The sequence below is a fragment of the Camellia sinensis genome, chromosome 1 (genome assembly GCF_055761805.1).
Source record: "Camellia sinensis isolate YWXY chromosome 1, ASM5576180v1, whole genome shotgun sequence".
Lineage (NCBI taxonomy): Eukaryota > Viridiplantae > Streptophyta > Magnoliopsida > Ericales > Theaceae > Camellia > Camellia sinensis.
The window spans coordinates 129948630-130020718 of NC_138961.1; the positions used below are offsets into that span (position 1 = coordinate 129948630).

A 72089-nucleotide genomic window follows, 5' to 3' on the forward strand; every position below is an offset into this window, starting at 1 on the left:
TAACGCAAACCTACATTATTAATAGAAGTAAATAAGATAAATTGCATTACATGAGTACAGATTTCCAAATTTTGCACCAACACACTATTTGACATAAATTAAATAAGTGCACTTATTTAGATCCAATCACCTCTTTGCTTTTTTACATATAAAAACCCTACAGAAAGCGTGAGAAATGGGGAAGGAAGAGACAGCGAGAAAGAGATAGAAAGAGACGAACCTAGATTGACAGAAAGGGAGAGAGATGAGAGAGAAATACATGTAATCAGTGGTGGTGCCGATTTGCAGTGGTCGTGGTGGCGAGCGCCGGTGGCCAGCGATGGTGATGATCGACAGTGGTGAACGGCGGTGAGGTTTGGTATCGACTGCTCTCTATGTTGGCATGTGAGACATAACAGAACCAAAACGTGTTTTTGTGTAAGTGGGATATTGGGCGCCAATATTAATGACTTTCCCTCTAAAAAAATTTCGAAGCTTTAGCGACTAAATGCTTATTTGTCACCAAATCTCATTAACAGCGACTAACCATTGGTTGCCAAACGTAACATTTTTGGCTACTAATGTTTACTTCTGTCGGCAATGTTTAATATACAACGACTAAATTAGTTTTGGTCGTCAAAAATTCATCAAAATGTGTCCATTTTTTTGTGACTAAATTTTTTTGTCGGAAAATGTTATTAAACGGCGACTAAATAAAGATTTAGTAGCATAAAATGCCAACAAATAGCAACTAAAACTAATTTTGGTCCCCAATAAGAACTATATGGCGAGCAAAATAATGTAATAGCTAAAAGATGCAATCAATGCCGACTAAATCAATATACTATCTTTTGCTACTAAAATTGTTTTGGTCACCAATTTTAGTCGCCAGATGTGTAGTTTGTTGTAGTGTATATATATATTCTAAATTTTGATCTTTATAACAAAATAAACCTTGAAAAGAGATCAGACGTTAAATAAAAATTCAACTAATTTAAATAAAATAATTTTTTATTTAATTTTTAATTCCTAGTAATAAAATGTGCAGTTATATATTGATATTCTAAATTATTATTTGACCACAGATCAAACGTTAAATAAACTCTTTCATTAAAATTTTTAAAGATATTAAAGAATTTACTTATAATATCTACAATTTTTTTTAAAATCTTATTTCTAATAGTATTTCTTAAAAGAAATTGATATTATAATGCAAAAATTTCATGAATCATTTATACAATATTGGGACATTAAGTAAAAGAAAGGGACAACGGCTAGCAAGTTAGGAAGCTCTGACTTTGGAGCAAATTACAATTAATATAAACATACAATACAATACTCTATATAATACTGTGGAGAAGTGGTTTGGAAATACTCTTAGATCCTATAGGACGTTCCAGATCCTCTGATTGCCACCTAAAAAAAGATGAACACTCCGGTCGGGGATGCCGGAATTAGCACTCTGACGGACAAGTTAGTATATGCTCTCTAGTTAGCTTCTATCTCAAGTTTGTTTTATCTATTCTCACATACCTCTCTTTGGTTAATGTTCTACTTATTTATACTCATATCTGGTCCCAGGGGTCGGGGCCCACTTTTAATCCAGCGCACAACTGCTCACTCGGCCTTTCTGTCGTGTGCCTATTCCCACTCGGCTTGTTGTACGGCTGATTCTATGGCCAATTTAAATATTTGGCTTTAGGACCCCCCAGGATAAAGTCAAATTGTATTTGTCCTGATTTCCTTCAAATATATTTGGCCTTCCTAAATATAAATTTATTTAGCTCCTACAATTGCCCCCAAACATCCTACTAATGCCAGTTAGTCGGCATGTTTGGTCTTAAACTCGAAGAGTCAAAAATACGGCGGTTACACTCTTTCCAACACTCAAGCATCAGAACGTCCATGCTTTTTAGAAATCATTATAATTTCCTGCCCCTTCATACACTTCATTCATTTAATGCGATTTGAAACCATGTTGTCCCTTTGAATGTATGTCTTTTGAATACGCAAAGCTTCTTGGTTGCCTGTCAGTATACCTCCTTCATTTCACGTCCTCTGCAACTTCTTCCCGTTCCTCATTGTCCTCTCTACTTCTTGTAAGTTCTTCTCTTCTCTATTTCAACTCCCATTTCCTTGTTTGTTTTTAGTTTAGCGTACTTCCTATACTAGCTAGGATGGCGAAACATTTGAAAGCCCTTCTTTCTGCGGATCGTGTTTCTGCTTTTCGACGCCATTTTTCTATTCCTGACGACGTCCATCTGTCACTCGTGGCAGAGAGCGTAGTGGATATGGAGAGGATCGATGAGAGTACAATCATCTTTCGTCTTCTGTCAATCGCTGAGGGCGGAGTCCGTTTCCCCCTTCACCTATTTTCAAGGACCGTCCTTCGCCATTGGGGTCTAATCCCTTCTCAGCCTAACATAAACTTTTACTGAATCATAATGGGAATTGTAGAATTAAACTGCCATCTTAGGCTCAATCTTGGAATTCCTGCTATTCGATATTGTTATGCCTTGGCCAAATCCTCTGGCCAGCAGGGACGCTACTTTCTCAAGGCTAAGGACACCGACCACCATTTGGTGACTATGCTTGCCAGCTTTGGCAAGTGTGTTGACGATGTCATGGTTATTTTTCGAGGCAACTGGGAATTCGATGAGGGCGAAGATTGCCTAAATCCTATGCCTCAACGAAAAGGCGAACCAGGTGGCCGTATTGTCTCATTTTTTCATGCATTTCTTATACGTTCATTCAGCTTTAATCCCATGTATTAATCATTTGTTTGTGCAGGTAACGATTTGAAGAAATTACTTCCTTCGGCCGACGATGTCGTACTTCAACAAGTCAAAACAGTGCTAGAATTTTTTGGTCGCCCGAACCTTCAAAAACAAGGGTGAGCCGCCTATATACTATTGCGATATGAACCTACGTATGCCACGTTTTCGACTGATCACATTCCGATTCTGAAGCGCGAACAACAGCTCATGGCACTTATTTTCCTGAACTACAAGAACCTTAGGGAAATTGGTGTTGGGGATTCATATTTGGAGCAAGGTGTCCGTGAGGAAGTCACTGAACCAAATGAAGCCGATTTGGAGGAAGTTGACGCGACTCTCAACTCAGCTTTTGAGGAAGTCAGCCTTAACTCCCTGTCCACTTCAGGGCGGATTGACATATCGTTGGACGACGATATTTTTACCTACTTGGGAGATCTTCCCGACACGGAACCTGAAGATATGGCCGGTGAGTCGCTTGCACAGATGGCCAGGAAAAAGAATGCCGAGAAGATGGCGGCTCGAAGAAGGGCCGAGGGCACCAGGTCTGAGCCCCCACCACCTGTTCAGACAGACTCTCTTCCTCCGGCTCTAGTTGAGGCTGTAATTTCTCTAACTATTGGTGAAGAAACGGAGCAAGTTATTGTAGAGGAGTCAGCTATTGGCCAGTCGAACAATCAATTGGCCGAACTGAGGGGGAAAAAACGCCTCGCCCAGTTTGGGGCCAATCTTTTTAAAGAGTTAGTCGACAAACGACCATGCGTAGATGAACGGCGGGATATCGTGGCGCCGTTTATTATCCAACCAAAAATAAAGAACACGTCGGTTTCTTCTGACACATCAACTTTAAAAGGCCCCGCTGTGGCGCTAAGTGTGGCCTCATCGATATCCTTGCCAGTTGATAGGGCTGCATTCCGTGCAGAGCCTGACGTGGTGTTGATAGCACTAGTTGCTCAGTCGGCGGTACTGTATGTACACTTACTACTATTTTCATCATTATTGTTATGCTAATTAACTTATGCGTGCTTGCTTCAGACGGAGGGCCGGATCGCAAAGATTGGTCGCTGACATTACGACGCCGTTGAGCAAATCGGCTCTCTTAAAGCCAAAATTAAAACTGAAAAGAATAAGGCTAAAGAGGCATTAGCCAAACTGGCGGTGGCATCTCTCAGGGCTAACTCTGAAGCCAAGAAGGCGAAGGAAGAGTAGACAAGGGCCGATGCCGAGGGAGAGAAGGCTAAACGCTCGGATCTTCTCAGAGTTGCCGCCGAAAAAAGTGCAAACACTAGTGAAGAGGTGCTAAAGTTAACCAAGGAAGCGATTGCGAAGCTGGAGGCCGATTTGGAAGAATCGAGGAAGGTGAAAGAAACTACCGAATCCGAGGTTTCCAAAGCGTTCAATGCCGGCAAGGTCACTGCCTTGGAGAAATATGTGGAGGAAGTGCCTAAATTTGAGAATCGGGGATTCAAACACGGCTGGCTCAAAGCTCTAGCAACTGTTAATGTGGTATTGGAGCAGCCAATTCCCTATGAGTAGCTACAGGTTAAGCCGCTAGAGTCTGACCCTGAGGAATAAAATGTAATTTTGTTTTTTGATTAGCGTTTTCTTGTATGTAATTTTTTGTAGATTTTTGTAAGGCAATTTTCATGAGTAAAATGATGACAGATTGTACTCAATTTGTTAATGAAAATCGTCTTTTTGCCTATTTTTCGTGTACTAATTTTGAGACTGTAATAGTTATCAAATTGTACGCCGAGCTCAATAGTTATAACTAATTTGAATGTCAAAATAAACGCAGCTCAATTCGGCTATAAAATTGTATACATTTCCTGGCTAGCTTGTTAGCGAGGACAAGTTAACGCCGAATAACCTGTATACCTTGCAAGTTGCAACTGGCGAATAAATTATTCGCCTCAAAACTAAATGCCTGGCCAAATGAGGTAATGTATTGTCATTCGGCTATATCATCATATACTGATTAGAGTGATGCCCTTGCCTCATTTGGGCATACCGTTACAACACCGAATAACCTGTGTCCTTTGCAGGTTGCAACTCGAGAACAAAATATTCGGCTCAAAGCTTAACGTCTGGCCAAATGAGGTAATGTATTGTCATTCGGATATATCATCAGATGCCGATTACAGTGATGCCCTTGCCTCATTTGGGCATACCGTTACAACGCCGAATAACTTGTGTAACTTGCAGGTTGCAACTCGAGAACAAAATATTCGGCTCAAAGCTTAACGTCTGGCTAAATAAGGTAATGTATTGTCATTCGGCTATATCATCAGATGTCGATTATAGTGATGCCCTTGCGTCATTTGGGCATACTGTTACAACGCCGAATAACCTGTGTAACTTGCAAGTCACAACTCGAGAACAAAATATTCAGCTCAAAGCTTAACGTTTGGCCAAATGAGGTAATGTATTGTCATTTGGCTATATCATCAGATTAACTTGAATGTCATAATAAACACAGCTCAATTCAGCTATAAAGTTGTATACATTTCCTCGCTAACTTGTTAGCAAGGACAAGTTCACGCCGAATAAGCTATATACCTTGCAAGTTGAAACTTGTGAATATTGGGATGGCCTTTGGGCATAACGTTACTACGCCGAGTATCATGTGTCCATTTGGAAATATTTGAAACCTTGCAAAAGACGCGGGGCTATTGTTGGGCGCATCGGAAGTGCTGCTATAGACCGCCCAAACTCGGTTCCGCTTGCGAGGGCGCGAATTTGTAGTTCTAGCTACTACAGTTCGGACTCATGTCACGATTCTGAATCTAATCTCACAAAGTACAATGTAAGACTGATAAATCACCGAAGAGTTCAAATCCGGCAAATCGTTTTGGAAAATCGATTTTAATCAAAAAGCGCCAAACATGGACTGCTGTGCCAGATTTTAGAGTCGCCACCTAAATATTTTATTTTTGGAAAATTTAGGAAACCCTGACTCGTGCCTAAGGCCACGTGTCCGTCATCACCAAAGTTGCCTCAGCTCGGGAACTTGGGTACGAGAGGGGAAGGTCATGCAATGAACACCCCCGCTCGCCCAATCTAAGATCGGCCTTTACTAACATGATATGTTGTTTTTGAAAACACATGCGTTCCTATTCCGGTTATTAATCTAGAATTACTATGTGATGCGCACAGCATACAAGTATAGACTAAATCGCTCAAGTTAGAACAAAATATCTCATGTTTGTTTTTCGAAAATGGTTTAAAAGATGCTACCCTCAAGTAGGCTAAGACGCGGATTTGCCACCCTCAAGTGGGCTTAGAAAACATGATTTGCCACTCTCAAGTGGGCTTAAAAACTCACATTTTGATGAATTGTTCCAATTCAGGCAATCGAACCTTCATCTACAGGCATTCATGCAGTTAAACATTTAAGTAGTTAGCCTCATGGCAATCATACTATCATGGCAGTCACTTACACACATGCAAGGATGCTAAAGCATAAATACTCACAGTGTACTCCGAGCCAAAAAAGAAGCTAGTTAGAAATCATGCATGATCCTAACTATGTCAAGAATGCCTAATGCAACACATGCAAAAATACAACTAAGATAGGCTCGGCTATTCTAAAATGGCATAGGAAATGCAACTTGGTAACATGTATTCAAATTGGAATTGAAATACAATGCAGTTTGGAATTGAAATACAATGCAGTTTGAATGATGCGCCGACCCCGGTGCATGCAAGACAGATGAATGATACATGCATGCGAAGCATAAGGATGCTAATTGAAAATGACCCTAAAACTAACCATCAAAAGCTGGTAAATAAAAGGGAGAAAGAAATGGGGGTTGGAAGACATGCATCACACACACGCACACTTACTACAACAATACGCCCTCTCGACGGAGGGTCCGAATAATAAGCTAACTAGCTAATCTAAGCTAATTAAACTAATTATTACAAAATGAAACTAATTAACTAATCCTAGTTAACTAATTAGTTATTACAACACAATTGGATTAGCTAAGTTCATCAACTACTTAAGTACAAAACCAAAGCATTAGCTAGCTAAGCAAAGCAGCTAAGTAAAGCAGTAAGAAGAGGTCCTTAGGGCGAGATGTGCACGCATGCTCGGTAGCCTCGTTCGGAAATCCATCACTGTGCCCTAACTTGCCTCTGTTTGCAATTGTTCTCAAGACACTGCACAAAGCTACAGATAGCTACTATTCCATCGTGGAGACCTCCAGGAAGGCTGCCGACCACTTGATGGTTGTGCAGACCACCCAAGTATGCTGCAGACCAAAAAAAGTGGTCGGCCAGCCACTTTTACTGGCCTGCCGACCAGAAAAATCTGCACAACTCCATTTGCTGCAACAGAGAACAAGAAGGGGCACAGCAATGTATTTGCAAGGTATGTGTGCACAACCACTCTTCCTATCATTTCTCAAGCTCAAGGGAGTGTAGTTCTCGACTCTCGGGCCACCAACCGAGCATTGCAATGCACGATGGCTGAGAAGCCAAGATTGCACAATTCAATGTCAATGAATGCACAAATAACACATAAAAGCCATGACCTCTATCATGCATGATCAAGAGGGTCGGCGACCGAGAATTGAGGCACATTTCATCACTTCAAGTATGAAACGTCCTTCGTTTCTCGTGTTTGGACTAACACCCTATCCAAACACATGCAATGCAACAAGCATGCAAAAATAATGCAATGTAACAAGCATGCAAACACAATGCAAACAACAACATTCAAACAACATGATCAATGGACTTAAACTGAATATGGATAGACCTCAATCATGCCCAAAAACAGTGGCCAAAATGCTATGAAATGGTGGCATGAAAAGCAAGATAATGCACGCTCATGCATTGGCTTATCAACTAAACATGAGAGGACAACTCACAAACATGATCAAGAAGTGATACACATGGGAGTGTGACAACACTATATGCTCTGAAATGTCAGGTTAAATGATGCAAATCATGCACATGTCACAAATGAAGCATGCTAGGAGGCTCATAGCTTGAAACTAGCATAGGCACTTACACTATAGCTATGCAATACATGAACTATATGGCAAAGACAACCCAAAACAGTCCTAGAGTATGTCAAAATGATGCTAAAACATGTATGGGGCAAAGCCAAAACAAGTTAGCATGAAGGGCCAAAACATCAAGTAGGCTTGGCCAATGAGCATGATTACACTACACCTACCAAAACCAAGCATGAGATGGCTTCACCAACAAAAATTAGAGCTGTATTATGGCAAAATAACACCCAAAACACATTGATATAGAAGCCCAAAAGCCTAGGCAAGATGGCATACATAAAGGCTCATATTTAAGGCATAAAGCACCAACCCTCCAAAGCATTGAAAGAGTGAAAGATGTGAGTGTATGGCCACACTACATGTACTGAAATCACATATCAAATGATGCTAAATCATGCAAATAGCCCAAGCAATGCATGCTAGTGACTTGGAAACTCAAAGCTAGTGAGCTAGAATGCACTATGGCTACACAAAGCAAGTCATGCATGACCAAAAAAACTTCAAACAGAGCTTAAGCACGGAAAAACATGAAGGAAAGCTTCCTAGAGTTGAGCCAAAAACATGCTAGAATGATGGTCAAAACCATGATGCATGTTAGGCTAGTGAATGGAAATGCACTACAAGTGCAAGGAGCATGCAAGACGCTATCAAACCAACCCTAGACAGAGCTATAGCGTGCTGAAACAACACCAAAAACATACTGAGATAAAGCCAAAATGGGCTAGCAAGACATGCTAAAACATGAGGCATACAAAGCTAGTTTTAAGGATTACACTACAAGTGTATAAAGCATGCATGGGGTGGCTCAACCAAGCTAAAACAGAGGTATGCCACGTCAAAATAATATCAAAAAACAAGTTGAGAACAAGCCAACACATGCTAGGAAAATATGCTCAAACATGAGGCCAATAAGGCAAGCAACCAAGATACAAGGAAAGGGGATGACCCGCTCCTATTTGGAACCTCAAAACATAATTTCTACCACTAAAATTCCTTTGGAATTCAGTGGTAAAGAGGCCAAATAAAGGCTAAAACAAAGGCCTAAAGTGATGGCTCAAAAGCCTAGCAAACAAGGCATGCAAGGGAGTAGACCACCCCCAACACCAAAGAAGCCTTAAACAAACATGTTAAGCACTAGAAATTAGAACTTTTTGCAGTAGAAGTTAGGCCTAAAACATCATGCAAATGAGGCCAAAAGCTTAATCAAAACAAAGCTTCAAAGGGGTTAGAGACTTACCCTTGTAGAACAACTTCAAGGAAGCAACTCTAGCAACCTTTTTGGATCAAAAGCAGTCCAAAAAACACAAAACTAACTTCAAGATGCCTTAGCAACAAGAGTGTGGTGTTTCACTATGTGTTTGTGTGCAAAAGTGTGAAGGAAAGGCACTTTTAAGCACAAATATGAGAGAAAGGGAGAATATAGAGATAGATGTGTATCTATAGCACCAAGGCAAAATTCTAAACCTAAGGCAAGAGGGAGGAGGCTCCCTTATATAGAAAAACAAGGTTCAAGCTTGTTGAACAAGCTTTAGGCTCCAAGCAATCCCTCCATACGTGTATAGAGGATGCCTTCTGTGCCCAACAGCTGGCACAGCTGGCAAGAAAATATCTGCAGGAAACTGCAAGAAAGCTGCCGACAAATTGAAGTGGTCGGCCAGCTACTTTCACTGGTCAGCAGACCAGCACAAGTGGTCTGCAAGGAGACCAAGTGGTCAGCAAGGGGGGCAAGGTGGTTTGCACCAAGAAAGTAAGGTGGTAGCATGGCTGCAAACCACTTTTGGTGGTCCAAAGACCACCAAGACCAGTTGGCCGACCAAAAAACTGGCTGGCAAGGAAGAAAAGTGGTTTATAGGGAGAGAAACTGGTCTACAAACCCTATTCCACCCTCCAAGCAAGGAGAACAAGGTTTGTGCCAAAAACAAACCAAAAGGGATGCAAGACAAAAGTTCGCGGGTCAAGGCACGCAGCCGAAAATCTCAAAAACTAGTCTACGGGCACCAAAAGTGGTCTACGGGAGGGAAATGTGGTCTACGGCCACAAAAAGTGGTCTGCAAGACCTCTGTGTCCCTCTAGGCAAAGGCAACAAGGCATGGTTCAAAAACCATGCCAAGAGGAGAACGTTAAGCGGTTCCAAGACAAGGCGCGTGGCCGAAGGCTCCGAAAATCGAAAACTAGCCTACAGGAGAGAAAAGTGGTTTACGACCATAAAAAGTGGTCTACAGACCTCTCTCTCCCTCCAGGGAAGGGAAACAAGGCATGGTCCACAAACCAAGCCAACACACAAAGAGTTTAGAGGCCCAGAGGCAAGGCACTCAGCCGAAAACTCCGGAAACTCGAAACGAGCACAAACACGCGTGATCATCGAACGCTCAATCGATGACGCCTGAGTCTTAAGGTCAGTCAAAAATGGGGTGTCTACAGCTGCGTTTGTAATTAATGAACGAGGTAGTTAGTATTTAAGAAGTTGCAAGCACAAACGACAACGATCGATAATTGGAGGAAGAGCATAAATGCGGGTTTTGGGCCACAGATATCGCATAGGCTGTTCTTCAATAGTAAAAGAGAAGCAAGAAGTTTAGCTAAGTTGGACGCTGAGATGCATCGTACTACGGGAAGTGAAGTGCAAAGAGCAAGGGATGTAACAACAAAAGGGAGGGAGAGACGTCAGCCTCCCAAGCGTCGAAGTCGGTCCCCTAGAAGAGGTGACGTAGTGAGGTCCCCTAGGGATGGGGTGCAGCAACGAGGGGGATCAAGGAGTCATACTGACAGTCAAAGTGATGCGCGAAGTGAGCCAAGCAGAGCTCCGCGTCCGTTGAACTTTTCAATTTTCGTTGGGAATAAACTGATGACTGAAGCAGATTCGATCGTTCACGACCCAGATGTGGCGGTCGAGTTTGCTTAATAGATTTTTTCGTCCGAGGTCCAACAATCAATGGTTGGTCGGCCTGACTACGAAGTTTTTCAAGACAGCGTCCATGGAGCAATGAGGGGTTTGTACACCTCTTATGAAATTGGTATGCGTCTTCGTGGCAGCAGGGAGGGAGATAGAGCAGAAAGACAACTGCATTCGAAGCCCGGAACAACACACAGAAAAGGCTGAGAACGAATTAAAAAAAGGCAAACACCTCTGAAAAGTAGTCAGCCAGTCAAGTCAACCCGATCGTAGCCAAAAGGGTAAACTAGCGGCTCTTAGATCATGCCATTGCCGATCGAGATACGGGGAGCATGTTCGCAAGAGAAACAATAAGAACAAAGGCCTACGATGAAGGTTTCTTTGACAGTCGAAAAATAGATATCGAGAAGACGAAAGAAAAGTTAGTTGAGGATGTCTGCAAGTGCCAAAATCATGGGTTTAAGCATGGGTGGATTAAGGCTCTGTAGGTGGCGGGTATTGACACGACGTCACCTCTATATCAAAATTACAAGTTTCCCTTCAAGGCTTATGATGCCGAGAAGACTGACAATGAAGAGGATGTCTAATAAATTTATATGTCAATAAATTTATATATCGTATTGTTCCAGTTTGTAGGTGGTCATGTGTTGAGGTTTTATTTAATGCAGTAAAAAATTTCTATATTGTTCCGATTTTGATGTTTATTTTTGCTTGTGATAATCATACCCTAATCCATACCAGTTTGTATATTGTTGAGTTACACATTTTGTTCAGTGTTGGCCAATTGTGACGTTCATAAAGGGCACTCCAAATTCGGAGGCTTATTCGGCCAAATCGTATCATTCACGGATGGGGGTTCAAATTCAGAGACTTTTTGTGCTGGCTAATCGTGATATCCACGAAGGGCGCTCCGAATTCGGAGACTTATTCGGCCCAAAGGTGTCATTCATGGATGGGGCTCCAAATTCAAAGACTTTTTGTGTTGGCCAACCATGATATCCATGAAGGGCGCTCCGAATTTGGAGGCTTATTCGGCCCAAACATGTCATTCACAGATGGGGCTCCGAATTTGGAGACTTTTTGTGTTGGCCAATCGTGATATCTACGAAGGGCGCTCTGAATTCAGAGGCTTATTTGGCCCAAACGCGTCATTCGCGGATAGGACTCTAAATTCGACGACTTTTTGTGTTGGCCAATCGTGATATCCACAAAGGGCGCTCCGAATTCAGAGACTTATTCGGCCTAAACGTGCCATTCAAGGATGGGGCTCCGAATTCAGAGACTTTTTGTGTTGGCCAATCGTGATATCCATGAAGGTCGCTCCCAATTTGGAGGCTTTTTCAGCTCAAACGTGTCATTCACGGATGGGGCTCCGAATTCGAAGACTTTTTTTGTTGGCCAATCATGATATCCACGGAGGGCACTCCGAATTCGAAGGCTTATTCGGCCCAAACGTGTCATTCATGGATGGGGCTCCAAATTCGGAGACTTTTTGTGTTGGCCAATCATGATATCCACGAAGGTTACCCCGAATTCATAGGCTTTTTGTGACCAAACCATTATTCACAAGATGAGAAAGAAAAGGCATTGCACTGGAAAAATGAAAGATATACACATCGAAAATTCAAAACAAGCTATCATGCTGTACAAGTTTGCTTAATCATAACATTTGCGCAAATGTGTGGAATTCTAGGGATGTAGCAAACTTCTTCCAGCCATGTCTTTGAGCCGATATGCCCCTGTTACTGCGATTGAGTCAACCTGATAGGGGCCGTCCCAGTTGGGACGTAATTTTCCATCAGCGGGACTCCTAGTAGCAGAAAGCACTTTCTTGAGGACCAATTCTCCAGGTGTATAAAGACGCAGCTATACACGTTGATTATACAATTTAGCAAGTTGTTGTTGATGCCACGCCATGGAAGCAAGGGCACGGTCTTGGCATTCTTTAATCAAAGTCAAGTCCAATGCCAACATCATGTCATTACGGCCCATGTCAAAAACCTTCGATTTCAGAGTGGGTAGGCCGATCTACAGAAGGATGATTGCCTGGGTTCCAAAGCATAGAGTGAACAGTGTTTCCCTAGTGGATCGCCTTGGAGTAGTGCGATGAGCCCACAACACATTGGGCAGCTCTTCGACTTATCTGCCTTTAGCTTTCTCCAACCTTTTCTTGATGCCATCCAAAATGACTTTGTTGGAGGTCTCTGCTTGACCATTGCTTTGTGGATAAGCCGACGAGGAAAAGGAGGGCCGAATGCCATACGTGTTGCATAATTCTCAGTAGACGCCACAATCAAACTGTGTGCTATTGTCTGAGACAAGTGCTCTTGGTATGCCAAATCGAGTTATAATTTTTTTCCATACGAAACGCTTAATGTCAGTATCTCGAATATGTGTTAGTGCCTCTGCTTCGACCCATTTTGTGAAATAATCTATCGCGACAATCAAGAATCGCTTGTTCCCTGGAGCGCGTGGTAGTGGTCCGATGATATCAAGTCCCCCATGAGCGAACGGCCAAGGACTAGTGATAGAATTTAACTCCTCGGCAAGCAAATGAGTTAAAGGGGAAAACTTCGGGCATTGTTCACATTTCTTGACATAACATTCAGAATCTGTTCACATGGTCGGTGTAGACACCCCATTTTTTACCATCCTATAGACTTGGACGTAATTGTTTGAGTGCTCGATGATTGCGCTCATTTGGAGTCCCCGAGGTTTTCGGCTGCGCGCCTTGCCCCTGAGTCTCTAAGCTCTTTTGGTTTTGTGCTTGTTTTAAGCCAAACCTTGGTGCCCCCTTTTGCCTGGAGGGAGAAGTAAAGGTGTAGACCACCTTTCTCCCCTACCAGCCGATTTTCTCCCCTGTAGACCACTTGTGGTGGTCGTTCAGCTAGGGTGCGTGGTCGGTCGACCACCTTAAGTGGTCGGCAGCCTGCCACCACCTTCTTCTCTTTTTGTAGACCACCTTTCCCTCCTTGTCGACCAATTTTTGTCCCTGTCGACCACTTTTGGTGGTCGGTCGGCTAGGTTGGGTGGTCGGTCGACCACCTTAATTGGTCGGTGGCCTTTCTTCACTTTCTGCAGATATTTTTGGTGCCAGCTGTTAGGCACAGAATGCATCCTCCCTACACGTGTAGGGGGGATTTGAGCAAGCTTTTGCTTGCATCTCTATATAAGGGGAAGTACTTCCCCCTTAGAGAGGGTTCAGATTTTTTGGAACAAAAAATCTACTCTCTCTCTCTCTCTCTCTCTCTCTCTTTCTCTCTCTCTATATATATATATATATGTGCTTGAAAGCGGGAGTTCTTGGTGGATTTGCAAAGAAACTCTTGATCAAACACCACCACCATTGAGCTAAGATACTTGAGAGCCTTATTTGAGTGACTTTGACCTAATTTTGCCTCACAAGTGGCTGGTTTTGAAGATTGGGCTTCAAGGGTGAGTAATAGCCTCATTAAAGCATTATTTTCATTGCTTATTTAGCCACCTTTGCATGCCATTTTAGGCTTAGCTTCCAACTGAAAAAAGTCTTGTTTTAAAATGTTTAAAATGGTTGTTTAAGGCTTTGTTTGAGTTAAGGGTTGTTTACACCGTTTGGTAGCTTGTTTTGCCTTGTTTTGTGCCATCTTTTAAGGCCTTTGGAGCCATCTATTTTTGGCCTTCTCACCACTGAAACTCAGAGGAATTTTAGTGGTGGAAAAGTGGTTTTGAGGTCCCAAATGGGTGGGGGTGGTCCCCCCTCCTCTTCTCTTGTTTGCATGTGTTGATGGCCCTCCAAAAGAGCATGTGTTTCTACTTCTTAGAGGCTTTGTTTAGGCTCATTTTTGTGACTTTTCAGACCTGCCATAACTCTGTTTTGGGTTGGTTTGGTCACCTCTTGCATGCTTCTTATACTTGTAGTGTAAACCTACTTATAGCCTTGCAAAGTAGCATGTCTTTCTAGCATGTATTAGCTCCATTTCAGCATGTTTTTAGTCATTATTTGACATGTCATAACTCTATTTTGGGTTGGTTTGGTTGCCTCTTGCATGCTCCTTGCACTTGTAGTGCAATTTTGGTTCACTAGCCTAGCATGTTTGGCGTTTTAACTTATTGATCTGGCATGTGTGTGCTCTATTCCAGCACATTTTTGGCTATGTTTTAGCATGCTTTAGGTCTGTTTTAAGTGGTTTTGGTCATGCATGCTTAGCTTTGTATAGCTATAGTATAATTGGCTTCACTAGCCTTGCACTTTGAGGCCCTTTACATGCTATATTTGTGATGTGTGCATGACATGGCATCATTTGGTAGGTAATTTCAGAGCTTATATTTCTGCCATACTCTCATGTTTATCACTCTTTCATTGTGTTTAAGAGTTGTGCCCTCATGCCTTGTTTGTGAGCTAATTTGGGAGCCTATCTTTCTTACCATCTATGTTGCAAGTCTAGCATATTTTTGCCACCATTTTGACCTGCCTTAGGTCTTTTTTGAGTGCTTAAGGCCATTTGAGCATTGCTTAGTATGGTTGTAGTGTAAAGCCCTTGACTAGCTTTGTATTTCAAGTCTCTTGGCATGCTATATTTGAGCTATTTGCACGATATGACATCACTTGGCATGTAATTTTAGAGCATATGTCATTGTTACACTCTCACATTTTCCATTCCTTCAATGTGTTTGAGAGTTGTGTCTTCATGCCTTGGCGAGCCATCAAACGTGCATATTTTCCTTGTGTTATATACCTTGATCTCAGTATATTTCAGCCACTGTTTTGGCATAACCTCTGTCCGGGGTTGGTTTGGTCATTTAGGCTTAGTATTGCATGCCTATAGTGCTATGCTCTTTGCTAGCTTTGATGCCTTAGCTTCTAAACATGCCATGCATGCATTGCTTACATGATATAGCCTTGTGCATGCCACTCTAGCACCGATAGATAAGCATGTTGTTTGCATGTGTGTTGCATTGCATTGTGTTTGGATCGGACGTTAATCCAAACATGAGAAACGAGGGGCGTTTCATACTTGAAGTGATGAAACGCGCCTGGTCGTCGTCCCCCTTGATTGTGCATGATAGGGTGGAGGCCTTTGGAGTCTTATGTGTGCATTCATCGAGTTTTGCGCAAGCTTGATCCTTTGGCCATCATGCATTGAAAATTCTTGGTTGGCGGCTCAAGAGCCAAGTGCCATACTCCTTTGAGCTTGAGATATGATAAGGAGTGTGGAAGTGCATACATTTTCTTGCAAATATACTGTCTTGCCCCTGTCTGTGCTCTGTTGCAGCAACAGGAGGAATTTCAGCCCTCAAGGTGTTCTTGAGATCAGAAAGAAGCAATTTGGAAATCGGTGTAATTTTCAAAGGTTCAAAAGAGTGCAAACAGAGGCGTCTTGAGGCAAGGCGGTGGATTTCCGGGAGGACGCAACCGAGCATGCATACCTCCCTCGCCCGCGAGGCCATTTATCACTTTTGTTAGCTAGTTATAGTTGAGTACCTATGTTGTAATTAATTTAGCTTAGTGCTTTGCAATATTCTAATTAGCTTAGATTGGCTAGTTATTCAATTTGGTTTGTAATAATTAATTAGCTAGAATAGTTAGTTAATTAGTTGGTTTGTAATAGTTAGCTTAATTAGCGTAGCTAGTTAGCTCTCTTTCATTCGAACCCTCCGTCGAGAGGGCAAATGTTGTAATAAGTGTGCGTGTGTGTGTGAATGTCTTCCAACCCCACATCTTTCTCCCTTTTATTTACTAGCTTTTAATGGTTAGCTTTAGGGCATATTTCAATTAGCATCCTTATGCTTGCATGCGTGCGTCATTCATTTGTCTTGCATGCACCGGGCTCGGCGCATCATACAAACTGCATTGTACTTCAATACTTGAATACATGTTATCAAATCGCATTCATATGCCATCTTAGGTAGCCGAGCCTATTTTATTGTATTTTGCATGTGTTGCATTAGGCATTGCTTAACATAGCTAGGATCATGCATGATTTCTAACTAGTTTTCTGTTTTGGCTCGGAGTACACTCTAAGTGTTTATGCTTTAGCATCCTTGCATAAGTGTAAGTGTTGCCATGTTAGCATGCTTTCCATGAGGCTATTTGCTTAATTGCTTAACCACATGAATGCCTATGGATGAAGGCTTAATTGCTTGAATTGGAACAATTCATCAAAATGTGCGTTTTTAAGCCTACTGGAGGTGGCAAAATCATGTTTTTTTCAAGCCCACTTGAGGATGGCAAATCTGCGCTTTCGCCTACTTGCGAGTAGCACTTCCAAACCATTTTCGAAAAGAAAACATTAATTGTTTTGTTCCAATTCTCGCGATTTAGTCTATACTTGTATGCTGTGCGCATCACATAGTAAATTAGCCAATAAACCGGAATAAGAACGCATGTGTTTTCAAAAACAACATATCATGATTAGTAGAGGCCGATCCTTTGATCGAGCGAGTGGGGGTGCTCATTTCATGACCTTCCCCTCTCGTACCCAAGTTCCCCAGCCGAGGCAACTTTGGTGATGACGGACACGTGGCCTTAGGCACGAGTCAAGGTTTCCTAAATTTTCCAAAATAAAATATTTAGGTGGCGACTCTGTAATCTGACAAAGCAGTCCATGTTTGGCGCTTTTCATTCAAAAATTGATTTTTCAAAACCAATTGCTGGATTTGGACTATTTGGTGATTTATCAGTCTTACATTGCACTTTGTGAGATTAGATTCAGAACCGTGACAGGAGTCCGAACTGTAATAGCAAGAACCCAAATTCGCGCCCTCTCTGAAAAGGGGGCGTGCGGAGCGAGTTCGGGCAGTCTACAGTCGGCCAATAGTATCCTTGTGTTATGGCTCGATGGGCTAAAGAACGTCCGCCATAATGGGCACCACAGCTGCCTTCATGTATTTCAGCCAAGAGTTCCTTGACTTTATCCGGGTGAACACATTCTAAGTACGACCTAAAAAGGGATTTTTTGTAGAGCTTCCCCTACGGATCCAAGTAGTATCGCAGAGCTTTGTTTCACAGCTTGTGTGCTTTTTTCTTATCCATCGAGAGCTGTTCTGAGGATAGGAATGCAGCGATGGGTTCTATCCAACTTGGACCTGGTTCACTGGTGTTGATCTGAACTGATTCAGAAGAGTCAATACTCGGCTTAGGGACGAATCCTACTTCAATTGTCCGTTTAATTTCTAAGTTGATAGCAGAGGCTAGGCAAGCCGGGCCATCCGCATGCATGTTCTGATCCTGGGTTATTTGATTCAATTCATGATGATCAAATTTCGCTAGCAAAGAGTTTGCCGTTTTTATGTAGGCTTCCATGCGGTCATTTTTTGTAGCATATTCCCCTTTCAACTGGCTGATGACTAGTTTCGAGTCACAGAAAACAAGCAGACGCAACGCACAAAGGTGAAGTGCATTCCATAGGCCGGTTAACAATGCTACGCATCTGGCCTTATTGTTTGACAGCCTGCTCGATTATTGCCCCATCAGGGGTCATGATTACTATGCCGGCCCCACTGCCACGTTGGTTGGATGACCCGTCACAGTACATCTGCCAAATGTTCTCCAATTGGGCTTAGGTTGTACTTGATCAGACTTAAAGTCGGAGAGAGATCCCGTGAATTTGGCTACAAAGTCGGCGAGCACTTGCCCCTTGATGGAAGTTCTGGGCAGAAATTGGATATCATACGGGCTGACTTCTAGAGCCCATTTCGAAACGCGCCCAGATGCCTCAGCGCTGCGGAGCGCCGACCGGAGTGGATAGTCTATTAGTACCCCAATGGTATGCTCATGAAAATAATGCATCAGTTTTCTTGCAGCCATGACGAAAGCAAGGATGAGCTTTTCCAAAGGAAGATAACGTGTTTCGACGTCAACCATTGCTTTGCTCACATAGTAAATTGATCGCTACTGCCCAAGCTCTTCTCTTAACAGTACGGCGCTGACTGCCCGGTCGGATACCGCCAGATATAAAATGACTGGATTGTCTGCCGAAGGTGTTGCCAAGAGTGGTGTTGATCGGAGATAAGTCTTCAAGCCGTCCAAAGCGACCAGGCACTCGAGAGTCCATTCAAAAGCTTTACCTTCCCGAAGTGTGTGAAAGAATTTTTAGTAGCTATCTGTGGAATGGCTTATGAACCTGTTAAGCGCAGCAGCCATTCCCATCAGCTTCTTAACCTCTTTGACCGACTAAGGAGAGCCAAGTTCTAGAATTGCTGTGATTTTCTTCGGGTTGGCTTCGATTCTGTAGTGGTTAACGATGTAGCCAAGGAAATTGCCGAATCCGATGCCGAAAGCACACTTTGAGGCGTTCAGCTTCATTTTATACTTTCGAAGAATGCCGAATGTCTCTACCAAATTGGCTAGACGAGTATGCTTTTCCTTGGATTTGACCACGATATCGTCGATGTATACTTCCATGGTATGGCCGAGTCGTTCCTTGAACATGGCAGTCACTAGTCTTTGGTAAGTTGCCTCCGCATTCTTCTGCCCAAAAGGCATGACCTTGTAGCAATAGGTTCCTTTTGGGGTGAGGAATGCGGTTTTTTATTGGTCTTCTGGGTGCATGGCAATTTGATTATAGCCTCTGTAGGCATCCAGGAAACTCATGCATTGATGATGTGCCATTGCATCTACAAGTTGGTTTATTATGGGGAGGGGAAAATAGTCTTTCGGACAAGCTTTGTTTAAGTCCGTGAAATCCACACAAACACACCAAGATCCATTCTTCTTCTTTACAACCACGGTATTGGATAGCCATATAGGATAAGTTACTTTGCGAATTGCCCTGGCATCAAGTAATCGATCAACTTCTTCAACAACGGCCGAAGTATGCTCCGCGGCTGACCGCCGACTTCTCTGAATAATTGGCTTACATTTTGGATCAGCATTTAAGCGATTCTAGGCCACAAACGGATCCACCCCTGGCATCTCATATGGTGACCATGCAAACACATTGAGGTTGCTGAGTAAGAAAGATATATGCTCTTGCCTTTCAACTTTGTTCAGGGAAGCGCCCATCATGAAGAACTTGTCAGGATTCTCGTTAATTTCAACTCGATCCAGGGCTTCGGTTACTTTTTCACATGGGATCTTCCCAATGTTCTCAAGGCTCTCCCAATCCGGTACCTCAATTGAATTCACTTCCAGCTGTTTTGGTTTCCTTGCAGTAAGAAGATAACATACATGTGCCCATTTCTGAGAACCTCAAATTTGTTCGATATTGTACTCAGTCGGAAAGCGAAGTAGTTGATGGTAGGTGCTCAGCACGGCTTGCATGGCATGCAACCAAGTTCTTCCCATGATGAGATTGTATGTTGAAGGAAGCTTGACAACTAGAAATTCTACATCTATTGATCTAGTGCCCGCCTGAATTGGTGGTGTGATTTTTCCCAAAGGATACTCCAGGTTAGCATTGAAGCTGAACAATGGGTAATTGGCCCGAGACAGATCCGAGTCAGTGAAGTCAAGTTTAACAAAAGTTTTGTAATACATTACTTCCGAAGTACTTCCTTGATCAATGAGAACACGTTCAATGGTGAATCTGTTCACGCGTAGCTCAATGACGAGGGGATTAGTGTGGGGGAGAGTAACTCCAACTAAGTCAGTGTCATCGAAGCTAATCCTCCCAGTTTCATGGGGCCGTTTCACTGGCGTGATTGGCCTATTATAGACGTGCCCCGGGAACTCTCCGATATCCGCGCCTGCGAGGGGCGCGAATCTCGTTTTGTTCTGAGCTACTACAGTTCGGACTTAATGTCACGGTTCTGAATCTAATCTCGCAAAATGCAATGTAAGACCGATAAATCACCAAAGAGTTCAAATCTGGCAAATCGTTTTGGAAAACTGATTTTTATAAAGAAGTGCCAAACATGGACTGCTTTGCCAGATACAGAGTCGCCACCTAAATATTTTATTTTGGGGGAATTTAGGAAACCCTGACTCGTGCCTAAGGCCACATGTCCTTCATCACCAAAGTTGCCTCGGCTCGGGAACTTGGGTACGAGAGGAGAAGGTCATGAAATGAGCACCCCCGCTCGCCCGATCAAAGATCGGCCTTTATTAACATGATATTTTGTTTTTGAAAACACATATGCTCTTATTCCGGTTAATTAGCTAATCTTACTACATGATGCACACAACATACAAGTATAGACTAGATCACCTAATTTGGAACAAAACATTGCGGCTTTGTTTGGTTTGTATTTGAGAAACATGTTTTGAGATAAAAAGTATGAAAATTTGTTTGGTTTGGTTTTTTTTCAAAAGATGTTCTAAAAAATTATTTTGAGAGAGAGTTTTGGAAAAAGTGATTGATTTGATGTGTATAAGAGAGAGATTTGTTTGGAAAATTTGTAAACCAAACAAGTTTTGGAAAAAAAATTTAGGAAAATTTGTTTGGTTTGATTACTTTTGAAAACTTATTTGTAGAGAATTTTTTCCAAAATTTTTTTACAAACACAAACCAAACAAGGCCTGCATGTTCGTTTGTGAAAATGATTTGAAGTTTGCTACTCGCAAGTAGGCTAAATTCGGGATTCAATGAATTGTTCCAATTCAGGTAATCTAACATTCACCCACAGGCATTTAGGCAGTTATATCAAATAAGCAGTTAGTCTCATGGCAAGCATGCTTTCATGGCAACATTAACAGACATGCAGTATGCTAAAGCGTAAACACTTACAGTGTACTCTGAGCCAAAATAAAGAACTAGTTAGAAATCATGCATGATCCTAGTTCATGTTAAGATGGCTAATGCAACACATGCGAGAATGCAATTAAAATAGGCTCTGCTATTCTAGAATGGCATATGAAATGCAGATTGGTAACATTTATTCAAATAAGAATTGAAATACAATGCAGTTAGTATGATGCGCCGAGCCCAGTGCATGCAAAACAGATGAATGGATGCACGCATGCAAGCATAATGTATACTAATCGAAATATGCCCTAAAATTAACCATCGTAAGTGGTTAAGTAAAAGGGAGAAAGAAATGGGGGTTGGAAGACATGCATCACTCACACGCACGCTTATTACAACAATACGCCCTCTCGCAGGAGGGTCTGAATAAGGAGCTAACTAGCCAATCTAAGCTAATTAAACTAATTATTACAAATCAGAACTAGCTAATTAACAAGCTAACTAATTAAGCTATTACAACACAAATTGAATAATTAACGCATTAACTAATTAGGTACAAAACCAAAGCATAAACTAGCTAAGGAAAGCAATAAACAGAGGTCCTCGGGAAAAGGAGTGCATGCATGCCCGGTCGCTTCGTTCGGAAATCCAATGTGATGCCCCGATTTGCCTCTGTTTTCATTTGTCCTCAGAACCTTGCACCAAGCTCCAGAAGGCTTCAACTCCACCTTGGGAACTTGAGGGAGGGTGGCCGACCACCTAGGGGTGTTGCCAACCACTGTCGACCACCTATCTTTGCAAGAAACCAAAAAAAATGATCGGCCAGCTAATTTTTCTGGCTGGCCGACCAGTTGTTGCTGCCAAACTCCAATTTTTTGCAACAGAGAGCAAGAAAGGGCATGGCAATGTATTTGCAACATATGTGTGCACAACCACCCTCCCTATCATTTCACAAGCTCAAGGGAGTGTAGTTCTCGACCCTCGGGCCATCAATTGCGCATTTCAATGCATGATGGCCGAGAGGCGAAGTTGCACAATTAAATATGAAATGAATGCACACATAAACACATAAATGCCTAGAACTCTATCATGTACGATCAAGAGCGTCGGCGACTGAGAATTGAGGCACGTTTCATCACTTTAAGTATGAAACGTCCCTCATTTCCCGTGTTTGGACTAACACCTATTCCAAACACAATGCAACACATAACATGGCATGCACAATGCTATGTAACATGGAGTATGCAAAAATGCAATGTAACACAAGCATGCAAATATGCAATATAACTTAAGCATGCAAACATGCAATGCAACATGAACAACCTAACAAGGCTAATGGCATGCACAATGCACAATACACAATGCTAAGAACAACATGGCCTTCTCAATGCAATGTGACATGATTAACTTAACAAAGCTAATAACATGCAAACTGTGCTAATGCATACACAATGCAAGCAACAACTAGCATACACAATGCAAATGATAACTAGCATACACAATGCAAATGGACATGGCATACACGAATGCAATGAACCAACATGCAAACAACATGGCATACTCAATGCTATGAACTACATGGCATACACAATGCTCAATGGACTTAAACCAAACTGGACAGACCTCAGCCATGCCCAAAACAGAGGCCATAATGCTAGAATAAAGGCACAAAAGGGCAAGGCAAATATGCACAAGTATTGGCCCATCAACTAGGCCTAAGAACACAACTCTCAAGCATGATGAAGAAGCAATAAATATGTAAGTGTGACAACACTAAAGGCTCTGAAATCAAGTGTGAAATGACGCCAAATCATTCAAACAACACAAGTAAAGCATGCGAGAGGGCCTAAGGCACAAAGCCATTAAAGGGACTACACAAAGGGCATGCAATACATGGTACAAATGATTGAACCAATCATGGACAGAGCTAAATTAGGTCTAAACAAAGACCAAAACATGCTAAGATGGGGGCTCAAAGACCCTGGCATGCAAGCATACACACTAGGCCAAAACAAGGCAACAAATGCACAACCGTTAAAGGCACTCAAAGGGTGAATGAAGTGGGAACATGGCAATGCTACATGCTCTGAAATAACATATGAAATGATGCCAAATCATGTACATAACACAAATGAAGCATGCTATGTTGCCCAAAGCTTGAAGCTAGTATAGGCACTTGTACTACAACTATGCAAAACATGAAGCATATGGAAAAGGCAAACCAAAACAGTCCTAGAACATGTCAAGATGAGTCTAAAACATGTATAGAAGGAAGCCAAAACAAGCTAACATGAAGGGCCAAAACATGGATCATGCAAGGGCAATATGGGAGGATTACATTACACCTACCAAGACCAAGCATGGGAGGGCTTAACCAACAAAAATCAGAGTTATATCATGGCAAAATAACCCCAAATAAACACTGAAATGATAGCTTGCAAGCTTAGGCATGAAGGCATACGTGATGGCTCATGTTAAGGCATAAAGGGGCAAACCCTCCAACGCATTGAATGAATGATAAATGCAAGTCCATGAACATGAAACATTGACTAAAATCACATTACAAATGATGCCAAATCATTCAAATAGTCAAAGTAATGCATGCTAGTGGACTTGATACACAAAGCTAACATGCTAAATTGAACCATGGTTATACAAAGCAAGTCATGCATGGCCAAAACAACACAAATCAAAGCTAGAGCATGCTAAAACATGGACAAAAGCTTCTTGAAGTTAAGCCTAAAGCATGCTAGAATGACATGTTAAAGCATGATGCATGTTAGGCTATTTCATGGAATTGCACTACAAGTGCATGAGGCATGCAAGAGGTGACCAAACCAAACCCTAACAAAGGTATGACATGGAAAAACATCACCAAAAACATGCTGAAATGGAAGCAAAACAAGCTAAAATGATATGCTACTTCATGAAGCACACAAAGCTAATTTATGAGAAATACACTACAAGTGTATTAGGCATGCATGGAGTGACAAAACCAAGTAAAAACAGTGGCATGCCATGCTAAAATAAGCCCAAATACAAGCTAAGATATGGACAACATAAGCTTAACAAACATGCTCAAACATGAGGCAAAAGAAGCAAGTATTTAAGACACAAGGAGAGGGGATGACCCTCTCCTTTTTGGGACCTCAAAACACCCTTCCCACCACTGAAATTCCTCTGAGTTTTAGTGGTGAGAAGGCCAAAGCAAGGTGGTCCCAAAGTCTTAAAAAGAAGGCACAAAAGCAAGGCCAAACAAGGTCTAAGAGGGGGTAAACAACCCCCAACACAAAAGTGACCTTAAATAAAGATCTTAAGCATACAAAATCAGAAATTTTTTCAGTTTAGAGTTAAGCTTAAAACAATATGCAAGTAAGGCTAACAGCTTAAGCAAGAATGGGGGTTTAAGGAGTTAAAGGCTCACCCTTAAAGACCACCTTCATAACCACAACTCCAGTAGGTTTTTCAAGCTTAAACCAAACCAAAAACTCCAAAACCAGCTCCTAAGCACCTCAGCAATAAAGGGATGGTGTTTGAGTGTGTGTTTGTGCGTTAAAGTGTGAAAAATATGCACTTTTGAACACAAAAATGAAGAACAAGAGCAAGATAAATACAAAGGTGTATGTATATCTCTCAAGGCAATTTTTGTGAACGTAGAGGAGGGAGGAGGAGGTTCTCTTATATAGAGAACAAAAGTGCAAGCTTCTTAAGGAAGCTAAGGGCTTAGAGCCATCCCTCCATACACGTGTATGGAGGATGGTTTATGTGCCCTCCAGCTATTACAACTGTAAAGAAAATATCTCCAGGAATGAGCTGGGAAGTGGCCGACCAGTTGAAGTGGTCGGCAAGCTACTTCTACTGGTCGGCCAACTAATGGAAGTGGTCGGCCACTGTGCAAAGGTGGTCTACACACTGAAAACAAGGTGGTGGTGTGGTGGCCGACTAGAAAAGGTGGCCCAAAGACCAAGAAAACTAGTTGTCTGACCAGAAAATCGGCTAGCAGGAAGAAAAGTGGTCTCCAAGGGGAAATAATGGTCTCCCACCCTTGTATCACCTTTGAAACAAGGGAAACAAGGTTTGTACCAAAAACAAACCAAAACGGATGCAAGACGAAAGTTCGGGAGGCAAAGCGCGCAGCCGGAAGCCTCGAAAACAAGTCTACCGGCACCAAAAGTGGTCTACGACCACAAAAGTGGTCTCCCAGACCACAGTGTCCCTCTAGGCTGGGGAAACAAGGCATGGTTCAAAAACCAAGCCAAGCGGAGAACATTAAGCGGTCCCGAGACAAGGCATACGGCCAAAGGCTCCGAAAACTAGAAACTAGTCTCCAAGCGCGAAAAATGGTCTACGACCACGAAAAGTGGTCTACAACCACAAGAGGATGGTCTACAGACCACTCCCTTCCTCCAGGGAAGAGAAACAAGGCTTGGTCCATAAATCGAGCCAAAGCACAAAGAGTTCAGAGGCCCGGAGGCAAGGCTCTCAGCCGAAACTCCAAAAACCTCGAAACGAGCACAACATGCGTAATCACCGAGCGCTCAATTGATGATGTCTGAGTCTTAAGGTCGGTCGAAAATGGGGTGTCTACAGTTGCCCCTCTTTGACAAAACTCGAAAGTCGAGAAGTGACAGAAGTGAGTGTCAAAGCCCAGAGACGACCTATTTTTGATGAGGCCGAAGACTTAGACAAACAGGTAAGATAACAAAGAGATGCGCCCGCAGGCTGGGGCAAAATGCAAATGACATGCACAAAGTCGAACATAACTTATGATCATGCAAAGAAAGCTGTAATAAAGCAATTATGGAAAATAAATGCAACATTTTAAGCAGGCGAATACAAATCAAACTACATTACATGCAGAAAGGATGTAAGAGAATTACACAATTCTCGCTATGTCTCACGTGAAGTAAATACAATACCGTCTGGTCGCACCAGCCTCAAATGAACCGTACATATAATATCGTGCCTGCAAAAGAAAGAAACTTAACAGGCACAATATAGTTAGAAGCACATGCTCAACATTACATCAAGATGCAATTCCAATGCGAGATAAACGCGTGCATACACAATGCTGATGGAAAGGTGCATAGCAATGCAAGTGAAAAGTACGTGACAACGCAAGCAAAGTATGGGTGCATAACAAAGCAACCAAAGAGAGCATAATAATGCGAGTAAAACATGCGCGACAACGCAAGTAGAGTGCATAACAATGCAACAAGTAGTGTGCATAACAATGCGAGAAGTGTGCATGACAATGCAAGGAAAGTGGTGTGCAAAACAATGCAACCTAAGTGTGCGTAACAAAGCGGGTTAAAGGGGTGCATAACAATGTAAGTGGAGTGCGCGTGACAATGCAGGCAAAGTATGGGTGCATAAAAAGGCAACCAAAGAGTGGGTGATAATGCGAGAGAAATGAGCATAATAAATGCATTTTAGTGCAACCTCAAAACATGTTTGAAACCAAAAGTTGATTAAAGAAGCATAAGCCTTAACGAGATTAATTTAACCGGAACGTCCAATTTACCCCTCGGAGGGGCCACGACGTACTCAAAAAGGATACACCTTGCTCTTGACGAGTGACAATGAGCCACGCATCGAAGACTTGAATTTGGAGTTCCCGCGGGGACATTTATGAGCCGAAAAGTGTGCTTTCCTTGTACTTTCTCGAGGGCCGAGGACTCCAATCATCACCAAAACACACAGGGAGAACAATGGAGCCCTGAGGATCATCCAAGAGGGTGACCAACCACCTAGAACCATGGCCGACCAGTTGTTGACCACCAAAGTGGTCGGCCAGCTAGAAAAACTGGTCGGCCGACCAATTTATGAAAACAGGGGCAGTTTTGTCCTTTTAAGGCCGGATCTTTAAGTACACAACTCCAAATCACTTTTCATCACACCTCCAAGGCCAAATTACATTTCTCTTCCACCCTAGACCCTTTTTCCTCTCAAATCTGCATTTTATACGTGTTTTCCAACGCCCCACGCGAAGTTGTTTCACGAAAACTTTCAATTCTCTTCGTTTTGAACCGATTAGAATTTGTTTTCGGAGCTTCTTTCTCCCTTTTCACCACTTGAGGTAAGTTTGTCTCGAAGTTTGGCACCTTTTCCCGGGCGTTGACTTTTGTTGACTTTTTCTCTTCCCGAGAGTTGACTTTTGTTGACTTTTTGCAATTTTGGCTCATTTCGCTCATTTTTGCTCATTTTCACATCTTTTCTCAGATGGCTGATCACATTCGCCACGATAGAGGTTCTCCATGGGTAGCGGATGAGCCTAACATTATGCCGTTGCTGCCGAGGATACGGCCTTTTGACCCGGAGGAGTACCACTCGCAGGAGCACATCCTTCCTCCCAGCACCTTTCACCATTTTACAGACTTCGCACCTTTCACCTTTTACCATGTTTTGCTCAATCTGAACACATAGTCTATAACGCAGTTTTTTGCTCAATCTGAACACGCAGTTCATAACGCAGTTTTTGCTTAATCTGAACACACAGTCCATAACGCAGTTTTTTTGCTCAATCTGAACACGCAGTTCATAATGCAGTTTTTGCTCAATCTGAACACACAGTTCATAACGTAGTTTTTTGCTCAATCTGAACACGTAGTTCATAACGCAGTTTTTGCTCAATCTGAACACACAGTTTATAACGCAGTTTTTGCTCAATCTGAACACACAGTCCATAACTCAGTTTTTTTCTCAATCTGAACACGCAGTCTATAACGCAGTTTTTTTGCTCAATCTGAGCACACAGTCCATAACACAGTTTTTTGCTCAATCTGAACACACAGTTCATAACGCAGTTTTTGCTCAATCTGACACACAGGTCATAACGCAGTTTTTTTGCTCAATCTGAACACACAATCCATAATGCAGTTTTTTGCTCAATCTGAACACAAAGTTCATAACGTAGTTTTTGCTCAATCTGAACACGCAGTTCATAACGCAGTTTTTGCTCAATCTGAACACACTGCTCATAACACAATTTTCTGTTTAATTTGCACGCGACTCACAATACTGCTCAATCTGAACACATAGTGCATAACACAACATTCTATTAATTTGCACACGGCTGACAATACTGCTCAATCTGAACACAGAGTCCATAACACAGCATTCTATTTAATTTGCACGCGGCTCACAATACTGCTCAATCTGAACACACAGTCCATAACACAGCATCCTATTTAATTTGTGCACAACTCACAATACTGCTCAATCTGAACACACAGTCTGTAACACAGCATTCTGTTTATTCTGCACACAGCTCATAACACTGCTCAATCTGAACACGCAATTCATAACACAACATTAGATTTAATTTACACACAGCTCGCAATACTACTCAATCTGAACACAAAGTCCATAGCACAGTATTCTATTTAATTTGTACACGGCTCACAATACTACTCAATCTGAACACACAGTCCATAACACATCATTCTATTTAATTTGCACACGACTCATAACATAACATTATGTTTATTCTGAATACTGAATACATCTGTTCATTTTACCCGCAGGTGTCGTCCCGTTTCACATGGGGCTACGGGTCTATCATCGCGAGGGAGTGGTACATGGAGCTCCCAGATCCCGTTCAACATATTGTGGATGAGGCAGGGTTTGGCCCATTCTGTGCGGGGTTGTCGCGTCACCCAGCGAGCAGGACCCTTTTAGGTGCATTAGTAGAGAGCTAGTGGGACACCACCAACTCCTTCCATTTCTCAGCCACCGGGGACATGACGATGACCCCATACGACTTCTCCATGCTGACAGGCCTTGATGTGGCAGGCCGGCCGGTCCCATTCGATGTCAATATGGGTGAGTGGGAGACAGCTTGGACGCACCTGCTCGGAACCCATCCGCCGATCGACAGATCATCAGGCCGGGTCCGGTACACCTAGTTCGCTGAGCGATACAGAGGGTCTGTGCCCGAGACTTATGAGGTCATACAGCAGTATGCCCAGGATTTTTGATGTTCCTCCTCGGGACCACATTGTTCTGCGAGAGGGGGAACACTGTTGGACTGTATTTGCTGAGTGCTCTGGTAGACCTATCACAGGTCTGGCACTTTGATTAGGGTGGCGCTGGCCTCGCTAACATTTATTGCTACATGAGCGCGACCTCCCGCGAGCGGGGGACCATAGTAGATGGCTACTGGCGAGCCTGGGAGGTACATTCTGCCCTCTTGATTTACATTTTTGCTTTTCAATATCTGTACACTGCACACTGCACACAGCATTCTGCACTCAGCATTCTACATTTTCTGATTTTCAATATCTGTCCACTGCATGCTGCACACAGCATTCTGCACTCGGCATTCTATACTCAACATTCCACATTTTCTATACATTCTGTTATTCACATTCTACACTTAGCATTTTGCGTTTTCTATGCATTCTGTATTCACATTCTGCACTCAACATTCTACGTTTTCTATATATTCTGTATTCTAACAGCCACTGTCTTGCCTTTCACAACTGTGGGTTTACGCATACTTCCTGACGCTCGCTCCTAAGCTGGAGGTTATGGCACCTCTCGAGATCCTCTAGTCATGCAGATTTGAGGATCGGTGCCGACCCAGGCCCCGGGAGACTCTGCCATACCTCAGGCAATTCTTTGACACTGTGCGGGCAACCGAGGTAAACCAGAACTCTCAGTTCTTCATACTTTTAGCTTTCATTCATCCTACATATTTATGACATCTAATCAGTTTATGCACTTGCTATCTGCAGATCACTTGGTAGCCATGGGGCGCCTCCCGGTACAGGGTTCTGTTTGTGGGACCAGCCGACAGAGCCTGGTTTCTCGAGGATCGCTTCATGCGTCAGACAATGGGCAACGCCGAGCGGGAGATCCCCTCACCGCCTCCATTGGTTATGCGGTCCACAGAGAAGCTCACTCCCTAGGAGGTCGATGACCTTATGTTAGGTTTTGACGCAGTTCTTTTCCTGGAGGAGGGGGAGTACGCAACATATCACCATACATACTTGATGCCCCCATTGACAGGTGTCTGTACCCCCACGAGGAGAGCTGCTGACGTTCCATCATTGAGTTGCGCTCGAGCTACAGATATCCATTCCACTAGCAGGGCTAGCACATCGAGGGGTAGGGCTAGAGGGATGCCCTCAATTTGCCAATATGCTGGGTGGCCGGATCTTCTGACCGAGCTGACAGGCTGGGAGTATGGGGCGTCTTACCAGATTCCGCTGGAGCCTCCATTGCCCAATCATCGATATGTCCGCGACCCTGAGTCACCACCGGTATGCTCCACAGTTTTTTTTTTCATCGTTCAGATATTTAGACATTCATTCATTCACTGATGAATTGAACTTGTATCTGCAGCCTCCCAGAGAGTATATTGAGGGGATTCTTAGAGTGGTGGCCTCACTTGAGAGGATGGTCTTGCGGAGGGAGACGCTGCTGCACTCCTGCAGTATCCCGGTATTTTCCAGTTTCTTTTGCATTTATCATACTTCTTATGACATACGAAAAACTGAACATTTCACTATACTGATTCACTGCATGTGTAGAGCACATCTGTCACAACACATTCACACACTATATTTGTATGCACTCATTCTATGCACCATTCTTACATTTGATGTACATACTTTGGCTGATGCATTCAAACTGTCTTTTCAGGTCGCACATGTACCACCCGGGCCATCCAGGCCTTCTCAAGCAGCTAGGAGAGCAGCCTCAACTCGCAGCCGTAGAGCACCTGCCAGACAAGAAGAGGAGTTCAGCGAGGAGGAGGAGTCAACGCATCCACAGTCAGAAACATCTGCAGGCAGGGATGATGATTCCGATTTCGGTTCTGAGGGCGGAGGTGACGCCGAGGAGGATTCCGATTATGGCAGCTCTGATTCAGATGGTGGTGGTGCAGAGGCTGCTCAGTCGAAGAGGACGAAGAGAGCCTCTCGGTCTTGAGCTTGATAGCATTGATGCAAATGCTCCTGTTTTATTTTTCTTTTTACATGTAGTTGTAGCACATTGTACAGCTTAGGTAGTTTTATTTTCTTCAAAACTTGTACCCTGTTGTAAAATGTTGTAAAAAGGAATCATGATGGAATGAAAACGGTTTTTTGTTCAAAAAGTGTTGTATTTGTATTTTAAGTATCGCATCGCATCATTTTGCACACAAAAAAATGAGATTGAATGGAAATTGAACATAGTGTATTGCGAAGTTAGGTAGTGAACCAACACAACAAACTAAACAACTCAACTCAATAACCGACAACAAGACTTAACAAGTTTACAACTCGATAAACAAATGAGCGATAACTCGATAAACAAATGAGCAACAACTCGATAAGCAAATGCATTTTAGGCAAACTAAGCCACAGAACGCATCCGAAACAGAGGTAAACACAAGGAAAGCTAGAGACTCTCTTCTGGAGACAAGGAAAAGGCTGCAGAGCCCTTTTTGCTTATGGCCAACCACCATAGGAGTTTCAGTTTCTTGTTCTGCAGACCAGTTAAGTAGCTGGCTAACCAGAAAAAGTGGTCGGCCGACTAGTTAGCCTGGGGACCTCCAGTTTTGTGACACTTATCCTCCAAACTGTGCCTTCTCCTTTATGAAGGTTCCATGTGACGCCCCGATTCTACACTGTTGGTTGCAGTCAAGAGAGAGTCACTAATGACTCCTACGGTCAATAACCAAGTAAGATCCCAGATCGCCGGAGGAGTCAAATCAGCCTCCCTTCTAAGTCCAGCTTTCTTAGGCAGTGCACTGCCCTTTTGACAGATCCCAAAAGGTATTGACACAAGGTCTCATAAGCAACGATAAGGTTCATACATAGACTATAAATACATAACAATCACAAATATACTTAATTCAAAAGCTTGTTCCATTACATTACATCCAAAAGAAAGTTTAAATCTTCACGTGAGTCTTACAAAATATCAAAAAGAAATTTCTAGCTTCCCTAAGATAGCCAAAAGTCTTTGAAAGTTTCAAGCTCGTCGTCTCCAGCTACGAGTTCCGCTTCGTCACCTGGCATGACACGCTGTGAGCTTTGAATGCCTAATGAACACACACACCCCGTCCCCTTTTCCCAGTCCAATACACAATCACAATTTTAACATCAAGTAGTAAACATGATATTCAAATAAATAAAGAGCTAAGTTGGATGTTAGTAAACTAGAAATCCCCCAAAGAGATTTCGTCCTCCCAACCACAAGAATCGGACACGGGTTATTCGGTATGCCCTCTCTTTTGCTGCCTTGTTGCAGAACTAACCTCGGATGCATACCAACGGTTATACACGGCGTAGCGCCAACCGCAGGGCCTCAAAAGAGACGGTAAGATAGGGCCTTGCCCGAATCCCTCCTCACACCAAACCACCTAGGGACCGAATACAACCGCTCCATTCAAGGGTCCCGAAAACAACTTGCGCAAGACTTTAACTTCCAAATAGGAAACGCATCCCAACAAACCATATATCACATATTCTCATTTTTTCATTACTCAAGTGTTCAAAAACCCAATGCCCTCCCTATTAGGTTTCCCGTTGAATTAAATGTTTTAAATCAAGGTTAGTCTAACTTACAAGACAATAATATCCATGTAAGTATGCATTCTTAAGATGAGAAAGGTAAATAACATAACCGCAACACATATAATATCATGCCAAGATATGATCATAAGCTAATAAGCAATCTCATGAATTCAAGGGCATAAAACATCCACCATAACACAATTTCCAGATTTAGTATCGCATAAAGATTAAAATGAAAGGACTATTTTAGATCTTTCACCGGACTCGGCCTTCCTATTGCTCGTAGCGAATTTGATCTAGTTTCTAGAACATATTTTGGAAATGGGATAGTCTTTCTAGATTTTAAGTTATTTAGAAAACATTCCAGCGCTGTCCAGATTTGTCGATCGTTACGAAAATTTGATTTTCTTGCAAACTGCTCACTGTTTTTCTATGAAACCAATTTTAGTTGAAAGCTAACTCCTTAAGGAAGATTTTGACATAAAATAGAGGTCCAGAATAATTTTACACATTTTTCTAAAATTTTTGAAAATGGGCTGCAAAAACAGATTCTAAGGTAAAATGCCCAAAACCAGAAGATTTATGAGAAAAGGGTTCCACCAAGGGAAAATTTTCGTTTCTTTTATGATGAAAACATGCTAACTAACATGTATTAAACTCAGAAAAATTGCTTCAAAGTGTGCCCTTGGAAAGTTGAGAGATTGGTATGAAAAAAAGATGGTTTTGTGCCGAAATGGGGAAAATACAAGAGAGATAGAATCAATACTCAACTCTTAGCATTTTTAACACATGTAACTCATCAATAACAGATCTGAAAACATTCTTTAGAACCCTTAGAAACATGTATTTGAAAAAGGAAAATGAAAGAGAAGGTTGTGTTGTGGCTTACTTGCTAAGCTTTGAACAAGAAGGCTCTCTTCTTCCTCCCTCTTCCTCTCTAGACTTCTCTCTCCTGCTCTCCTCCCTCTCCTCTAGCTGAATATATGTGTGAGTGTGTTGTTTGTGCTTGCCAAGCTAGGGAATGTTGGCATTTATAGACAATTTTTGATGTAAAAAGTTCTAAAAGCCCATTAGTTGGAAATGGATGGAAAGGTTAGGATTTGTTTAAAGTTTAAAGGAGTATGAGTGATTTGGGGGGTCTTACTCATAGGTTTAGGCAACATTTAGTTGAGATGGAACTAGTATTGGAATTATCATCCTAGGTCTAGGGTACTAGGTTTGTGGTTTTCTAGAATTTCATGATGATAAACTTTGAAAATTGGCTCCTCACTTCCTCCTAGAATGGCCGGCCCTAGGGAAGGGTGAAGGGGCTATTTTTTAATCAATTTAGGTTCTAGGGCACAATTCTCAAGGTGTATATCTATATATATATACATCTCACTTGATTGATGGTACTCATGGTACAAGGGTACAAGTACTAGTTTTTGGGAAAATTTTGAATTTAAATAAAGAGTGGGGGTTTGGTATTAAATTCATGTAACTTATGTAGAATTAAATTAGATTAGGGAACCTAATCCAGCTTGGGTAATTCCTGTTTTGATAAAAATAAAAATAGTAATGCTAACCGACAAGATTCGAATTAATTCAAGTAACCGAGGGGCTTTAAGAAGATAATTCAAACATTAAGTTCTTTAAAGAGAATACATATTTCAGGGGCCTCACAACCTATCCCCCTTAAAACAATTTCATCCTCGAAATTCAACTACATACTGCCTCCAAAAAGCTCGGGGTAGTTTGCCTTCATCCAGTCCTGGCATTCCCAAGTAGATTCCTCAATTCCCCGATGACGCCATAGCACTTTTACCAAGTGAACCGTCTTGCCTCTAAGGTTCTTCTCTCGACTATCTTGTATTGCTACCGGTCCTTCTTTAAATATAACATCTTTGTCAAGACTAATCTCTTCCCATTTGAGGACGTGTGACAGGTCAGCGATGTATTTTCTCAACATAGATACATGGAAGACGTTGTGTGTCACACCCCAAAACCGCCCCTAAAAGTTTTGGTCATGACTACATCAGAAACGGACATAAAATCGATATATGTAACGTATGGGGCCTAAACGGAAGCACTTGATAACAAAAATCTATTCCATTGAGCTGCCACTATTATGCCAGGATCACACATCACATTAGGTAAATAATATACAGAAAACTTACACACATATACTTCGACTCAGCCCCACAATTGGGCGTATAACAAAAATATTAATAAAAGACAACCAAAGCAAAATCCAAAAAAACTAACAACACTTTACAAAATGTACGAGCTTCACCTAAGTGCCTGGACACACCGAGGTTGACAAGAGAGAGACGAGCCTTAAGGGTTAGGACTGGTCTCTTGGTTGATTACCTACAGAAACAGACAAAATACAAGATGAGTGAAACTCAGTGAATAATAGTACATAAGTAATGTAATGTTTAACTTGAGTAATAAAGCATATAACTACAGAGGCATATGATTAACTACATTTTGTAATTACTTCCAGAACAGCCATGGGTCCAGTTTTCTTAACAAAATGGCTTAAAGCCCACTAATGTACAAAACGGCCATAGGCCTAACAGATACAGAACGACCTAGCGGCCCAGAAATAACAGAACGGCCTAACGGCCCAGAAATAATAGAACGGCCTAGCGGCCTAGAAATAACAGAACGACCTAACGGCCCAGAAATAACAGAACGGCCTACCGGCCCAAAAATAACAGAACGGCCTACTGGCCCAGAAATAACAGAACGGCCTACCGGCCCAAAAATAACAGAACGGCCTACTGGCCCAGAAATAACAGAACGGCCTAACGGCCCAGAAATAACAGAACGGCCTAACGGCCCAAAAATAACATGTGTATGGACTCAAGAGGTGGCTCGTACGGATTCTAGAGATGGCTCCCACCAAAGTGTAGCACTTAGTTCCGTACAGCACTTTGCTCCATACCAGAAATCATCAGAACAAATTAACTTCAGCATCATACAGAAATTACATACATTCTTCCCATTATTCACATGAATTACCATCGGTAATATAGGTTTAACAGAACGTTACTGATAATTGTTAGCAAAAGGTTACACATTCTAGAGATACGGAGATACCATAGGTCCCATAAATAATGTACATACATTCCATTTATTCGTTGTGAATCAATATAGCTAGCTTGCAGATAATAAAGTATCCATAACATTTAGTAACGGAAGACGCATGTATCATAACAGTATGGTCAATAGAGACAGAATAATTCATATCAGGACGTGGGTCATCTACGGTGGTAGACCTTTGTGTTCATATTATAGGTCCTGAATAACCTTAGATTCATGTATAATACAATCGAATAATCTTCGATTCACACAAGTACCATCCTTTCTGGATGAACATAAGTTCCATTTATTTCTTAAGAATGGCGTAATTTGCTTATCGATAACGAAGCGTTAATGTTCGTTAGTGACAGAGCAAAAAGGTTCCAAAGTCATACCGATGTATGAAAATCTTCCAGCATTTATACAAGTTCACACTGATTCTCAACCGATATAAATGTTAATGTAATCATTTACACAGAACAGAGCGTTAGTAACCATAGTCATTAACGGTAAGTAAAATGTACATTTGCCGTACTATTACTCACAGTGCATGGATGGAGCGATAATCCCTCCCGGTAGGTGCCCTACATAAGCATGCCATCCAAGAATTAGTTCGTTTCATTTTTAAACTATTTCCTGACTCATTTTACTTCGAATAAGTTTACAAACATCAAAAAGCATCAAATACTGATTTCAAACACATCAGAGGGTCAAGCACGTAAAATGGAGCAGACGAGGTTTCCCGGCATGGGCCGCACATGCGGACACGTACCGCACGTGCGGTCCCTCCTCACCGCACGAGCGGCCATAGGCAGAATGCAAAATCTCATTTTTTTTCTCTTGCCCGCACGTGCGGCCATGACCTCCGCACGTGCGGCTGAGGCCTTGTTTTGGCCGTCCGAAACTCACACAAAACCCAACTTAGAGAATACATAGCAAGGCTCAAAATAGATCAATTTAACACAAGTTTAAAGCTCAAAATCACATGAAAAATCAATCATAAATCAACTTAGATTCTTAATCACTTTGAATTTATGATTCACAACCCAATTCCATGGAGTTTCCAACTTCCTTCCATAAATATACATACACTTAGCCATTTGTTTACATAGATGATCTCAAATGACTATTTAAAGAAATAAAATGTAAATTCTCACTAAATGGGTCAAAATAATTCCAAATCCATCAAACATAAGAGACATCACTCCAATTAATCACTTAATACATGCTTGACCCATATTATAAACCCTAACTTACATAACATGGAGGAATTCCTTTTCAAATCAAAGAGAGGGATCAATTAGAATAGATTAAACATACCTTGGGTTGAATTCTCTATAAACCCTCTTAATTTCTTTCCTAATTCCTTCCTTGTGGGACTCTCTTCTCACTCTCAAATTTCTTCCCCTCTCATTCTCTCCAGGATAATTTCTAAGTCCAATGGTAAAGAGGACATAGATAGATATAATAGATGAATAAGACAAAAATCAATCGTTTAATCATTCCAAATTGAAATTTCATAGAAAATCATATTATGACTTAAAAATTATGCCGATCCCAAATGTAAAATCAATTTTAGATAATTAAGTCTCTAAGGCTTCCAATTTCTGATTCAAACATTATAATTGTGATAGATTTTTCTCTTATTAAACAAATATGCATCCATAACCATAGGATTCACTGAATTAAATTCAATTTCACATAAAATTTCACCGTAAGCATTTAAATGCTCAGAATAAGGGATTGAAAATATTCCAGAAACAGATACGAGGGTCGGGTTATTACATTGTGTATTCCTGCTAACTGTGGGGGTAGAGCTAGTCTATATGCTACTTCGCCCACTCTTTCCAATACCTCAAAAGGCCCAATATATCGTGGTGACAGCTTCCCCTTTCTCCCAAAACGTATGACTCCACGCCTAGGTTGCACCTTTAGGAACACGTGGCTGCCTACTTCAACCATCAATGGTCTTCTCCTCCTGTCTGCATAATTCTTTTGACGGTCTTGAGCAGTCTTTAACCGTTGTCGAATCAATTTGACCTTCTCAGTAGCTTCTAGAACAAGTTTGGGTCCTATCAGATTTGCATCACCCACTTCCATCAAACAAATCGGTGATCTAAAAGGTCGTCCATATAATGCTTCAAAGGACGCCATACCGATGCTAGCTTGAAAGCTGTTGTTGTAGGAGAATTCAATTAGGGGTAGGTGTCGTTCCCAACTTCCTTGAAAATCCATTGCGCAAGCTCTCAACATATCTTCGAGTGTCTGGATAGTGCATTCAGATTGTCCATCCGTCTGTGGGTGAAAGGCGATGCTAAAACATAACTCAGTACCAAGAGCTTCCTGCAAGCTCCCCCAAAATCGAGAGGTGAACCGTGGATCACGATCTGACACAATAGATACCAGAATTCCATGTAGTCGAATGATCTCCCCAATGTAAAGCCTACACATAGACTGTAAAGTGTCGGTCATCTTATAGGGTAAGAAGTGTGCTGACTTGGTGAGGCGATCCACTATTACCCATATAGCATCACGCCCTCTAGGTGACTTAGGCAACCCTATCACAAAATCCATCGTCACATACTCCCACTTCCATTCGGCTATTGGTAGAGGTTGCAACATTCCCCCTGGTTTCTGATGTTCCGCCTTCATTTGTTGGCATGTCAGACATTTGGCTACAAATTTTGGCACTTCCTTCTTCATTTCATTCCACCAATCCTGCGTCTTCAAATCTTGGTACATTTTGGTCCCTCCTGGATGCACCGCAAATGAAGAATGATGACATTCCTTCAGTACCTTTTCTCTAAGTAACTCGTCACTTGGTACAAACAATCTGCCTTGGCATCTTAAACTCCCATCGGGGTGAATTGCCCAATCGAGCATCGGTTCTCCCGATTCCAGACGTCCCTTGATATAGGCTACCTCTTGATCGTACTTCTAGGCCTCCATGACCTCGTTCATCAACTTAGGCATCACCTCTGTGCACTAAGATATGCTTTTATATCTTGAGATTCTACTTGGATCCTGAATTCATTGAGTGTCTTAACCATATCTCATTCCTTGACGGAGATCTTAGCCATTATCCCTCTGCTCTTGCGACTTAGAGCATCGGCTACTACATTGGCTTTACCGGGGTGATATGAGAGAGTGAACTGGAAATCCTCAAGATACTCCATCCATCATCTTTGTCTCAAGTTAAGGTCCTTCTGTGTAAATAGATACTTCAAACTCTTGTGATCTGTGAAAATCTCAAATTGTTCCCCATAAAAGTAATGTCGCCATTGCTTTAGGGCAAAAACTACAGCTGCTAACTCCAAGTCATGTGTTGGGTAGTTACGCTCATGAGGTTTCAACTGCCTGGATCCATAATCGACTACTCTTCCATTTTGCATGAGCACGCAACCTAACCCTTCTTTAGATGCATCGCAATACACAGTGTACCCTTCTTCTCGTTCTAGAATGGTCAAAATTGGCGCACTAGTTAATCTCTTCTTTAACTCTTGGAAGGATTTTTCGCAAGCTTCGTCCCACTCATACTTTACTCCTTTTTGCATCAAACGAGTCATTGGTTTAGCTAGTTTGGAGAAATCTTGGATGAACCTCCGGTAATAACCGGCCAATCCTAAGAAGCTACGGATTTCTGATACGGTTTTTGGTTGTCTCCAATCTAATACTGCCTCCACCTTAGTTGGATCCACCACAATCCCATTCTCTGATACCACATGCCCTAAGAATTTTACTTCATTCAACCAGAACTCACATTTACTCGCCTTGGCATAGAACCGATTATCCCTAAGAACTTGAAGGACAGTCCTTAAATGTTGCTCATGCTCTTCTTCAGACCTTGAATATACCAAGATGTCATCAATGAACACTACTACAAACTGGTCAAGGTATGGTCTAAAGATCTTATTCATTAGGCTCACGAATACTGCCGGTGCATTAGTTAGTCCGAAGGGCATTACTACAAACTCATAGTGGCCATATCTAGTACAAAAGGCAGTTTTTGGTATATCCTCCTCCTTGGCTCGTAGTTGATGGTAACCTGACCTGAGATCGATCTTTGAATAGCACCTTGAGCCTCTAAGTTGGTCAAAAAGGTCATCACTCCTTGGGAGTGGGATGCATAGCCTCAACAACCCATCCTTCTTTTTAGCAAACAACACGGGTGCTCCCCATGGCGAAGTGCTTGGCCTAATGAATCCTCTCTCGAGCAATTCCTGTAGTTGTGTCTTCAATTCTCGTAGTTCTGCTGGTGCCATACGATACGGAGCCATGGATATTGGGGTAGTTCCAGGTTATAGCTCGATGCTAAAGTCTACTTCCCGGGTTAGTGGCAATCTTGGTAATTCTGTAGGAAATACATCTGCATATTCACATACTACGCGCGGAAGTTCTATTTCTCCTAGGCCATCCTCATTTAGAATCAGACTTGCTATTCTACCCGCAAGTTGATCGCACCACTGCGTCCGATGTTTTGTTAAAACCATGGGGTCTTGTCTATCCCCCTTAAACAGGAAACGTGTCCCATTTTGCGTATGAGCTACCACTTTCTTCTGACGACAGTCGATCACCGCTCGGTGGGCGGACAACCAGTCCATGCCCAAAATGATATCGAAGTCCGACATTTCCATGACACGAAGGTCGCATGTTAAGCGTAGGTCCGACATCTCTATCTTACAGTACTTACAAATCGATCTTACCAGAACACATCCTCCCATAGGTGACATTACACTTAAGGCAGTTGCTAAGGGTTCACATACAAGTTCTAATGACTTAACACAAGCAGAGGATATAAAGGAATGTGATGCACCAGTATCAAATAAAACATGCACCCAAGAATTGTATAGTACTAAATTACCCTTAATTACAGACGAGTCTGCTTCTTGCTCTTGCAGGGAAAAGATTCTGCTGGTTGCCTTCTAGTTGCCACTGGTCTTGGCGTTCTAAGTTTCTCCACCCTTCTGGTGCTGCTACCCGGTAGATCCTGTCTTATTCGCCTAAGGCTTCTGCCTACCTAATGCCTGGGTATTTGCTCCGAAACCTCCTCCTTGGTGTCCAGATGGAGGGAGTTGGGGGCATTCGCTCTTTTTGTGCCCTAATTGTTGGCAATGAAAGCACTGGATTTGTCCCATCGGCCTTTGTTGATAGCCTCCTCTCTGGATCTGTTGCTGCAGTTGTTGTCGTTGCGGTTGTGGTTGTGGTCTGGAGTAGGGTTTTAAGGTCACGCTTCCTCTCTGGTTCCTCTGAGGTTCAATAGACGTCTGACTCCCTTTTCTCTTGTTCCAAGCCTTCCTGGCGTCGTTCACTTCCCTTTCAGATTCTAATGTCATTTCCAGCACCTCAGCATATGAGGGGAGTCGTTGCGGAAGAACTTTTCCCCTGATTGTAAGGTCCAATCCCCACTCGAACATCCTTGCCTTCTCTTCATCATTTGCCACGTATATAGTTGCGTAACGGGCTAGCTCTTCAAATTTTTCAACATACTAGATCACAGTCATATTTCCTTGTTCCAAGTTTTGGAATTCATTGACTCGTTCTCGGCGGATAGTACTTGATAAATATTTATTTAGGAATAGTTCCCTGAACTGGTTCCATGATAGGCTCGCTACGTCACGAGTATTCTTGATTAACTCCCACCAATGGTCAGCCTCATCATCAAGCTCTAATACTGCCAAGGCTATTCTATCAGCGGCCTCGGTTATGCCCATTGTGTCTAGCATTTTCTCTATCTGTCGAAGCCAATTTTCAGCTATTTTTGGGTCCGGTACACCTGTGAACTTTCGGGGCCTCTACTTCCGAAACTCAAAAAAGAGTCGAGTCCTCTCATTCTTCCGTTTGTTCCTTAATTGCCCTGGTTCCTCCAAAATTTGACGACCTAGGTTATTGGGGATGTCAGCCCCTGCAGTGATGGGTCCGTGTTGATTTCTGGGACGGTTTCGAACATTGTTGCTAGTTTCGGTATAGCCATTAGCTCGCGTGTCCACCATTCTGTTCATGGCACGTGGTGAGTTGGTTTCCAGTCTTAGAAAATCTTACTACTTAAATTTGAAATAAAGGTTAAGTTTCCTTAGGGTGCACTAAAGCAAGTAACAGTCAATAACATAGATCAACACATCACTCATATATTATAATAGGCATCATTACAAAAGGGCTCCTATATCGGAGTTACATTCAAAGAGCATCTACGCATTACAAAGTTCAGGCTATCTTATCTAAGGATCCCCATCAGCGGGTCTTACAAAAGTCTAGTTTTACTATCCCTCGAATTAGTTCTCGTTTCCCGACCAATCAAAGTCTTCTTCTGGGTCTTCATCAGCGGAGTCAGTGGCTTGGTCCGGAGAGCGGGGGGTGTACATTGGTGAGGGGGGATTGTGTCCAGAGGACACTTCTATAGGGTAGGCTGGGTTTGGTCCTTGCTGTTCTGGTGACTGCTCCATATTCATTGGTTGATTGTTGCATGGCTCCTGATAACAAGATGCGTAACTTTCAGCCGGAGTCGGTGGTCGGTGGTATGCTCTAGCGGTCAAAGCTTGGTGTATCAAGGAGTCCATTCTCTGATCATCTTGCTCCATTCGGATCGCCTTCTTTACTGCCCGGCTCAAAAATTGTAGACGGCGCCGCACCAGGGACCTCTTCTGCTCCCTCGTATAACGGGAGTACTCTGTCTCTACCTTACGTATCTCGGTTCTAATAATTTCCTCGACGGCACTTGTACAGCGTCGGCGGCTAAAGCAGGGGCTAACAGACATGGCCCTCCTTCCTTGCATACGGAAATTACCCCACGAGTCGAGACTGGCACCGCGTCCTGGATAGCCTCCCGTTGGCATCCTAAGGTGGAAAAGATTTTTATTAGTTAATCTTCTTATAATAGCATGATAGAATAAAATAAGATAAAAGGGGTAAGGGCTTCTAGAGTCGCGTATAGGGTTGCGAGGGTCACTACTACAAAAATAGTTAAAGATCACACTTTGACAAAAAAAAAGATCTCACTTTTATTGGAAGTGTGATAAAAAAAATTATATTGATATTTTAATCACACTTAATTTGATTAAGTGTGATAATATTTATTTTTTATGTCACTTTTCAATTAAGTGTGATTATATATATATTTTTTAATCACACCTTCTAATTAAAAGTGTGATTATATATACACTACTACTTTTTAATCACACTTTTTAAACAAAGTGTGATTATATATATATATTTTAATCACATTCTAATTAAAGTGTGATTGTTTATATATTTTTTAATCACACTTTTTAATTAAAGTGTGATTATATATACACAATTACTTTTTAATCACACTTTTTAAACAAGTGTGATTATATATATATTTTTTAATCACACATCCTAATTAAAGTGTGATTATTTATATATTTTTTAATCACACCTTTTTAATTAAAGTGTGATTGTATATACACTACTACTTTTTAATCACACTTTTTAAGTAAGTGTGATTATATGTATATATTTTTAATCACACATTCTAATTAAAGTGTGATTATTTATATATTTTTTAATCACACCTTTTAATTAAAATGTGATTATATATACATTATTACTTTTTAATCACACTTTTTAAATAAGTGTGATTATTTATATATTTTTTAATCACACATTTTTAATTAAAGTGTGATTGTATATACACTACTACTTTTTAATCACACTTTTTAAGTAAGTGTGATTATATATATATTTTTTAATCACACATTCTAATTAAAGTGTAATTATTTATATATTTTTTAATCACGTTTTTTTAATTAAAGTGTGATTATATATACACTACTATTTTTTAATTACACTTTTTAAGTAACACTACAAGAAAAGTGGGCTTATGAGACGGAACTTTTTGCGACGGCAAAAATGTAACCTTTTGAGACGGCACAATTTGCCGTCGCAAAAAATATGACTTTTTGAGATGGCACAACTTGCCGTCGCAAAAAATGTGACCTTTTGAGACGACACAATTTGCCGTCGTAAAAAATATGACTTTTTGAGACGGCACGACTTGCCGTCTCGCAAAAAAAAAAATGTGACTTTTTGAGACGGTACAACTTGTCGTCGCGAAAAATATGCCTTTTTGAGACTGCACAACTTGTCGTTGCAAAAAAATGTGACTTTTTGAGACTTCATATATATAGTTACAAAATGGTTTAAATAAATGCAATGGTATTTTTCTATCATAAAAAAAAAAATTAAAAAAAACGACGTCGTCTTACTCTTTTGATATAACATTTCTCTTTTCATCTTCCTGTCTCTCTGTCTCTATCTCTGTCTCTCTTTTCTTTCTCTCTCTCACTCATCACTCTTCTCTGTCTGTCTCTCTCTCTCTCTTTCTCTCTGTGTCTCTGTCTCTCTTCTCTTTCTCTCTCTCACGCATCACTCTTCTCTGTCTGTCTCTCTTTCTTTATGTCTCTGTCTCTATCTCTCTTCTCTTTCTGTCTCTCACTCATCACTCTTCTCTGTCTGTCTGTCTCTCTTTCTCCTTGTATCTCTCACTCATCTTTCTTCTTTCTCTGTCTCTCTCTCGTTTATCTCTTTTTGCTATTCTCTCTCTCTCTCTCTCTTTTTGTCTATCTCTCGAGCATCTTTTGTCTCTCTCTTTTTTTTTTGTCTCTCTCTCTCTCTCTATCTCTCTGTCTCTCTCGTTTTTCTTTATTCTCTCTCTCTCTTTTTTTTCTATGCCTCTCTCTCGTTAATCTTTTTTCGCTTTCTTTCTCTCTCTTTTTGTTTATCTCTTGTTCATCTCTTGTTTCTCTGTCTTTTTCTGTCTCACTCTCTCTCTATCTTTTTCTCTCTTTGTCTATCTTTATCTCTTTCTCTCTCGGTCTCTCACTCATCACTCTTCTCTTTCTCTATCTACCTGTCTGTTTGTCTGTCTATCTGTCTCTCTCTCCCTCATTGTTTTCGCCTTCCTCACTCTCTCTCTCATCTCTTCTCTATTTATTGAGCTCCCTCTCGATTTATCGATCCAACCATGTTGGGGACCCCCAGTGGGCGGTGACCCCCAGCACCCCCACCTCCACGTGGGGGGCTGTGAGAGCAAGAGTGAAAATAAATAAATAAATAAATTTTTTTGAACCAATCAGAAAACAGTGGGGGTGGTGGGGATCACTCCCACTGGGGGTCTAGGGCATTTTTCTTATCGATCCACTACAAGAAAATGCACTTTTAACGACCACTTTGTCACTTTCTCGCTCATCACTTTGTCTCTGTTTCTCTATCTTTCTTCTCTATCTGTCTCTCACTCATCTCTCCCTCTCACCACCCATCTCCTCTACTACATTTACCACTATTGCAAATGCCATTCCACTACCACCACTACTACCACTGTTGCCACTCCACCTCTACGATTACCATTACTACCATCATCGCCACCACTCCCTTACCACCACTACCACTACTACTACCATTACCTCTCATCCACCACTGCCACTCCATCTCCTCTGTCTGTCTCTCCCTTTCTCTATGTGTCTCTGTCTCTCTTCTCTCTCTCTCACTCATCACTCTTCTCTGTCTGTCCGTCTCTCTCATTCTCTCTGTGTCTCTGTCTCTCTTCTCTTTCTCTCTCTCACTCATCACTCTTCTCTGTCTGTCTGTCTCTCTCATTCTCTCTGTGTCTCTGTCTCTCTTCTCTTTCTCTCTCTCACTCATCACTTTTCTTTGTCTGTCTGCCTCTCTCGTCCATCTCTCTTCTCTCTATCTCTTTCATCTATCTTCTCTCTCTGTCTCTTTTCTCTCTCGCTCTCTCGCTCATCTCTTTCTGTCTCTCTCTCGTTTATCTCTTTTTGCTCTTTCTCTCTCTCTCTCTCTATATATATATTTTCACCTATTTTTCATCTTCCTTTCTTTCTTTTCTTTCTCTCTCTCACTCATCACTCTTCTCTCCCTGTCTGTTTATTTCTCTCTCTCTCCCATTTGTGTTCGCGTTGCTCACTATTTCCATTCTGTCTTTTCTATTTACTGAGCTCCCTCTCAATTTATCGATCCACTACAAGAAAATACACTTTGAGCACCACTTTGTCTCTCTCTCGCTCACTACTCTGTCTCTCTGTCTCTGTCTCTCTCTCTCTCCTCTATCTGTCTCCCACTTATCTCTCTCTCACCACCTATCTCCTCTACCACTTTCACTACTACTGCAAACGCCATTTCACTACCACCACTACTAACACGGTCGCCACTTCACCACTACGACTACCATTACAATATTTTTCATTAAAATATTACCCCTACTTCTACCAAACAAAAAATAATAATAATAATTTTTTTCATTAAAAAAAAATGAAACAAATAAATTTTCAAGCTTAGTAACCAAAATAAAATAATTTTTTTTAAAAAATTTTATTTTAACAAAAAATAAAGTTTTTTTTGCGACGACAACCCCTCTCTCTTTTCTTTCTCTCTGTCACTCATCGCTCTTCTCTGTCTGTCTCTCTCTTTTTCTCTGTGTCTCTCGTCCATCTCTTTCCTCTCTATCTCTTTCATCTATCTTCTCTCTCTTTTTTTATCTCTTACTTATCTCTTTCTGTCTCTCTCTCTCGTTTATCTCTCTTCGCTCTTTCTCTCTCTCTATATATATATATATCTTTTCACATATTTTTTCATCTTCCTCTCTCTCACTCATCACTCTTCTCTCTCTGTCTGTCTATTTGTCTCTCTCTCTCTCACACTCATCTATCTCTCGCTCACCACTCTGTCTCTGTCTCTGTCTCTCTCCTCTATCTGTCTCTCACTTATCTCTCTCTCTCTCACCACCTATCTCCTCTACCACCTTCACCATTACTGCAAAACGCCATTTCACTACCACCACTACTACCACGGTCGCCACTTCACCTCTATGACTACCATTACTACTACCATCGCCACCACTCTACTACCACCACTACCATTATTGCCATTACTACTACCATTACCTGTCCTTCACCCCTGCCACTCCATCTACTCTACCACTACCACAAATTTCACCACTAATTTCCACTACAAGAAATTAGTCTTTTAGGGACTAATATTTAAGGACTAATTGAATTTGGTCGCTAAAAATAATCTTTTAGGGACAAATTAAAATATATGATAACTTACTTATAAGATTATAAAAATGACTATTAATATTCTCACTTAATATTTACATAAGTTTTTGAGACTAATAAATTTGGTTGCTAATATATTATTAACCTTTTTAGAGACAAATATTTTTGTCATTATCAATTAAAAACATTTTGTGACCAAATATCTTAATCATTTTAACCATTAAAAAATCGGGACTCACTTCAGCCCTAACAGGATTTGCTAGCAATCAAAAAGTTGCAACTCTCTTTCTCTCTTCAACGAGTTTGCTCTCTCTCTAGAGCTCTAATACAAATTGGAAGCATCCATGGCAGATTTGCTCAATCTTCTTCAAATTTTGGTGCGTTTCTCTCTCTCTCTCTCTCTCTCTCTCTCTCTCCCCGCATATACACATATATATGATTTACAATATTGATCCGATCATCTCTTTTTCTTTCTCTTCATCATTTTCTACATCGCAATTTTCAATCAATGGAAGATTTCATCATCGATTCATTGAAGAAGAATCTCAGTTGTTGATTTACTTCTCTTCCGAGTTCTCTCTCACCTGGTATCGAAAACCCTAGGTCAGTACTCTCTAAACTGTTAAAATTATTGATATATATGAAGTTTAAAACTCTGAAACTCTGATTTCTAAATATATAGGGTCCAAGTAAACTCTGATTTCTAAACTCTGTATCAGAGTTTTATATATGAAGTTTCTGATCTTAATTTCTATAATTTTTATATCTTTTTGTGTTTTGTGATTGTTGTTCGAGTTTCTATATATGAATTTTTCTATATATGAATTTTTCTATAATTTTTGACCTGATGGATTTGATGAATGATTTTTTTTTTTACTTCCCATTCATTGACTGATTGATATTAGAAACTTCATAATATGTATATCTGTTACTTTCTTTTTTCTTGATGGATTTCTATCTTGTTGGTGTTTGATTGGACTACTATAATTTTATATTTTGCTCACCATGTATTTGACAATATGCCTAATGATGATACTATGAAAATATTGAGTGTGCTCCATAGATATGAATCACATAGTTGCTTTAATTGTTGGTGTTACACTTATTATACTATAGTGAGAGTTATAACTTGAGTTGCTCAAGTTGGCTTGCTTGAGGTGCACCTTTTTGTGTAACTTAAGCTTCAGATACTTCTCCTTTTTGTGTTTCCTTATTGCTCCAAAGCCTAACATAGTTTTTAAATTTTCAGGAAATAATAAACATATTGTTCTTCATTAGATGTTTATAAACATGAAAGGATGATGTTTCAGAATTTGCTATCTTATGGTGTCACTCCTTACACATTGTCTTCCATTAAAATGCTTCTTAATAAGCAATCATGCCCTTTCCTTTCATAGGTTAATTTAAAACCAAAGGTTCCAACCAAAGCTGTATGTGCAGAGCATCTTGAGTTGAGAAAAGAAATATTGACTTTATTGAATCTTCAGAAACAGGTACTTCTACCTAAGGTTCATCTTGAATTTGCATCTTTTTTCATTGTTCAAATATTTATATAATTTAAGTTTGCAAATGTTCCGCTGTGCTTTGACTGATATTTCAAGGTTGTGAATTTTCTTTATTGTGCTTTGCCTTTTTATAGTTTATAGAATCCTTAAAGTGACTTTAGGCCATGTTTGGATCTTAAATTTATTGAGGGAAAGCAAAATGAAATAAAAAAAGATAGGAAACGAGACTAAAGTAAAAGGAGTTAAATTTATTTATTTATTTTTTAATGCTTTATCTGATAGAAACAACTTCTTGAATAAACTTGTAATCTTCACATTTACCAGCAACTTATAGCAAATTAAACTAACAAATCTCTAAATTCCTAACTTCCACAAACTTAATATCCTATGAAGTTCTCTTGTTGCCTTTTGATTTAATATCTTGTGTTTCCTTCTCTTTGTTTCAGATATTGATTCACAAACTTCCACAAACTTCCACAAACTTAATATCCTATGAAGGATCAAAATTTTAGTATGTTGTTGGGTTTTTGAACTTCAAATAGATGTGTATTAAATTAACAAAAAATAATATAGTTTGTTTTCTGTAATTTCCTTGTTCAACTGTTATTGGAATGTAGTTATGATTGCATAGTGCCCAATATGTGGAGTGGAGCATACCAGTGCTGGGGAAAAGAGAACAGAGAAGCACCCCTGAGAACCGCATGCCCACCTAGGGTTGTAAATGGTGTTGTGAGCAACTTTGAGATTAAAGTATTTGATGGGTGTGCAAATCCACACTTGGGGCTAGCTGCTATAATTGCTGCTGGGATTGATGGCCTTCATAGACATCTGAGTTTGCCCGAACCCATTGGTAAGTAGGGTTATATGATTGTACTATACATCGATTATTTGTTAGTGTTTTTTCTGTACGTTATTTCCAAATATTTTTTTAGACATACCATCCATAAGTCCCCCATGTTTCATGTCCTTACAGCTCTGGCACTTAATCAAAAAAAAAAAATCATTTATGAATTATGTGAAAGAGTTCAGATTCAACTGTATCATTCCTCTGGCAGTGTTCATGCCAAATATTCATACTTGGTTCGATATGCATTAGTTCATGGTATGTGCTATGATGTTTCCAAAAATATAAAAAGTGTTTTCCTCTTTTTTTCCTCAGAAATCTTTATGTGGAATCTTCCAAGGGTCCAAGCCCATCTAGGCCCTTTGATTCCAAATTTTTATCTTCAGATGCATTACTACAATTTGGAGTCTAATAGAAGTCAAATAATTTTTTTTTAAAAAAAATTTCTTTCAATTTGCCCCAAAAATCTGAACTTTTATTCGCTTCAAATGCCTTAGTTAAGTTCTTCAAGGTTGATATCCATTTTTTGGATTTCATCTACATCTCTTTTACATTTTTGAACTTTGTTTACACTTGTGATTATGATCATGTGTGTAGGATTTTCATCATTTCTCTATGACTATAGACGGTGATAAGCTTTTGTGGTCGTGGAACAACTAATTGTTTAGGGCATGTTGCTCTTGTAACTGAACTGGTGAAGAGGTGGTGCGAGAGAAAGACAAAGTTGAAGTCATATTGAACTAATTTGATCTTGTTTTGGGATTTAACTCATATAATGAACTATGTTGAAGTGAATTTGGATACTTAGAGTTTTGATTTTTGTAATTTGTTTTTTGTATATACAAGAATAGATTTGATCTTGTGTGCAAGATTTGAACTTGTTTTTTTCTATATACAGAGATAGATTTGGGCTGTGGATGTCAATTTGTAGCTATGAAATTGAATGTTTTCAAAATGATAGATTTGTAGCTATACAGAGATAGATTTTTTCATTTTTGCTACATTTTGTGGTTGGTATTTCATTATAAAACTGCTATAGTATTAATTTTTTTATTGGGTAATTCATTATTGTATATTTACATGAAATTTACATATAGTTCCAATAATTTATTTTTTTCATCTAACACTTTCCCTGTTAACAATGCAGCCTGTTCTTAGGTCTTATCTTCCTGCCACAAGGATCTTTCTTCTTTTCTGAAGGATTGGCCTTCCGCAATTTGCCGAGCAATGCAAAACCTTCGAGCTTCTTTTTTTATGGATATAGAATAAAATGGGGATCCTTGGACGCAGGTTTTTGACTTCGGTTGATTTTATTGTTGTATTGAGCTCAATTATTGATGTTATTTGTAATAGCAACTATATTGTTGTCTGCAGTGCAATTGTTACAAAGCCAAATGAGTCTGTGAGGCTCATTGTAACGACTTTTATTGGAGTTGTTTTTGGCTTCCTGATAAGAGCATCATTTCCAACACTTCCATTAGCCAAGGTGCACAAAGTATTCTCTTTCCTGTCTTTGTCTATAATTCCTCTTTGCTTCTTGTTAATTTTATTTGTTTTATTCAGATTACATGATGAATATTTTCTTTTTGCATCCAAATTTGGCAATTGAATGTCCCTTCCAGCCTTCTTCTTCCTTCAATTAATCTTTCCTATAATGAGGACAAAAATTCAACATTTTTGAATGCTTGGTTGTGACTTGACATTTTCTACATTATCTTGGTATTTGGTTGTGATTGGATTTTGAATTTATGTTGAATGTGTTTGTGTGGTATAAATTGAATTGATGAAGTGTAAGGTTTATATATATAATAAATTTGAGTTATTAATTTTATAGGTAAATTTTGGATTTCTAGTATTGTTGATTTGAGATATGCATAAATTCCTTAATTAAATTTTCTTACTAGAGTCCTGGTTTGATTACTGCTATTATCCCTAGCAAGTTATATTTTATTGTGTGTGAAATTGCTATTTTATTGATCAACAATAAACTTATCATGGTTTTTACATTATGACATATATAAGAAAAGAAATATATGAGTTTGTTAGAAAGTTGTGACACAGGGGAGTTGAGTTGCTGCTGATTTTGTTGTTCTGTTTTCTTCCTTTCTTTTTCTAGTTGCTCTTAATTGGTTCCCATCAGAGAGGTGCAGTTGTAGCTGTTGTTTACTCACTGGTTTTGGTGCTTGTAAAGAGGTGCTACTACTGCTGTATTGTTGCTGCTAGTGGTAAACTGCTGATGTATGGTTTGGTACTGCTAAACTGTTTATTTTTCAATTGTTCCTTTTCTTCTAGGGTGCTGGGCCCTCCGTTACATAAATGTAATATGCATTTGCAGGCTATGAACTGGGACAGTTGTGTGGACTGGTTATCCGGGCAATTCTCTGGTCATTCTTTGGCCACTAGTGCTAAGAAATTAATGCTTACTTGTACTATTTACTGTATCTGGCAGAAGAGAAGTGCTAGGTTCTTCTCATCTGTTTGTACTCCTGCTAATGTGGTTGTGAGAAAAGTTGAATCTCAGGTTAGGTGCAGGCTCTTATCTGTTAACAACTTCAAGGATGATGGGGATAATGATTGGTTTATGGACTCATGGCATTTTCCTCATATAGTGTTGAGAGCACATGCTCTTTGAGTTGTTTTTACTCTTACTTCCAGTGTCTCTATATATATTGTTGTGTGTTTGGATCTTCCTCTTGCAGGTCTCCTGGATAAGTCCTTTGGAGCTGCCTCATTTTCCCCTTTGTATTCAGGACTTTGCTGGTACTTACTTAGGGATGTTGTGGGTTGAGTGATTGTGAGCCTCCACAGTTAGTATTGTGATGGAGATTATTGAGAGTGAGTGCTGAGAGGCTATATATGAGTGTTGTGTAATGTGAGACATCCATAATCCTATTATCTTGCTCATTATTTTCTTTGCAAGTTGTCAATGCTGGTCTCTTGTAGGGAGAAGGGTTGAGATGGTGAGGCTCTATAGCTAGGTTTTTGTGGGTTGAGTGATGGTGAGCCATATAGTTTACCTAATTCTTTTCTGCAGGTTGTCAAGCTGGTCCTAATTGTAAGGGAGTTTTTTTTGTTGAGGGTTGAGTGATTGGTTAGCCCTCATAAATTTTTTTGGAGTGTTGTGTGTTGCATCTTGAGGGTTGAGTGATTGAGGACTATTTGTTTCTGTGGGTCTACTCTACCCAGTCTTGCTGTCTATTTGTAATGAATATTTGTTAGTGTGTCCTTGTTGAGTTGTTACACATTGGTTATTGTATCTGTTCAACCCCCCATAGGTCTATAATATGTGGTAGTTCAAGTGTACAGATGCATTTGTCTTGGGGTTGGTCTTGGCAGAAGCTTGTTGTGATGGACTATGTTGCTATTGGTTGCTGTTCTGCTGGCTGTGGTATATGCTGAATTGCTGCTGTTGAGTTGAAATTTGTGTAGTTCATGTGTAGATACTGCCCATGGATGGGTGTATATGGTTCTCTGCTAGTTGTTGAGTCTGTGGCTCCACTTGTGTGGCTTTGCTGGTGCTGCTGTCTGTTGTCTGCTGTTTGCTGTCTGTCGTCATGCTAACTGTGGTCTTAGCTGTGTTTGTGGTTCATGCTGCCATGATGTTGCTACTATATTTCCTTTCCTGTAGCAGTGTTGTTTTCTTTATAGTGCATGCTCTGGTGCTGTCTGTTGTTGCTTTCTTCTTGTATTTCGGAACTGTATGCTGCCCAACCTTTGTTTTGTTGCTGTTTCTTACTGTCTTCCTGCCAGTAAGAGGTGGCTAATCTGCTTGGTTGGTGCAGCAAATTGGGCTAGTTTTTTGATTGGGCTCTGCTTTTTTGCTGATCCTAATGGACTTAATTTGCATTTTTGTGTTGTTTTCCTTTCTTTTTTGCGCCTTTTTGTGTCAGTTTCTGTTCGTTTGATGACAATGTTGTCTGGCTAAAGAGCCTTTTGTTTTTTTCTCTGTGTCTGTTGTTAGTTTTGTGGTGCCTGAGGGATGCCTCTTGTAAACCTGTATATGTTATTGTTTTTAATTTATAACTTATTTACCTAAAAGAAAGAGAACCCACAGTTTTGGCTCTATGTTTTGTGATTTATTAATTTCCTTCAATGGTTTCATCTTGTTTTGCAGGTCTATGAGGATGAAACAGTTTCTATTAACCCTTAGATTTATTTTATATTTTTATATTTTTGGCCTTTTTGATTCAGGGATCCACAATTGCTGATCTTTCAGTCTCTATTACACGGGTTGAGAATTACCAGCTGCCTCCTGAGGCTCCTCCCCTAACCCCTGTAAGTACCACGGCTGTTAAAAATAATACTTTGGTATCTGTTTTTATAATACTATTTTATCTATTCATTCTAAAAATTTATAGATAATGCGAATGTAAAAAAAGTTGGATGGGCTAATGACAGGTGAATTGGTCATGGACCTAGTCACCTGATCCTGAGGCCCACATTGTAGTTTTTTGGAAACCTTAGTCGCTTTACTCCTAGAAGGATATAAAACCAAAGAAAATTATCACTGAACAAGAAAAAATAATAATGATGGTGATAATAACAATAAAATAAATAACCTACTGATTGTAGCAGCAAGCAGAAATAGGTCAAACCCTCTGATGTTTTAATCAGTGAAGAAAACAAACTAGAAAACTTTGAAAGTGATTATATATTTGAAACCAGGTGAACTTATAGAGTTATTACTACTTTATTGATCTTATTAGCTTGTGAATTTCTCTCTATGATTTTCATGATTTGCCCAAGCATTATTATTACTAAAGCAATACTATGAATTGCTAACAAACACATTCAATGTCATATCACTACATATCGGAAAATTTTGTATGGAGGGATTAAGTATAATGATATTTGATTTAACATTCATGCAATAATTCTTGTGAATGTGTGTCACTCTAACATGTCATGCTTGCTTGACATTGATCATCACATATACAGTCAGTTGATGCATAACCACAGCAGAGTTGATTGATTCCCATATAGGTTGATAGTTTGGTTTTGGAGTTGCTAAAAGGCAATTTGTGTTTGTAGCGGTCTCTGAATTAATTTGTATTTTCATTTTTCAGGTCAGAAATTAATTAGAAAGATGCAAAATATAGTCAAAGAATTCAAGAAGTTTGTGCTTCAAATTTTTTGGTGGCTATGGGGAAAGGATCGGGGCAGTTTAACAACTGGATAAATTACATTATTTTTGGTGTGATTTAAATGTAAGTTTATAAATTAATTAGTAAGTTTATTCATATGCTTCTGGCGATTTTTATATTAATTTGTTTTTTTATTTTTCAGGTCAGAAATTTCTTGGAGAGATGCAAAATATGGTCAAAGAATTCAAGAACTTACTTTTTTCAAGTTTTTTATTTTTTTTTTTTTAATGTATGTAATCACAGTTATTTTTTTTTTTATTAATTTCTTTGTATATACTTTTAAACATTTAACTTTCATTTATGAAATATATGATATTATTTCATTCAATATATGGTTGTGATTCAAAATATAGTATATAGTGTGTATTACATTATTCAAATGAGCGTGCAAAAATAATATTGATTATTCTTTAAATATGTCAAATTTTTTTTATCACAGGTTTTATTAGTTATTAATCACACTTAAAAGGTGTGATCTAAATGTTTTTAATCACACTTAAAAGGTGTGAACTAAAGTTTTTAATCACACTTAAAAGCTGTGATCTAAATGTTTTTAACCACACTTAAAAGGTGTGATCTAAAGTTTTTAATCACACTTAAAAGGTGTGATCTAAAAGTTTTTAACCACACTTAAAAGGTGTGATCTAAATATTTTTAATCACACTTAAAAGGTGTGATCTAAATATTTTTAATCACACTTAAAAGGTGTGATCTAAAGTTTTTAATCACACTTAAAAGGTGTGATCTAAATGTTTTTAATCACACTTAAAAGATGTGATGAAAGCATTTTTTAATGACACTTAAAAAGTGTGATTAAAAATGATCATTTTTAATCACACTCTTAAAGACCACACTTTAATAAAACTTAAAAGGTGTGATTAAAAAACATACATCACACTAAAAAAGTGTGATCTTTATCTATATTTGTAGTAGTGGGTTAAGGGTTGAACCTGGGCTCTGATACCAAGTTGTGACGCCCCGACTCTACACTATTGGTTACAGTCAAGGGAGAGTCACTAATGAGTCCTATGGTCAATAACCAAGTAAGATCCTAGATCGCCGGAGGAGTCAAATTAGACTCCCTTCTAAGTCCAGCTTTCTTAGGCAGTGCATTGCCCTTTTGACAGATCTTAAAAGGTATTGACACAAGGTCTCATAAGCAACGATAAGGTTCATACATAGAATATAAATACATAACAATCACAAATATACTTAATTCAAAAGCTTGTTCCATTACATTATATCCAAAAGAAAGTTTAAATCTTCACGTGAGTCTTACAAAATATCAAAAAGAAATTTCTAGCTTCCCTAAGATAGCCAAAAGTCTTCGAAAGTTTCAAGCTCGTCGTCTCCAGCTACGAGTTCCGCTTCGTCACCTGGCATGACACGCCGTGAGCTTTAAATGCCCAGTAAACACACACACCCTGTCCCCTTTTCCCAGTCCAATACACAATCACAATTTTAACATCAAGTAGTAAACATGATATTCAAATAAATAAAGAGATAAGTTGGATGTTAGTAAACTAGAAATCCCCCAAAGAGATTTCGTCCTCCCGACCACAAGAATTGGATGCGGATTATTCGGTATGCCCCCTCTTTTGCTACTTTATTGCAGAACTAACCTCGGATGCCTACCAATGGTTATACACCGCGTAGCGCCAACTGTAGGGCCTCAAAAGAGACGTTAAAATAGGGCCTTGCCTGAATCCCTCCTCACACCAAACCACCTAGGGTCCGAATACAACCGCTCCATTCAAGGGTCCCGAAAACCACTTGCGCAAGACTTTAACTTCTAAATAAGGAACGCATCCCAACAAACCATATATCACATATTCTCATCTTTTCATTACTCAAGTGTTCGAAAACCCAATACCCTCCCTATTAGGTTTCCCGTTGAATTAAATGTTTTAAATCAAGGTTAGTCCAACTTACAAGACAATAATATCCATGTAAGCATGCATTCTTAAAATGAGAAAGGTAAATAACATAACCGCAACACATATAATATCATGCCAAGATATGATCATAAGCTAATAAGCAATCTCATGAACTCAAGGGCATAAAACATCCACCACAACACAATTTCCAGATTTAGTATCGCATAAAGATTAAAATGAAAGGACTATTTTAGATCTTTCACCGGACTCGGCCTTCCTATGGCTCGTAGAGAATTTGATCTAGTTTCTAGAATATATTTTGGAAATGGGATAGTCTTTCTAGATTTTAAGTTATTTAGAAAACATTCCAGCGCTGTCCAGATTTGTCGATCGTTACGAAAATTTGATTTTCTTGCAAACTGCTCACTTTTTTTCTATGAAACCAATTTTAGTTAAAAGATAACTCCTTAAGGAAGATTTTGACATAAAATAGTGATCCAGGATAATTTTATACATGTTTCTAAAATTTTTGAAAGTGGGCTGCAAAAACAGATTCTGAGGTAAAATGTCCAAAACAAGAAGATTTATGAGAAAAGGGTTCCACCAAGGGAAAATTTTCATTTCTTTTATGATGAAAACATGCTAACTAACATGTATTAAACTCAGAAAAATTGCTTGAAAGTGTGCCCTTGGAAAGTTGAGAGATTGGTATGAAAAAAATATGGTTTTGTGTCGAAATGGGGAAAATACAAGAGAGATAGAATCAATACTCAACTCTTAGCATTTTTAACACAAGTAACTCATCAATAACAGATCTAAAAACATTATTTAGAACCCTTAGAAATATGTATTTGAAAAAGGAAAATGAAAGAGAAAGTTGTGTTGTGGCTTACTTGCTAAGCTTTGAACATGAAGGCTCTCTTCTTCCTCCCTCTTCCTCTCTAGACTTCTCTCTCTTGCTCTCCTCCCTCTCCTTTAGCCGAATGTGTGTGTGAGTGTGTTGTTTGTGCTTGCCAAGCTAGGGAATGTTGGCATTTATAGACAATTTTTTATGTAAAAGTTCTAAAAGCCCATTAGTTGGAAATGGATGAAAAGGTTAGGATTTGTTTAAAGTTTAAAGGAATAGGAGTGATTTGGGAGGGCTTACTCATAGGTTTAGGCAACATTTAGTTGAGATGGAACTAGTATTGGAATTATCATCCTAGGTCTAGGGTACTAGGTTTGTGATTTTCTAGAATTTCATGATGATAAACTTTGAAAATTGGCTCCTCACTTCCTCCTAGAATGGCCGGCCCTAGGGAAGGGTGAAGGGACTATTTTTTTTAATCAATTTAGGTTCTAGGGCACACTTCTCAAGGTGTGTATATATATATATCTCTCTTGATTGATGGTACTCATGGTACAACGGTACAAGTACTAGTTTTTGGGGAAATTTTGAATTTAAATAAAGAGTGGGGGTTTGGTATTAAATTCATGTAACTTATGTAGAATTAAATTAGGTTAGGGAACCTAATCCGGCTAGGGTAATTCTTGTTTTGATAAAAATAAAAATAGTAATGCTAACCGACAAGATTCGAATTAATTCAAGTAATCGAGGAGCTTTAAGAAGATAATTCAAACATTAAGGTCTTTAAAGAGAATACATATTTCAGGGGCCTCACATTCCAGCTTCGTGGTTCCCTCATTCCAACTCAGTTTTGCACCAAAACGGAGGCGTTTCTCATCCAAAATCTCACAACCTGGATCACCAACTTAGATGGCTCGGAAAAGATGAACTTTCGGTGCTTCGGCATAAATGCACTATTTACGTTGAGTCGCACCCTACTGCGTTTTCTGTTACTTCATGCCGCAGCAAGGTTTTGGAATCCGGTAACACACGTCTTTAGCTTTGGCGAGCAAGAGATATGTCCCACTTTCGAAGATTTCCAAGTTTTGATGGAATCTGAGCGCAACGAAGAAATCTTGCTCCAGTTCTGCTTCAGCCACGTCCAAGCCTTAGGACGTATGTGTGGGCTTACTTTGCACGACGCTTGGTCATCGATTTGTGACAGGGTGCTGGACATTCTGAGCTTGGTTCGTCGGTTTTTTGATGCCGGCGATCGCGGCGACCATGACTGGCAGGGTTTCCGGCGACATGCACTTTGCTTGTGTATGTTGTCACATTTTTTGCTTGCCCCAGGCTCTGGAGGGTTTAGCGCTCGTTTGATTGAGGTTACCAAGGGCTTGAAAGAGGGCAAGAGCTATATCGCCATGACACTAGCTGAGACGTTGATGGGTTTGGACGCTTTCCATCGCCAAGAGACAACTAGATTTGCGGGGAGTCCACTACTGCTACAGCTAATGTTTCCCACCCCATCTCACGTATATTCCTCACATCACTCTGCCCTCAGGCTCGGTTTTTCTCTCAAAACCCTTTTCTCACTTTTCCTCTCAACGTACACCTCTCTACTCTTTAATCTCTGATTTTTTATCTCTCAACTCCCTCCCCAGATATAGTTGATGGATAAATTGAAGGTCGTGAACTCATGCCCAACACATTCAGCTCGCGGCTATTTCTTCTGGTGACGTCTAGTCGATGCCCCTGATGAGGGATGGTGGTATGAGTGGATGTGCAGTCTATCCGCCCTTAACATTGCTTGGCGCTGCCCTTGGCTTAATTTGTCGGCGATGAGCTACAGCATGACTCGCCAGCCCGGGATTCAGTTGATCGGCTTGACAGACTGTGTCCTGTACTTCTCATTCCGATTCTGGCGCTAGTTCGGACATGATCAGACTTTCCCGGAGGAAGGGATAGAGTATCCTGTTACATTCCCAGTCTGAGGCGCACAGCTAGCTTGGTATGCTACAACGTGAAGGAGAAGAGAGCTCCTAGCCCCCGCTCCCATTTTCAGTTGTACTCTCTCTGATGAATGCATAGCTTGGCTTGACGAAGAGGCGCAGGTTGGGCCTACTTTGGCATCAGAGGCTTCGACCACTTTGGAAGGGGGCGCAGGAACACCTGACTTATCGATGCCCGAATTTATTACTTTATCAATACTTTCAAATTTTCTTTATGAATGTAATGAAAAGTAACTTCAATTTCTAATCAAGAGTAAGAGAACTCTGTACTGAAATCAATGAAATTGAAGGTTGTGAATACAGAAAATTCTCTGTTTGGTCCAAAAATAATATAAGTTGTAAAAAAATTAATTTAAGCAAAATCAACTTTTATTAAAACTTTTCAAAACCATTTTTGATATGGATCACAACTAGACACGCCCGAGATCTATCACTGAGATGTACAACCCCAGATCCAGCAATTGGAAAGTTGTCTCTAGTCTGAATAGCACTGCACTGGAGATCACAACCGAGCTTTTGAATGCAGAATAAACAAAGATGACCAACATGATCACACGGACAAAGTTGATCGAGGAAGTGTTTATGGCTGGACTTCAGAAAGAAGTTGCCTATGTATCCCAAAAATGGTAATCAAGCGTTACGTAGTTCGGCTCGAGTTCACTCGTGTATTAACACTCTCCTTTTGCGCTCTAACTTTTGCCAAGGCCGCCCCTTCTGGGTTTTCAACCTTGCGAGCTCAGTTTTTGTAATTTCAAATTTTTCACGCTCTAACGTTTGCCTTGGTCGCGCTTTCGGGTTTTCGGCCTAACGAGCCACTCAGGCGTAATATTTCTTTAACTTGTCCATGTTGATCGGTTGGGAGAACTCTAGGCCATCTAGGTCCATCAAAACGACAGCTCCACCCGAACAGATAGACTTGATAATGTAAGGGCCAGTCCAATTGGGTCTGAACTTGCCCCTAGGGTCGTGGATGGGAGCTCGGTTGCCTTTGAGCACTCGATCCCCTTCCTTCAAATTCCTAGACTTAACCTTCTTGTTGAAAGCCCTAGCAATTCTTCGTTGATAATCCTGGACGTGATACAGTGCTTTCAGCCTTCTTTCATCAAAGAGCATGAGTTCTTCGAACCTGCTTTGCTGCCAATCTGCCTCAGCTATCTGACACTCAACCAATACCCATAATGACGGGACCTCAGCTTCAATAGGCAGAACTGCCTCCATATCGTAAACCAAAGAATACGAAGTTGCCCCAGTAGAAGTTTGAATTGAAGTCCGGTAGCCCCACAGAGCAAATGACAGCTTATCTGGCCAGTCCCGGTAGGTTTCCACCATCTTCTGTAGTATGTGCTTGATGTTCTTGTTGGCGGCCTCAACTACTCCGTTGGTCTGCGGCTGATATGTAGACGACTTATGAAAAGCCACGTTGTACTTCTCCAACAAGTCGACCACCTCCTTCTTGAAGTGGAAACCATTATCTGAAATAATCTCATTCGGAACCCCGTAGCGACAGATGATGTTGTTCCTGATGAACTTGGCGACATGCGATGCCTTCAACACCGCGTAAGATTGGGCCTCAACCCACTTCGTAAAGTAGTCTATCACTACCATAATGTACTCATGCCTATTAGACCCCTTTGGAGTGACAGACCTAATCACATCAATCCCCCAGACTGAAAATGGCCATGGCGAAGTCATATTGTACAGCTTCGACGGCGGAATGTTCATGCGGTTTGCATGGATCTGACATTTGTGGCATCGCCGGACAAAACCAATATAATCCTCCTCCATGGTGGACCAGTAATAACCCTGTCTAAGGATCTTCCGGGCTAACATCACCCCATTCATGTGCGCTCCGCACTCTCCTCCATTGATGGCCTCCATCAGGCGCTTGGATCCTTCAGCATCAACACACAGTTTATGCATCCCGAGATGACCTCTCTTGTACAGTTTACCCCCGCAGACGATGAACTAAGCAGCCATTCTTCGAATTGCTCTCTTATATTTGGCATTTACCCCTGGTGGATATGCCTCTTTTTCCAAGAAGTTCCAGACATCATAATACCAGGGATTTTCATCTTGTACCTCATCTATCGCAGCAATCAACTCGTAAGCCAGCACGAATTTTTGTTCGATAATGATTGGACGCATCCGGACTCCGAAAGGGATGTCTATCATGAAAGATAGAGTTGCTAGTGAATCTGCGAACCTATTGTTCTCTCTTAACAGATGGGCGAAATTCAGTTTCTCAAACCGAGGAATTAGCACATCCAAGGTTTGGTGATAGATTCTCATTTTTTCTTCTTTAATTTTCCAATCTCCTTTAGCTTGAGATACAACAAGGTTCGAGTCCCCGATGACGTCCAACCATTTTGCCCCTAGTTTTAGGGTAGCTTCTAGTCTAGCAATACATGCCTCATATTCTACCTCGTTGTTCGACACTCTGAACCGGAGTTTGAATGCTAGAGGTATGCGGGAATTGTCGGGTGCTATCAGCACCACCCCTACCCCTATCCCATACCCATATTGGTTTGACGCTCCGTGAAAGTATATCATCTAGGTTTCGTCTTCAACATGCAAAATGGCCTCGTCTGGGAATAGGCACTCCACTGCTTCATCCCTTCGACTGGATGATCGGCTAGGAACTCCACTACCACTCTCCCTTTCACCGACTTGCGCGTCATATATTTTAGATCGAATTCGGAAAGCAGAAGCAACCAATGGGCTAGCCTGCCCGTAAGTGCCGGTTTCTCGAAGAGGTATTTGATGGGATCTAATCTTGAAGCCAGTATTACAGAGTGAGCTAACAGGTAGTGCCGCAGCTTCCTGGTAGCCCATAACAAGGCCAAACAAGCCTTTTCCAGCGGAGTGTAACGGGTCTCGTAATCCAGCATCTTCTTACTCAGGTAGTAGATAGCTCTCTCCACTTTGTCCTCAGACTCCTGTGCAAGCATGCAGCCCATTGTAGTTTCAGTCACTGAAAGATACAGAATCAACAGTTTCCCCGGCTCAGGTGGTGACAACACAGGTGGGTTCTGTAAATATTGCTTAATCTATTCAAAAGCAGCTTGGCATCGGCCATCCCATTAGAACTTCTTTCCTTTCTTCAGGAGACCAAAGAGTGGTTCACAAGTCAAGGTTAATTTTGAAATAAACCGTCTTATGAATTATACTTTACCTGGAAAGCCTCGTACCTCCTTTTCAGTCCTTGGTGGTGGCATTTCTAAGATGGCCTTGATTTTGGAAGGATCGACCTCGATACCTCTCTGTGTGATCAAGAACCCTAGCATTTTCCCTGTTGTAACACCAAACGTACACTTCTGAGGATTCAGCCGCAGCCGATACTCTCTGATCCGTTGAAAGAACTTCTGCAAGGTGGTGTAGTGGCCCTCTCTTTCCTTGGACTTGACAATCATGTCGACCACGTACACCTCCCCCTCTTTATGGATCATGTCATGCAATATTGTGGTCGCAGCCCGTTGATACGTAGCCCCAACATTCTTCAGCCCAACGGCATCACCCTATAACAATAGGTTCCCCACGGGGTGGTGAAAGCAGTCTTCTCCCGATCTTCGGGTGTCATGAGAATCTGATTGTAACCAGAAAACCCATCCATGAATGAGAGCAACGCATGCCCTGCAGTGAACTAACTCATCGATATGCGGCAAAGGAAAGTCGTCCTTCGGACTGGCTTTGTTCAAATCCCTGAAATCCACACATACCCGAATTTTTTCATCCTTCTTCGGCACTAGAACTATATTGGCCAACCAAGTTGGGTATTCGGATACCAGCAGGAACCCTGCGTCAATTTGCTTGGTGACCTCTTCTTTGATCTTGAGAGCCTAGTCAGGGCGGATCCTTCAGAGTTTATACTTAACAGGTCGGGCCTCTGGGTCAAGAGGGACCTGGTGCTGTACAATCTCAGGATCGATTCCAGGCATGTCTTCGTAGGACCACGCGAAAACGTCTTTGAAATCTTTTAACAAAGCGACTAAGCGCTCACGCTCCTCCGAAGACAATGTGGACCCGATCTGGACCAACCGCGGGTCCTTTTCAGTACCAACGTTAATTTTGGTGATTTCATCAACCAAGGGTTTTACAAACCTCTCCTGCTCTTGATCAAGCAAATATTTCAAAATCGGAGGAATTTCTTCCTTGTCGTTTTCATCGAAATTTTGAAAGTCCTGATTAATGCAATAAATCAAAGGCAAAGAAAAGTACTCGAAGGCCACAGCCGCACAATTCTCATTAATCACTTCCAAGTCGCTAATTCCTCTGTTACAACAGACTCAAAGGAAAAAGAAAAAGACGACCCAGACAGGACTGTGGCATCTGGGTTGTCACCCCCAGGAATACCGGACTCAGACTCAGACGAGCTGGAACCTGATTCCAACTCTACGGACTCAGTGGAATCAGATTCTGACTCACTACCTGACCCGGTGCTGCTCGATAAGAATCCCTCCTCATATTGCTAGACGAGAGAGGGTGCGATGAATGCATCCAGAATGTTTGAAGATGGGCTCGCAGCCGTTTCATTCCCGATCGTGGACACCGAGAAGTTATCCCCCAAGCACTCATGTACGATCGGAGGATCTGAAAGTAGACAAGCCAGTGCTACCTCCATTTCAAACTCTGCGCCCTCAGAATCCTCCTCCTTGCACTGTTCAACCTCAGCTGGTGGGTCTGTTTGCTCCTCAGCAACATCATCCCCAGACAATTGCAAGTCAAAGAAAATCTCGAACCCCGGCAACCGCCGCCTCTCTGTATTTAGCCACAGCTCTGGGAAGCCGCAGAACGGAAGTCCTCCCCCTCCCGGACAAAGCTTCCGTTTAGGGTACCCTGGATAGGCCGATGCATCAACTCTTAACATTTCCCGGCCTAATTATTACAAATCAGAACTAGCTAACTAACAAGCTAACTAATTAAGCTATTACAACACAAATTGAATAATTAACGCATTAACTAATTAGGTACAAAACCAAAGCATAAACTAGCTAAGAAAAGCAATAAATAGAGGTCCTCGGGAATAGGAGTGCATGCATGCCCGGTCGCCTCGTTCGGAAATCCAATGCGATGCCTCGATTTGCCTCTGTTTTCATTTGTTCTCAAAACCTTGCACCAAGCTCCAGAAGGCTTCAACTCCACCTTGGGAACTTGAGGGAGGGTGGCCGACCACCTAGGGGCGTTGCCAGCCACTGCCGACCACCTATCTTTGCAAGAAACCAGAAAAAATGGTCGGCCAGCTAGTTTTTCTGGCTGGCCGACTAGTTGTTGCTGCCAAACTCCAATTTTCTGCAACATAGAGCAAGAAAGGGCATGGCAATATATTTGCAACATATGTGTGCACAACCACCCTCCCTATCATTTCACAAGCTCAAGGGAGTGTTGTTCTCGACCCTCTGGCCATGAATCGCGCATTTCAATGCATGATGGCCAAGAGGCGAAGTTGCACAATTCAATATGAAATGAATGCACACATAAACACATAAATGCCTAGAACTCTATCATGTATGATCAAGAGCGTCGGCGACCGAGAATTGAGGCACGATTCATCACTTTAAGTATGAAACGTCCCTCATTTTCTATGTTTGGAGTAACACCTATTCCAAACACAATGCAACACATAACATGGCATGCACAATGCTATGTAACATGGAGTATGCAAAAATGCAATATAACACAAGCATGCAAATATGCAACATAACTTAAGCATGCAAACATGCAATGCAACATGAACAACCTAACAAGGCTAATGGCATGCACAATACACAATGCTAAGAACAACATGGCCCTCTTAATGCAATGTGACATGATTAACTTAACAAAGCTAATAACATGCAAACTGTGCTAATGCATACACAATGCAAGCAACAACTAGCATACACAATGAAAATGATAACTAGCATACACAATGCAAATGGACATGGCATACACAAATGTAATGAACCAACATGCAAACAACATGGCATACTCAATGCGATGAACTACATGGCATACACAATACTCAATGGACTTAAACCAAAATGGACAGACCTTAGCCATGCCTAAAACAGAGGCCATAATGCTAGAATAAAGGCACAAAAGGGCAAGGTAAACATGCACAAGTATTGGCCCATCAACTAGGCCTAAGAACACAACTCTCAAGCATGATGAAGAAGCAATAAATATGTACGTGTGACAACACTAAAGGCTCTGAAATCAAGTGTGAAATGATGCCAAATCATTCAAACAACACAAGTAAAGCATGCGAGAGGGCCTAAGGCACAAAGCCATTAAAGGGACTACACAAAGGGCATGCAATACATGGCACAAATGATTGAACCAATCATGGACAGAGCTAAATCAGGTCTAAACAAAGACCAAAACATGCTAAGATGGGGGCTCAAAGACCCAGGCATGCAAGCATACACACTAGGCCAAAACAAGCAACAAATGCACAACCCTTAGAGGCACTCAAAGGGTGAATGAAGTGGGAACATGGCAATGCTACATGCTCTGAAATAACATATGAAATGATGCCAAATCATGTACACAACACAAATGAAGCATGCTATGTTGCCTAAAGCTTGAAGCTAGTATAGGCACTTGTACTACAACTATGCAAAAGATGAAGCATATGGCAAAGGAAACCCAAAACAGTTCTAGAACATGTCAAGATGAGTTTAAAACATGTATAGAAGGAAGCCAAAACAAGCTAGCATGAAGGCCCAAAACATGGATCATGCAAGGGCAACATGGGAGGATTACACTACACCTACCAAGACCAAGCATGGGATGTCTTAACCAACAAAAATTAGAGTTATATCATGGCAAAATAACCCCAAATAAACACTGAAATGATAGCTCGCAGGCTTAAGCATGAAGGCATGCGCGATGGCTTATGTTAAGGCATAAAGGGGCAAACCCTCCAACGCATTGAATGAATGATAAATGAAAGTGCATGAACATGAAACATGGACTGAAATTACATTACAAATGATGCCAAATCATTCAAATAGTCCAAGGAATGCATGCTAGTGGACTTGATACACAAAGCTAACAAGCTAAATTGAACCGTGGCTATGCAAAGCAAGTCATGCATGGCCAAAACAATACAAATTAGAGCTAGAGCATGCTAAAACATAGACAAAAGCTTCTTGAAGTGAAGCCTAAAGCATGCTAGAATGACACGTTAAAGCATGATGCATGTTAGGCTACTTCATGGAATTGCACTACAAGTGCATGAGTGTAGACACCCCATTTTTGACCGTCCTCAAGACTTGGATGTCACCGTTTGAACACTCAGTGATCATCCATGTTTGTGTTCGTTTGGAGTTCCCGGAGGCCTCGGCTACGTGCCTTGCCTCAGGATCTCCGAACTCGACCGTTTAGTGTCTGGTTTTGCACCAAACACTTGCATCTTGCCTTTGAGAGGCAGGGTAGGGCTTGTAGACCATCCCCACCCACCACCGGTAGTGGCTAGAGGCCACCGGCTGGTTTTTACGGCCATCGGCAATCTTTTCTGCCAGTCGGCACCTTTTGTTGCCGGTCGGCATTGTGTTTGGCCGGCCGGCCACTGTTTTAGATCAGTCGGCCACTTGTCCTGGCCGAGACCTTTTCTTGAGGGAGCTTAACCCTCTTGAACCTTTTAGCTTCTCCAAGAAGCTTGACCCCTTTTAGCTTCTCCAAGAAGCTTGACCTTTTTTTAGCTTCTCCATGAAGCTTGAACCTTTTGACCTTTTCTAGCTTCTCCAAGAAGCTTGAACCTTTTGACCCTTTTAAAGCTTCTCCAAGAAGCTTGACCCTTTTGAATCTATTTGTTTAGCTTCTCCAAGAAGCTTGAACTTCTTGACCCCTTTGCCTACTTCTCCAAGAAGCTTGGCCCTTTTGCTCCAAGCTTCTAAGAGAAGCTTGGCCTTTTTGGTCAAAGCTTCTAAGAGAAGCTTTGCCCCTTTGGTTTCTCTATATAAAGAGAGCCTCTCCTCCCCTTTAGGAGGTTGGAAAAATATGATATAGAAGAGATATATATCACTCTCTCTATATATCTCCCTCTCTCTCTACATTTGTGTTGGTTTTGAGGGTCCAAAAGGGCCTTGTTCTTGGCCTAGTTGCACTACACCCTATAGCATCACTCCACCACTTCCATTTCCAGCAGCTTGGGGAGCTTTCCAGCAGCTTGGAGGCACCATTTCTCAAGCCAAGAGTTGCTAAAGGCTTGTCTTCAAGGGTGAGTTTCATTTCCCTTGTTTTTGGTCCATTTCTTGTATCATTTGTAAGCCATACATGCTTACTGTTTTGAGCTCCGGCCCTAACTGAGAGCGGCCTTATTTTGAGCTCTTTTTCACTTTTTCTTAAGGGCTCAACACTGTTTGAGCCCCCCACCTTGCACTTGCTTCAATATCCTCCTTGAATGCCATAATCTTGCATAGAATTTTTGGCTTGCGTGTGATCTGTTTTGGAGCATGATGTAAACTGTAAATAGGCTTATTTTGAGCCCCTCTTCAACATTGAAGAAGGGCTCATTACTGTTTGGGACCTCCATGTGCCACTTCATGTTATATCCTCTCTTTGGTCCCCATTTTTGCATGCTTTGGCAGCCTATCATGTTTCTCTTTTTGGCCTTTTTACAGTACAAAAAATAGTCTTATTTTAGCCCATTCTTCATGTTTCATTAAGGGTCTTTGGCCGTTTGTGGAATATTTTGTAGACTTTGTGTTATAGCCACTTTTGAGCCTCATTTTGCATTGCATTTCTAGCATGTTTGTATACTGTTTTGGGGTTTTTACAGTTCTGTAAATATGCTTATTTTTGGCCCCTCTTCAATGTTTTTGAAGGGCTCTAACCTATTTGGAGTTAGCAGCTGTGAGTTGCTTCATAATCTCATGTTTAGGGCCATTTTTGCATGCCATTGTTGCCCTATCTTTGCATGCTGTTTGGCCATGATTTGTACTGAAAAAATGCTTATTTTGAGGCTGCCTTGCTTCTGTCTTTTCATTCCATGTATCAATTATGCATGCTTTGTATAGCTGTAAGCCATTTTATGTACCTAATGTTGCATTTCGGTTTAATTCCATGCATCGGGTGTGTTTTCGCCTCATTTTGGGGCTGTTTTTCCCCGCATTTCAGTGCTGAAATTCCATTATCATGTTTGCATATCATTTTCCATGCCATTGCATTGCGTATGCCATTGCCTCGGTTTGCGTGCCTGTGTGCACGCATTTCGAGGCACTTCATTTTTCATCCATCGGCCTCTTATGGAAGTGTGGCTGAGGCTCTCTCATGTTAGTATAAGTCCATGTTGCATTCTATATGCCATTTTAGCCATTGCATTGCATATGCTATTGCCTCGGTTTGCGTGCCCATGTGCACGCATTTCGAGGCACTTCATTTTCATCTTATGGCCACTGATGTGGGTGCGGCTGAGGTCCACTCACATTGGTGTAAGTCCATCTTGCATTGTGTATGCCATGTTTCAATACGTTGTGCATGTTATGTTGTTAGCATTGTGTGTGCCATGTAGTTATATTGCATGTTTGTATGTTTGCTTGCATGCTTAGGTCGCATGTGCATTGTTGTGCATTGCCTCGCCTCTTGACCAACCATGATTGAGGTTGGGTCCCTTGTATGTTTTGTGTGCATTGCATTTGACATTGAAATGCATACTTGACTCTTTGGCCATCATGCATCGAAATGCGTGATTGGTGGCCCGAGGGTCGAGGGCCATGTTCACTTGAGTCCATTACATGATAGGGAGTGTGTCCATGCATACATGTGCCTGAAATCCTATGCCATATACTGTCTATTCTCTGTTGCTGTCAAAACTGTCTTCTGCAGGGAGCTTCTGCCGACCGGCATAATTTAGTGCCGACCGGCACTTTTTGAAATGCCGGTGACCCAATAAACAGCCGATGAAAGTTGTGAACTGCCGGTGGGAATTTCCCCTAGCCGGTGGTGCTCTGCAGCATGCAAGGAACCTGTCTTGGAGTTTTGGCAATTTTCAGAGAGACAGGGCAGTATAAACAGAGGTGGCAGTGTTATGGTACGGGCTTTCCGGGCGAGACGGATCCGAGCATGCATCACTCACGCATCCCGAGACGGGGGCCATGGCCACCTTCCCTTTGCATTTAATTTATTGATTAAATAGGAATTCTGTAATAATTAATTAAGTAGTTAGTTATTTATTCGGACTGTAATATTTATTCGGTCCCTCCAAGCGAGGGCAAACTTGTAATAAGTGTGGGTGCGTGTGTGCATGTCTTCCAACCCCCACTTCTTTCTCCCTTTTATTTACCCGCTTATGATGGTAGACTAGGGCATATTTAAATTAGCATAACAGTATGATAGCATGCGTGCATCCATACATTTGTCTTACATGCACCGGGCTCGGCACATCATGCAAACTGCACTTGTATTTCAATCCCAAGTTGAGTACTTGTTAGTTGCAGCATTTCACATGCCATCTTTAGGATAGCCGAGCCTGTTTAGATTGCATCTTTGCATGTGTTGCATTAGCCATTTTTAACATGAACTAGGATCATGCATATGATTACTAACTAGTTTCTGTTTTGGCTCGGAGTACTAGGTAAGCTTTTATGCTTTAGCATATCGCATGCGTGTGAATGTTGCCATGATAGCATGATTACCATGAGGCTAGCTGCTTATGTGATATAACTGCTTGAATGCCTGTGGATGGAGGTTGCATTAAAACTGTGAGTTTTAAGCCCACTAGATAATGGCAAAATCATCTTTTCTAAAAGCCCACTTGAGGGTGGCAAAATCTGCATTTTAGCCTACTTGCGAGTAGCAAACTATTTTCAAAACAAACATGAAATGTTTTGTTCCAATTTGGGCGATTTGGTCTATACTTGTTTGCTGCGCGCATAACATAGTAATTCTAGGCTAACAATTGGTTTAAGAACACATAAAGTTTTCAAAAACGGATACCACGGTTAGTAGAGGCCGGTCTTCGGACCGGGCGAAAGGGGGTGCTCATAGCTGACCTTCCCCAATCGTACCCAAGCTCCCGAGCCGAGACAACTCCGGTGATGACGGACATGTGGCCTTCGGCACCGAGTCAGGGTTTCCTAAATTGCCCAAAATAAAATATTTAGGTGGCGACTCTGTAGCTGGCAAAGCAGTCCATGTTTGGCACTTCTTTTAAAAATCTGTTTTCTCAAAACGATTTGCCGGATTTGGACTCTTCGGTTCAGATTTAGATCCGTGACACAAATTGAGTCCGAACTGTAGTGAGGCCCACGGGCGCGTCTACAGTTTCTGGCGACTCTGCTGGGGATTTTAGAGAGCTTGACTCGAACTCGTGATATCCTATTTTGATTCCATTTATGTGTCTCTTTGCATTGCATGTGCATTGGTGCGCCTAGGAACATAGTGTTTGCCATCTGCCATTCCTGAACGGTTTGCTGGAGGCTTGTCTTGTCAAGGCATGACCATAAGGCTGACCGGTTATGGGCTCTGACAGTATGGGAACACAAACCCCGGTTTTACCGGGGCACCCTTTTTGACCATTCGACCTAGTGCATATTCGGATCCATAGTGACCATTCCAAACTAGGACAGGTTGCTTACCCGTTTATAGGTTGTTTGAAACCGCTGCGTGCGTAGTGAAACCCTAGCTCCTGACGAAATAGGACAGGGAAACCCTACCCCAACTTAGGGGTGTTTTGGCTCTCCTTACTTGCTATGTGCTTTTAGAGTGTATCTCTACAGGAACGTACATACCAGTTTGCAAGTTTGGGCATCAGGCCTGCGGACACCAGTTCAGTATTTTGGGATTCAGTTTACCTGAGGGTATCAGTTTACCGGCAGAATTTTGGGCAGAATTCAGTAGAGAGCACAGTCGTTCAGCTATGTGCATACCTGTTCTAGTGAAATCAAGCTGAGATACTGTCTGTTTTCTCTTTTGCAAGGTAGTCGTGGAACTATAGCTTCAGAGGGCTCCAATATCCCCCGAGGTTCATTGGATTTATACTGATAGACTTTGTCAGGTCAGAGACTCAGTTCAAGGGTAATCAGGGCCAGAGAAGGCTAGTCAAGCACAGACCACCTGTACAACAGCTACCAGATCAGTGATCTTTGAGCAGTCGGGCCGAGATTTCCAAGCCTACTACCGACACAGATATACCGGTTGCTCAGTTAGATTAGAACAGTATGCCGAGTCTGGAAGAGATGGTGCGCCAACTCCAGGATAGTATGAAAGCCATGCAGCAAGACACTGTCCGTCAAGCAGAATTCGCCAAGCAACAGGCTGTGATCATGGCCCAACAGGCAGAGCTAATAACCAAGCTACAGCAGCCAGCCGGGGCATCTGCTTCGCATCAGGCTCCTCCCCCACCAAGGGTTCCAATACCCGAGGAGACGCCAAATGTCCAAAATGTCCAAGAGGATACAGACCTTCCAATGGGGCCGGCTCCACCCCCGATTCTGCCTCAACAATCCAAGGCACCCACTCCTATCAATCTATCGGATTCTCCCTTCGAGTCCGAGGTGGACCCCGTGGCATTGAAAATGCACAAGCTTGAAAAGCTGTTCAAGAAATCTCAGGGTGCGAAGTCCATTCCGGACATTGGAGACGGATACACTGACGCAGCTGTGACACTGCCAGATCGGTTTAAGATGCCGCAAATCGATCGTTTTGACGGATCTGAGGATCCCATGGTACACCTACGACTATTTTCAGACGTCCTAAGACCAATGGGCCTCACTAGATTGCAGAAGCTGTCTTTGTTTGGCCGGACCCTGTCGGGTGTAGCGGCCGCATGGTATGCAAAATTGGAGGATGACGTCAAGAGAAGTTGGGACGAGATGGCTGAGGCCTTCATCCTGCAGTACTCGTATAACACACAAATCGAGATCACGACCCGGGATCTCGAGACAACGAGGCAAGAAACCAAGGAGAGCTTCTCAGAATTTGTAACTAGATGGCGGGCTAAGGCCTCGATGATGGCTACAAGGTCTTCCGACAAAGACCAGATCAGGATGATTGTGCGCAATCTCCAGCCCAAGCTCATGCAG

General features: G+C 41.3%; 1 protein-coding gene and 2 long non-coding RNA genes across 5 annotated transcripts; all 3 read left to right on the top strand.

The window, feature by feature from the left end:
• The first annotated feature begins 47102 nt into the window (after window positions 1-47102).
• LOC145789956 (uncharacterized) lies at window positions 47103-48809 on the top strand. The gene is made up of 3 exons (XR_014328493.1): window positions 47103-47254; window positions 47393-47480; window positions 48275-48809. It is a non-coding gene; the product is annotated as an uncharacterized LOC145789956 (long non-coding RNA).
• Window positions 48810-49035: 226 nt separating this feature from the next.
• LOC145797341 (uncharacterized) lies at window positions 49036-51990 on the top strand. 3 transcript variants are annotated; one of them, XM_082884206.1, is made up of 5 exons: window positions 49043-49232; window positions 50374-50516; window positions 50601-50712; window positions 51343-51464; window positions 51562-51757. In XM_082884206.1, the coding sequence occupies exons 2-5, from the start codon at window positions 50497-50499 to the stop codon at window positions 51566-51568; spliced, it is 261 nt and encodes an 86-aa protein (XP_082740332.1). In that variant the 5' UTR covers window positions 49043-49232; window positions 50374-50496; the 3' UTR covers window positions 51569-51757. The 3 variants fall into 3 exon arrangements, 2 of the variants coding, with proteins under 2 accessions (XP_082740332.1, XP_082740324.1); XM_082884198.1 differs by having other exon boundaries at window positions 51343-51990; XR_014338757.1 differs by lacking the exons at window positions 50374-50516; window positions 50601-50712; window positions 51343-51464; window positions 51562-51757 and adding an exon at window positions 49824-50150 and having other exon boundaries at window positions 49036-49232.
• Window positions 51991-52745: 755 nt separating this feature from the next.
• Window positions 52746-54698, top strand: LOC145797343 (uncharacterized). The gene is made up of 3 exons (XR_014338761.1): window positions 52746-53501; window positions 54293-54433; window positions 54513-54698. It is a non-coding gene; the product is annotated as an uncharacterized LOC145797343 (long non-coding RNA).
• The last annotated feature ends 17391 nt before the right edge of the window (window positions 54699-72089 follow it).

What these genes read in the sequence shown, in the direction of transcription:
- LOC145797341 (XM_082884198.1), top strand. Translation starts at nt 50,497, where the DNA reads ATGGGGATCCTTGGACGCAG. An exon ending in ATGGGGATCCTTGGACGCAG is followed by an intron (nt 50,517 to 50,600) that starts GTTTTTGACTTC and finishes TGTTGTCTGCAG; the next exon opens with TGCAATTGTTACAAAGCCAA. An exon ending in CAACACTTCCATTAGCCAAG is followed by an intron (nt 50,713 to 51,342) that starts GTGCACAAAGTA and finishes TTCTTTTTCTAG; the next exon opens with TTGCTCTTAATTGGTTCCCA.